This window comes from Canis lupus, chromosome 3, assembly GCF_011100685.1.
Source record: "Canis lupus familiaris isolate Mischka breed German Shepherd chromosome 3, alternate assembly UU_Cfam_GSD_1.0, whole genome shotgun sequence".
In the NCBI taxonomy this organism is placed as follows: domain Eukaryota; kingdom Metazoa; phylum Chordata; class Mammalia; order Carnivora; family Canidae; genus Canis; species Canis lupus.
Window position 1 is genome coordinate 87,029,692 of NC_049224.1, and position 72,089 is coordinate 87,101,780.

General features: G+C 36.6%; 1 long non-coding RNA gene across 1 annotated transcript; it reads left to right on the plus strand.

Moving 5' to 3' along the window:
• Positions 1 to 9,960: 9,960 nt before the first annotated feature.
• Positions 9,961 to 38,145, plus strand: LOC111095404. The gene is made up of 4 exons (XR_005356455.1): positions 9,961 to 10,028; positions 19,519 to 19,604; positions 33,523 to 33,656; positions 38,032 to 38,145. It is a non-coding gene; the product is annotated as an uncharacterized LOC111095404 (long non-coding RNA).
• Positions 38,146 to 72,089: the final 33,944 nt, after the last annotated feature.

Consider the following 72,089-nt stretch of genomic DNA (forward strand, 5'->3'; position numbering starts at 1 on the left):
TTACATGTTTTTTTTTTGTTTTTATGTTGGTAAGATTTTATTTATTTATTTACTTATTTACTTATTTACTTATTTATTTGAGAGAGAGAGAGAGAGAGAGAGAGAGAGAGAGAGAGAGAGAGAGAGGATGTGGTGGGGAGAAGCAGAGAGAGAAAGGAAGAAATAAAGTCTCAAGCACACCATGCTGAGTGCAGAGCCCAACATGGAGCTTGATCTCACAACCCTGAGATCATGACCTGAGCCAAAATCAAGAATCAGGTGCTTGACTGACTGAGCCACTCAGGTGCCCCTCTTGCATTTATTTTTAAAGCACAATACAGGGGATCCCTGGGTGGCTCAGCGGTTTAGTGCCACCTTCGGCCCAGGGCATGATCCTGGAGTCCCAGGATCGAGTCCCACGTTGGGTTCCCTGCATGGAGCCTGCTTCTCCCTCCTCGTTTGTCTCTGCCTCAATCTCTCTTTCTGTGTCTCTCATGACTGAATAAATAAAAAAAAAAATAAAAAAATAAAGCACAGTACATGATTCTTATACATGTTGTTACAGAAAACAGAGGATGAAATGGTGCTCATTAACGTCTAGTTCTCCTCTCTTCCCTAGACATAGAATTCTTTACTTTCTAGACCCCATTAGAGTTAGCTGGGATCATATGACCGGTTCTGGTCATTAGATTGTGAACAGAAGTGACCTGTCAGTTTCAAGCATGGCAATAAAAAGGCCTCACATTTCAAGTTCAGAGCAGCAACATCAAAGAAACATGGTCACTGAGGCACTACGTGAAAGATGACTCCAAAAGAGAAATGTTGAAAGCTATAATATTTCTCACTTTGTATTAATTTGCATGAGAAACAAATAAAATGCTGCACTTGGAAAACTAAGATTTGAAGGGTTTTTTTTCTTTTTCTTTTTTTTTTTTTTTTACAGGTTAGCCTCATCTATCCTGATTAATACTATAGCCAAAACTTCCAACTAATTTAATAAGGCTTGTTTAGTTTTTGTTACAAATTTGATTAAGGACAATATAAGAGAAAGAAGTAATAAGCTCACTTCGCTTATGAATGCAGATTTAAAAATCAAATATATATAAAATTATATTTTATATTATATATAAGTAAATCCAATATGTTTTATAAAATATATTATGATCCTTACATTAGCTTTGTCCTTTGAAGCAAGGTTGACTTAACATCAGAAAGTCTATCAATATGATGATATATCACATTAATATAGTAGAAAAATCAATCAAAATCTAAATGGATGAAAAAATGTTAAATAGCTTTAGCATGTACTCATGATTAAAAAAATTGTTACTAAACTTAAAACTTAAGAAATCTTCTTATCTTAGTGTTACTGGTGGAAAGTCGGCTCTGAGACATTTTTGTGTAGAATTATTAAGTGCTCCAATGGACAGTACTGGCACTTGGGGAGAGTAGAGGAAGCAGTATTGGGCAAGAGAAAGTCAACTGTTTTGAAATTATAACAGGCCTTACCTAATGATATAAGGAGCATGGGAGCCAGCATACCCATTTAGAGCTGAGCTCATCTGAAACAAGAAGGCCATAATTTTATACAACCAAAGCTACCTGTTATTAGACATAGTGTATCCCTGGGAAAGGGCCATGTGCAAGGAGGGTCACCTCACCCAAGTCAAGTGTTGGAGGGAGTTAGATGAGAGATATTGATATGCCTCCAGCTGAGAAAATGACAGCTTCAGGAGGTGATCTGGCCAGGGCATCATAATATTCACTACATTTTGTGAACATACAAAACAGAGAAATTTAAATGCATTATCTATAAGGAGTCAAAGCCCACTATACATTTTTTAAAAAATGTACCAGTACCAAAGGTCCTAGTGAAAGACCTTAAAAAAGAAAAGGAAATAACAGGCATAGAGATTGAAAGAGAAGATCTAAAGCTATCAATATTTATAGAAGATAGAAGATATGATCACCTATGTAAAAGAAATATGGGAGTACCAAACAACTATATCAAATGAAAGTTAGGTAAACATATATAACATCAACTTGAAGTATTCTAAACATCAACTTGCAGTAAAATAATAAATTAAATGCAATTCATGTATCAGTAGAAACTATTCTGAATCCAGGAAATAACAACAAATTTACAAGGCTACATTGCTACTATAGAGATTGTATTACATAGTGGATGATGGAATGTTATAGATTCCCCACAAATAGAGTCATAATCTTATATATTAAGTACTCACTAAGTACATTCTCAAACAAATGAGAAAATAAAAATAAAACATAAATTGAAACAGAAAAATATGTATGTAACTGTATCTATATTTTTAATCACAAAGAAAAATATTCTTTGGACATTCATGTAGAAAAGCCAAGTCTGTTTTCTAGGGTAAAAATGTCACAGGAACCCCAGACTTCTCAGAAAACTATAGGAAAGTCTACAAAATCCTAAGGAAAATAAAGCACTACCTAAATTGTCATATCAAGCCAAGATATGCTCAAGTACACAGGACAATAGACATGCAGGACAAAAAACATATAAACTTGAAAAAAGAGAAGCTAGAACCCATAAACTATTCATAAGGAAAAAAAATCAACTAAAAGCCAACTAAGGGACACCTGGGTGGCTCAGTTTGTTAAGCATCCAACTCTTGGTTTCAGCTTAGGTCATGATCTCATGGGTTATGAGATTGAGTCCTGTGATGGGCTCCAAGCTTAGCAAGGCATCTGCTTGAGATTCTCTTCCTCTGTCTCTCGCCCTACTTTCACACTCTGTCTCTCTCAAAAATAAACAATAAGATAAGTCTTAAAAAAAAAAAAAGCCAATTGAAAGGGGGACTAAAATAAAGGCACTGCCCCCAATGGAACAAGTATTCATAAAACCATTAAATCTATTTAAATGTAAAAATAAGACTGACTGAGAGAACTGCAGAGCTTAATGTAAATGCTAGCAATTTGAAACAAAATATGTGCATCGAAAAGGTAATTAAGGGGGTGATAAAGTGTGCGAAAATGTGTAAGTCTACTTCATGTTTGATAGTAAAGAATCATTCAAGGTTGTCTTGAACATGTATTTGAATACATCATGCAGCAGCTTCTCAATATTTTTAATGTTTATCTCCTTAAACCCAGAGAAATTTAAAGGATTCAATATCTCATAATTTAGAAACCAAATAAAAAATCTTTTAAGTAAAATATATTCATTCCTTTAGATTGACTAAATTTTCTTAATATTCTTTAAATTCAGGTAAATTAAATTAACTGCTTTTAAATTTAATACTAACATATTAGCATATTTCCATATTTTGTGTCTGTCTACCCCTACTATGTCTGACTAAATAGATTAAAATTATTAGTTGTTGTATGCATAAAGACACTTCACCAAATATTGATTATTTCTGGCAAGGAAAATTATTTGAGGTAATCCGTTATTTTATTTGTTATTATTTTTATTAATAATGTGCAGATATATTACTAAAATAACAAAAAGATTATGCTTAATGAGAAAAGTAAATATAATCACATGAAAACCTATAATTAAATAACTAGGAAATTTTATTTAAAAAGCTAAGTAAGGAGACTGGCTACAAAATTAAATATAAATTCAACAGATTATTTACATGACAAATAATAGTCAACTAGAAAACATAATGAAGAAAAATTGCATTTTTAAGAATTAAAAAAAATCATAAAGACCTTGGAACAAATGTAACAAAATATGCTAAATTTATATGAGGAAACCCCAAAACCCTACCAAGGGTCATAAAAGATGATTCCAATAAATAGAGTGACATATGTTATTCCTGAGTAGCATGGATTAATATGGTAAAGATGTCAATTTTTTCTAAATTAATTAATGAATCCAAAGCAATCCCAGCTGAAATTTTAATAGATCATTAAAACAAAATTGAGAATCCAGATGCCAACTTAAATATATGCTGAAATTTAGTGTATAATATAGACGGTATTTGGTACCAGTTGGGAAAATAAGAATCAATTAAAATTTTCAGAGGAAAAACTGGCTAAGCATCTAAAACATTGGATTTGTAAGTAATGTTTTATAATGCAATGCATTCTGGAGGAATCAAATATTTATATAAAAGATGTAAAACATTGAGAGAAAAACATGGGCGATTACGTTTATCATCTTGGAGCACTGAAGACCTTTCTAAGTGTGACCTGAGATGCAAAGATACAAAAAAATCCACAATATTTTTAAAAATTTTGGTGTGGCAAAATAAAACCAAAAACAACAATAAAAATGCCCATGGTTGGTAAAGCCATGAAGAAATGAGTATTCTTATGCATTTTGGAGAGGGGCTTAGATTGGTACAAATATTAGGAGATGAGTTTGCCAACTTTGCCAAGATTTTAAATTTTCATTCTCTTTGATCCATTAATTCCACTTAGTTCGTCCAAGCAATATTTATTGAAGACCTAATATGTGCCTGGCATTGTGGTAGATTCTGTCAAAAATAAGTGAATAGAGCAAATACAGTCCTTGCTTTCTTGGGCAAAACGTTTTCTTAAGGAATGAGGCTTATCTTTTTCAAGATGGCAACAAAGAACAAGCTTTAGAATCCCTCATTCGTGTGATTCCTTTCTAAGGCCTTAGGTATTTTTATGTGTAATTTTAAAATTTATTTCTTAAAAGTTGCATTTTAGACCCCCCCCCCAAAAAAAAAACCTGATTCTAGTCCTGCTTAGAATAAAATCGAATTAACATATAGAAATGTACAAGTAAAGATTTTTCTTCATTATAGCTATATTTGTGACTGAAAAAGAACATATAAATATAACTAAAAATATCAAACATATAATTCTTATCACATACTGTACTTTTTAAAGTCTTTTTTTTTATATTTTATTTATTTACTCATGAGAGACAGAGAGAGAAAGAGGGGCAGAGACACAGGCAGAGGGAGAAGCAGGCTCCATGCAGGAAGCCTGATGCGGGACTTGATCCCAGGTCTCCAGGATCAGGCCCTGGGCTGAAGGCAGGCGCTAAACCACTGAGCCACCCGGGCTGCCCTTTTTAAAGTTTTATACACGTATCAACTCACTTATCTCTAAAGTTATCTGAGACTAGTATTAATTATTCCCATTATACAGATGAGAAAACTAAGCCATAAGCAGGTTTAAACCTAATCTAAGTGCTCATCAATAGGCAGTGCATCAAATAAATCATGGCATGGCCATATAAGATAATTAGGATGAAATCAACAGGATAAAATAAATTTTTATCATTTGATATATTGGAAATATATCCAATACATTATTAAGTAAAAAAAAAAAAAAGTAAAATCAATATATCATTGGTTTGATGATTCATTTACATAAAATAGTTTCTATATTTATTTATATTTCTATTTATAAATGTTTACTTTTAGTCAGATCTGTAGATAATCTATATTTATTGGTTCCCATTTGTACAGACATATTGTAAAGAGTGTTGTATAAAATGATGACTGTTTCTTTCTGGGCCGATGAAATTTGGGGTGAATTAATCTAATTTAATTTTTTTAAAAGACTATTTATTTAGGAGAGAGAGCACGCAATCAGGGGGTAGCAGAGGGAGAGGGACAAGCCGACTCTGCACTGAGCACAGAGCCCGACTCATCAGACTGAGCCCCTCAGTTACCCCCAAGTTTTTTCTTATTTATAATTTTATGCAGTGCTTGTATTTTTAGCTGTAAATGTATTTTACTTATTGAGAAAATATATTGTTTTTGAAGAGAAAATATGTAGCACAGATATGGGATAAAGGTGTATTGCAAAACATTATGTATGTTTTGTATGTTGTATGATCTAATTAATGTTCACATATAGTCTACAATAAGCTACGGCATGGAGTTAGTAGCATTTATGTAATAGAGATGCAGGCGACTTTAAAAATATTTTCTTGCTTCTCTGCATTTTCTGATTTTTCCTGAATGTGCATATCATACTTACATAATAAGCAGTAACATTGACCTATAAATGCATTATAAACAAAATTGTCTCATGTATTATGTAATCATTTCTGATCTGCAAACTCATGGAACATAGGTTACATGTTTTTTCAAACATAGCGTTAGTAACTGTCTCTGTTGTCATTTGTGCTTCTAAAAAAAGACAAGTATCCCCACATTTGACCTTTTTTCGGGTCTTCATCCTCATCACCATTGTCTGCATCTTTGAGTTTTTCTTCTTCATTGTGCATTTCTTCTGCAGATTCTAGAGTTCAAACTCATCGTCACTAATTCTATAGTGTTAATTCTGCTCTTTATTGCTTTTAATGCAGATTTCTCCTCTATTATTGCATTTTTAATCTCCTTATAATCTTTCTTTATCATGTCAAATTCCTGTTTATATTTCTACCTGCCTCTCAGCCAACTCCCTTCTTATCTTGACTTATTTTCATATAATCTCATTTTTCATCTCTTTATTCAAAGACTGTAGTTTTCATTTCTATTAAGATTACAAAGCAGACAATTTCTGCAATTTCGGATTCCTTTAGTGACTTTTTAAACCGTTCTTTTTCTGCATCGTGATTGCTCTTTCCTCCTTTTAGTGTGCACGGTATTTTCACTGTAACCGTTTCTTTTTCTTTTTTCAGTGTCCTCACCTTTAAACAACAGGGTATCCACCGGAGGTTGATGGAGGACCTTGTCATGCCCTTTCACTCAGCCCTAGCTTACTGTTAAAGTCCCCTGCTCAGATCCTAAGCGAACAGATTGGTTGATATTCATGTCTCAATGCCACATTTTGGTGTCTAGCAGCCATCTGATGGTGATGTTTGGTCTTAGGAGGGTCTCCTTGTTCTTAGGGTGCTGTGAAAAAAGAGAATATTGCAGTAATGAGGACATCAGCCAGATACGGTAAAACAAATTCGGGGTCTACCAATTATTAGAAAAGTACGTTGCCTCTTTTAAGGCCCACTTTACCCTTTGTGTGAAATGGACACTATAATAGCACATACCTCACTGTGTCGTAGGAGGATTGAAACTGATATAAAAAACATAGTGCCCTGAATACGTCAAACATACTAACTCACGGAATTCTCCTATGTTTACTCTCCTTTCATAGTAGAAGAAATTGAGGTAACATGTTAGATAATTTGCCCAAGGTCACATAGCTTGTAAGATGTGGAACTGGGATTAGAATCTGAGCAACTAGGTTTCCAGTCAGTGGTCGTATTTAGCAACCGATAAATAGCTGCTATTATTACTTGCTGAGAAATTTACTGGTGGATGATCAAAAGGAGTGAGTACTTCTTCCCTCGCGTGAAACAATAAAGGCAAAACAGTGTTCCACTTACATGTCTTTTTTTTCCCCCCTCTCCCCATTGTATTCTAAGATGAAAATTTGCCATAGCTTAACTCTTGTGTCTTGGATGTATAGAATGCTTGAAATTGCAGTTCCTGAAAATATTTAGAAGTTTAAATTGGGGAATCTGGGGTGGAGTGTGTGTGTGTGTGGTACGTGTGATCTGCTGTGTACATACATGTATACACATATTCACACATATATATCCCACATGCACAGCTACTTTAGAATTCATGTTCTAGGGATGCCTGAGTGGCTCAGCAGTTGAGTGTCTGCCTTTAGCCCAGGGTGTGATCCTGGAGTCTCGGGATCGAGTCCCACGTCGGGCTCCCTGCATGGAGCCTGCTTCTCCCTCTGCCTGTGTCTCTGGCTCTCTCTCTCTGTCTCTCTGTCTCTCATGAATAAATGAGTAAAATCTTAAAAAAAAAAAAAAGAATCCATGTTCTATGTTCTGTTTGGTCAAGCTGTGGCTATACAACCTATCTGTGGTTGGTGGTTGTCACAGATTCTTGTTTTCTTGAGCCAAGACAGGCAACTATATTGAAGTGCCTCTGCATTGTCCTTCACATCGGCAGTTTTGATCTCCTGCAAGTGACGAGGTATGTGTTAATGTCACCTGACAATTGTGTTTCTCTTTTCCACTCCATGAATATTATAATTAGAGGAAATTCCTCTAAGATTTTGGCAGTAGATTAGTTGTCAATCTTAGTTTCTCGGTTTATTATGCACTCTCATCTCTTTCTGTGTTTCCTAGATATTTTGTGATGAAAATCACAAAGTCTGAGATGGGGGTTGCTCTTCAATCACTTTCTTAAGCTGCTCTCTCCTCAATTCCACCCCTACTTTCCAAGCGTGTGCGTGCACACACACACACACACACACACACACACTCACGCAGTTGAACAACTTGAGCGAATATTAATGCCAAAGGTAATATAACAATAAAGAGGGTAATGTTAACATCATATGAGAGAAAGAAAAGATTAACTTCCTTGAGAATCCATGCTCTGTGCCCCTTACTCTGTGATGGCAAGAGGGTCTTAAGTCAAAACAGACATGGATGCTGATGGATTTGTGGGTTGAAGGATTTAAAAATTTCAGCAAATTCCCCTTACTTGCCAGAAATGTCAGCAGAGAAGTAAGATATGAAGCTATTTATGGAGAATGAGGGAGGTAAGATTGGGCTGGAACTATTAGAGACCTGGCAAAAGCTTGCAAAATCTACTGTTTGAAATGAGGAAGAGTTCATTTTCATTAGGATAATGATCTGCCCAGTGTGGTGAACAAAGACAAAAATGACAGTGGCCTAAACAAGGAAGTAGTGTATATCCCCATCATGTGGCAGTGTTAGTATAAGCAGCATAGTCTTATTTAATGGCCCCATAGTCTTAGGGAACTACCCTCTTTCTGTTACTTGTTCTGTGTTTTGCCCTCACCGCATCATCCATGATCACTTCTCACTATGTCCGCATTTCAGGCAAGTGGCGGGAAGAAGAAAGGCAATAGAAGAGCTCATCTGTTGATTGTAAGACCATTCACTGGAGGTTGAACACATGACCTCCGTTCATATTCCATCATAGAAAGCTCAGCCTGGTCACATCCAGCTGCAAACTGTGGTTTTTAGCTGGTCAGCACTGTGCAGTGAAAATTTAATGGTGCCCTTATAAAGTAGGAGGGCAAGAATGAAAATTGGAGGACATAATTTTCTATGCCATAGTCAATAGGGGCCATATATTTATGGGTCCTAGCAAAGTTGTGGAGTGAGACAATTTTGCTTTTGGAAGTCTTCCTCCTTCCATTTTTCCCTCACTTCCAATATTTTCATGATTTTCTCCAAATACATAGTGGCTTTTCCTGACATGTGGGGCATGGAACTTAACATCTATCTTGGCTTCCAATTTATACGTAGAGGTGTTCAATTGATCTCTGTTTGGGTATTGCCAGAGCAAGAACTCTTTTTAATTAACTTTACAATGTTTTCATATAAAAATAAAATACAGTAAACAGAGTCCACTGCAGTTATTCTCCTTTCCTTCCCTGCTAACAAACTACAATTTGTTCAGGTGGTATGTGGGGACCCTTCGATTGTGTGAATTTGAGACTCTTACTCTAGAATGCATCATGATTGACATAATCCAGTCACCATAATATCATTCCAGTTGGACAGTCGTGTTACACAATTCTGTGTAACTAGGCAAAGGGATAAATCATGGAACTTGTGACTGGAGACTTTCCTTCCACAAACAAACAAACAAACAAACAAACAAACAAACAAACAAAGTGATTACACTGGCAATATTGGCTAAAGAAATGCAGACTTGGGATGCCTGGGTGGCTCAGCAGTTGGGCGTCTGCCTTCCGCTCAGGTCATGATCCCGGGATCCGGGATCGAGTACGCATTGGGCTCCTTAGAAGAAGCTGCTTCTCCCTCTGCTTGTGTCTCTCCCTCTCTCTCTCTCTGTGTCTCTCATGAATAAATAAATAAATCTTTTTAAAAATTCAGGCTTTATTGAAAATTATGAAGAAGCAGGCAAAATCAGCTAACGTCTTAGACTGAGTGAAATCCATACCCATTGATGTAATTAGCGTTTTCAGTATAGAATTGGAACTTGGAATTCAGCTAGAACCTGAGAAACTAAAGAGTCACTATCTAGGACTAGGACACGCTGACCTATCTGCATTGAAGGGAGGGATGCTGGAACTCCAGGAACACAATGGTCCTGGAGAAAGTGGAAAAGGTGAGGAGGTCCAGGCAGTTAATGCAGAGGTGACATGAAAAATACAGGTAGAGGGATAAGGGTACACTGAGCAGAGAGACTCAGGCAGTGGGTGTACAAGCTCTGATGCCCAAAAGGCTTACATCATCAGGTTTGTGAAATTCAGCAGTGGAATTCTAGCCTTCAGAAGTCCTGCTTAGGCCTGTAAATCAATATACATAGCAGGAGCAACCAGGGAAGCTGAGGCAGCAAGTATACAAGGTAGAAATTCCTTATCTAGATACAGAACTATCTAGGGACATGGTTTTCAGAATTTAAGTGCTGAGAAAGGGCATCAGGTACTTGATCTGGGGCATAAAGGCAGAACTGAGCTGAGCTTTCTATGATGGAATATGAATGGAAGTCATGTGTTCAACCTCCAGTGAATGGTCTTACAATCAACAGATGAGCTCTTCTATTGCCTTTCTTCTTCCCACCACTTGCCTGAAATGTGGACATAGTGAGAGGTCTACATATTTGAGGTCTACATTTCTATTCTAGGCAATACTGGTGTTGAAGCATTCTTCCCTTGCACTTCTTACTCGTCTCTTGTTTACCCCAGTGCCACCCACCTACCGATCTTTGACTTCATTTTTGTTTTGCCTTTGCTGCTGCCTTTCTTTCTCTCTTTTTCTTTCTTTCTTTCTTTCTTTCTTTCTTTCTTTCTTTCTTTCTTTCTTTCTTTCACAGACAGGGAGGGAGCAAGGGCAGGGATAGTGACAGGCAGAGGGAGAGGGAGAAGCAGGCTCCCTGCTGAGCACAGAGCCCAACATGGGGCTTGATCCTAGGACCCCGGGATCATAACTTGAGCCAAAGGCAGACATCTAACCAACTGAGCCACCCAAGCACCCCTGCTGCTGCCTTTCTAGGTTCAAAACTTATCCAACACTGCTTCTCATATCCTTTAGCTTGCTATGTTTTTTGTTTTTTGTTTTTGTTTGTTTGTTGGCACCCTGCAATTTAATCCCCAACCTAGACATTGGTCTGTGCAGCTGGAGTCTTGTCTTGGCTTGCCTCAGTCCGAGTGTGAGTGAAATTTGATAAAAGGTCAGGCCGATTGTTATCAAGTGCTGTGTCCTAGCTTTGTCACTTTTCCTAGACTGGGGACGGTACATCAAGAATCCGTTTCAGAAATAGGGAAGACATCATGTTGAAAGAGTGAGGCTTCTTGCTCAAGTGACAGGAAATAATCAGGGAAAGACCAGTTGCTAACCAGCATAGAATAAATGGCCTTCTGAGAATCCTGGTGATATGCTGAAGAGTAGGGATAGCTTTGTTGAGGTTCCTACCCTTGTTTGGACATTTTTAACAACAGAGGGAGTAGAATGTTTTCTTTCCCTGATTGTATTAGTTGAGACAATACCAGAGGCCTGATATTCCACTTGGCATCTAGTCGTATCATCCTGTCTTGTTCTACTTGTCAAACAAGTTTGAAACTGTCACCAGCATCCTGACCAATTCACCCTGCCTTGTATTTCTTGGCCCTAGACATCTGGAGAGTTGAGGCTCTGCCATCAGATCTCAAATTTTCATTCCCTCTAAGTCCCAGCAATGCATGTCCCTGGTTGAAAGGAAAAGATATTGGATATATGATCATCCCATCTCTGAACTCGAAATTCTCAGTCACATTTCATTTTCTCCTTCAAAAATGATTAGGTGCTCCGCTAGAGGTGGCCTTTGTGCTCTGACCTGAACTTTTTACTATGTTATCTGGTTAACTCCCTCATACTTTCTCTGTGTCCCCTTTGACATCAATAAGTTATTCCTCTTCTCTCCCCTAGTATTTTCAATTCCTTTTTTATTCTTTCCATCTCATCCTCTTTCCCTCCTTTGTATGCGCTTCCATGCTCTAACCTCCTTATATATCCTATATGGCAATTTTTCCCCAGTGGTGTCAGGAGAGAGACAGATAAGCTATTGCAAGCTTTCTTTCCAAGATTCATAATTACATTTCAACAACAAAAAAATTATTGATTGCTAAGCACTCTCCCAGGTCCTGATGATAAAGTGATCAAAGAGACAATTCCTGCCCCCAGAGGAGCTCACAGTCCTATGCAAAAACTAGAGAGATGCATGAACAAATAATTATAATGCAGTGAGGTAAATATTATAAGAGAGAGATGGATAAGAACCTGTAAGAATATTAATGATGGGGCAATATATTCTTTCTTTAGAGTAAGAGAAAGCTACAGACTAAATCCAACAATTAAGTGCCTTTTTCCCTCTATGTGCTCAAGAAACATTAAAAAATTATAGAATGCAAAAAATTAAAAAATAAAAATTATAGAAAGCTATAGATGAGTATTCCTTGTTCTACCTATGAGGAAACAGATCTTGAGAAGTTGAATGACTTGCCCCAAAATCACTGAGCATGCTTTGACAATGCTGGGATCTTATGCATTAGTCAGGAAAATTAGCACTAGCTGCAAGAATAGATGAAGCCTCACAATGTCAGTGACTTAATACAACAAAAGAGTCTCCATCCTCCTTCATTCAAAACCGATGTGGACTATGTGGTCTTCGTCCATCTTGTGAGTATGCCACTTGCAGCAAGGGGCCTTCGGAATTGTTCTAGCAGGGGAAGTGAAAAGTAAAGAGGCCACATTGGCTCTTAACTACCTTACCCTTGAAGCGACGGATGTCATTTTCTCTCATACTTTATTGGCGTATACAAGCCTTATTTCCCCAATAGGACAAATGTTTGAGAATGCATGAAACATATGGTGTCCAAACTATCTTTGCTACATCTGACCTCCCTTGGGAATCCTACCTCTACTATCAATGGGCTATCTTCATTGTATACTGGTGGTAGTGGCAGGGCACAAATATATGTTTAAGAGAGATAGAGGGATAGAAGAATGGATGGAAGGATGCGTGGATGGATGTATGGATGGATAAATGCACAATAACCTTCACACCATCGATGGTCATTATTCTGGCCTTCTTAGCTCAACTGGTGTTTATCTTCTACCCTGTTTTTCTTACGAGTTGACCCTCATGCTCTTCAGCTGAAGGGCATGACCACCCTTTTACCCAACAGCATTCAAGAGAATTTTGATAGTGTAGCATGGGATATCATTGTGTTAATCATTTTGTGATGAGTACTGCAGAATAAAATGCCTGGCATAGTAAATAATAGCATTAGAGCTGTCTTTGAAAGAAAAGGTCAATATTATACCTGGTTGCTGATAGGAAAGATTAATATGCTCTTGCTATTATTAATAATAGTAATTAGAGTCTATTGCTTTAGCTGATCCTTAGGTCCCATTTATAGGAACAGCCTAATGTTCTTCTTGAGCATGACTTGGCATATTTTAGCACGTCATTGCAAGCATCGAAAATCAGTGCCAGGATCTGCTTATCATTTTATTAGCTTTTTGGCACTTGGATTTTGTATTTGTATTGGGCTTGCTCTTCCACCACTGAAACAGTTAGCAGGGATTTTTATATGAAAAGCAGAAGACCTTTTCTTAATAGCATTTCTTATTGGGGGGCATAACTATAGATCTTTGTATATTTTGCACCATTTAGCACAGCCACTGTTGCAAATTAAGAGGACAGGCATCCTTGTCAGGACAATTAACACATGCAGCAGAATATTCTTCTTAGCCATGGGGGAAAAATAAAAGTTTAAATTGAGGTTGTCATACAGGGAAACCTTTTAGGTATTGGGAGCAGAGACGGGGGAGAGAAAAATGGAATGCTGAGTGTTTGTTGACCAGATCATCGACCTCTTTTCTGTTACAATTTCTCTATCAAGATCACCTTCGAGTGCTGTGCATGGGGTTTGCAGAAATGTAAAAATGTGCCAGGATAGATGATCCTTGTTTAAAGGCTAAATGCATGTAGGGTAATTTTAGGAGTTTCCTCATTGAAATACATCCCCCTCCATGTTCTTTCTCTGTCATGAATTTTCAATAATATTTCCAGTTTTGGATTAAGGCACTGAAGGCCTCTATTAAAATGAACCAGTCTTACCTAGCAGGGGTAAACCACTTACTCTTTATCATTAATGTCTTACTGTGAATAATTAAAATGAGGTTTCTTCTTCCTTCGGCAAAGCCTCAAGAAATAATAGTGGTAATGTTTAAAAACTTAAAATTTATAGCACACTAGTGTTTACAATGCTAACTCAGTTATTCACCCATTTGTTTCTTAGAATAATCATGTGGGATAAAATAGGCACGTGTGTGCAGTATTTTCTTTTAACGGATGGAGAACCCAAGAGGAATCAGTTGCCTATTCAAAGGCATGCTAACGGACTGAATTATAGAATGAGTAAGTAGGAAAGGGTAGGAAGGAGGAACGGGACAGCATGTGGGAGGGCCAATTCTTATTGGGCCGCTAGGGAGCCTACTGAATCGCTAAGCTATGTGTGAGGGTTCCAAAGTCTTGAGGGGGTTTAGATTTGAAAGGCAAACTACTAACCATAGTTGCAATTTCTCCCTTTTCTTGAGATCTATTACCAGCTAAGACCACACTAGACTATTCCCTAAACTCTTTCATTTTCTTTTCTCTATAATCTTGCAAAGTGGATTATATTCCTTATTTACAGATGAGGAAACAGGGGTTTGGAAAAATTAAGAATTTGTTCAAAGTTACTCAGGTAAAAGTGGCAAAATATTTTTGTCTCCCTAAGCCCCACATTCCTTCACAGCCACATGCTACTGTGCAAGAAAGCAAACAAAGAAAAGGTCATGGCAGGGACTTGAAAACAAATTTCCCTTTCTTCACATCTGTCTCAGGCTTGGCTTCTTTGCCCTTCACCTTTCCATTAACTCTCTAATCCTGCAAAGAACAGAAATTGGATCACACCCTGACCAAAGGGAGGGTTTAAAAATTTCTACCTGGATACTCTTTCAGCTTTCAAACTTTATCATTCTCCTTTCAGATTCATTATGTGGAATATTTCATATGTTTATTTCAGTAGTGTTGTCATTGAGGAAAAATAATATGTTTGTTTGTTTTTTTTAAACAAGATACTTTTTTTCTTGCTTATTGAGCAATACGATGGCCATATGTTTCCCTCCTATGTTAAAAATTACCCTCAATCATTTTTAGGTGCAGTGAAACCTATCAAAAGTTTCTGACCAGATTTCTTTCTCAAGCAAGAAGTCATTAAGGGCAAAGAGTGACTGATACAATGGAAGGGAGGCAACTAAACTTTTTCTTAGTATTTGCTACCACAGTTGCTCTGAGCTAAAATTACTCTTTGATTGAAAAGTGGCCACCTCTTGGGTGAAATGTGGCAGCTGCTTAATAGTGTATAGTAATAAAACATAATTATCTAAGAAGAAGCAAGTAATGATGAGCGGATGCTTTAATTGACAGGACAAAGAAAGGATTAGAGGACTCAGAGGTATTCTTTGAATTTTCATATCCCTGTTGAGCAAGCTTGAGCAGGCTGCTCCATTTCTCCATTAGTCAGTCTCCTCATCTGTAAAATGGGCATCATAATACTTAAGTAGCTCACAGAGGCATTGTCAGAATTAATTAACTGAGGAAAAGTTCTCCGAGATGTCTGGATGAATGGTGCCATGCAATCGCAAATGATTAGTATCCTTATTATTCTGACACTCACCCACAAGGCCCATCGATCAAATACGGCTCTGGCTGAACTGAGCAGAGCGATGGATTCTGCAACTGCATTCAATGGCAGTTTGCCCTGAAGATAAAGTCTGTCACACACAATGTCTCCCTGGAGCAAGCTTAAGCTGGTAGCAGTATTGATGTAGGTGATCTGCCTGCCAGGATGCACAGAGGCAGTTTAACTAGAGCTAATTATGGCCAGCAATAATGCCAGAGCCAAGAACTCACCTCTGATTATGATGGGATGTTCAAAGAAACTATTTCTGAACCAGATAATCAGACAGGATTTTCTGCACCATTGGTACAGGTAGTATTCTGAAGGATGTCAGGGCACCTCACATTTCAGAAGAAAGAGATTTGCAATACTTTCCTAAAAGGGAAGAGAACCAGAGAGAATTGTTCCCCTTGCAAATTGTGCGTTGTGACATTCATAACTTATTTATCTTGGCCATTTCTTTTTATTGTTGCATAAATGTTATATGCTTTTTCTTAGAGTAGGAATGAAGTATTGGGGAGAGTTGGCAAGTAGGACAGGTAAGATGGAGCTTCCAATATCCACAGGAGCTTTTGATCTAAGACAGCAGGATAGACATGTGCAAACAATGTACAAAGAGCAGAGGAAGTGGAACTCTGAGGATGCTTCAGCCAATGCTGAGTGTAGGTGCTTTGATGTGGTGTGGCTGATGTTATTAATCAGAACATCATAAGCTACCAAACTGTATAATGTGTCAGGAAAATAGTCTTATTTCCAGGACTACCACCTTAGTGCAAATTACTATCATTTCTCCAGGGGATTACTTTGATAACCTTTTGGCTGGTGTCCTCTGGTTCAACTCTTGCCCTCATCATCTATTCAACACACACACCTGATCACTGAGAGCAAAACTCTTGGCTTAAGTTTTCAAGGCCTCTTTCCCCATTGCACTTAGAATCGGTTTCAAACTTTTGCTGTTACTTCTTATTGCTTTGTATCGTTTTATTATTGCCCATCTCTAATCTTACTCTGAAATCCAACTGTTATCTAAGCTCTATCCATGCTAGTTTCCTTTCAGCACCCTGAAAGTCAAGTCTTTTCATGCCCCAGGGCCTTTGCATATACCATGCTGCCTGGAATGTTCTTCCCAGATGGTTTCCACTGTCTAGATATCAGTACTCAAAAAATGTCATTTATATGTGACATATTCAAAAGGCTCTATCTAAATCATCATTTTCCCATCCTTTGCCAATATCCTGGGTATTGTTATATGGTATTTATAAAAATCTGTAATTATTCATTCATTCATTCATTCATTTACTCAAACTTTACTCACTCTTCCATTTTCTTCTTTACTGGTTTTGTCTCCTACAGAAGATGGGATCTCAGGAGAGAGAATTTGCCCTCAGTTCTAATTAACCAGTAGCCAGCATAATATCTGGCACAAACATAAGGTTTCTTAATATTGGATAACAACTACCTCTATTAAGCACCTTCTATATGTCATGCATTTTACTATATACTTTATATACAAATATCATTTTTCCATGCAATAAATTTGAGAGCTTGGAAATTATAGTTCTCATACAATTAAATTGAAGTGTATGAATACTGAGACTTGCTAAAGACTGCAGCTTGGATTTAGGGAAAACTGGATGCAAACACGGGTCTTCCTAGCTCCAAAGTCAGTACTGGTCCCATTATTTTCTGATTCAGAGGCTGGAGAAGCAATTCAAATGAATTGATAAATCATATCTCAATAGCACTGAATATGATATGATTGGTTTGAAAGGAATTTTTGGGAAATTGTATTTAAGAGAGAACCCCTAATTAAGTACCTTTGTTAAATACTGCGAACTTGGTGATGACTTTACAGAAGAGAATTAGTAAAAACCTTGAAAAGAATATACCAAAACAATCTTTTCCTGTCCTTCATAGGAAATTTCACCACTTACTTTCCAACTGCTTCTCACCTGAAGGCATCTCAATCTTTGGCTTCTGATTACTGATTCCTGGAGGGAAGTTTAGGGAGTGTGAAAATTATTTTACTTTAGATTCACTCCAATTCACTTAAGAACTTTGTATATTTGAGAATTTAAATAAATGAATAAATAGCAAAAACCTATTGAACTCAAGAGTGAAATGATTATGGCTTTTCTTTTCCCAAACTTTGGCATTTAACATGTGATATTTTGTTTGTAGGTTGGAACACTTTGAAATTTAATACAAATGAACAAGTTAGCTTTTAATAATGAGACAAATGTTCAAATAGAAGTGTGGTTCTTTCTTTGCAAAATTAAAAACAAATCATTTATACACAGATGGGCAGGATTTTCTAGTATGAGATGAATATTTTTTCAGAAAGGTAGTTTTTTTGGTGTGTTTTTTGCTTGTTTGTTTTCAGGATTGTTTTGCTGCAAGGTTTCCAGTTGCCTATAATGATAGTAAAAAGATGTTAAAATAAAGATATGCATGTATTTAAGTCATCAAATCTCAACCAGAGCAATCAAAACAACCACAAAGACACATGAAGATGAAATTTCAAATATTATGGCACAGCTGTGGACTGCTAGGCAACAAACAACTGAACTAAAATCAGAAGTGTTCGTTAAGGCACACCTGGATGGCTCAGCCAGTTAGCGGCTGCCTTTGGTTGGGGTCATGACCCCAGAGTCCTGAGATCAAGCCCCATGTAGGGCTCCCTGCTCAGTGGGAAACCTGCTTCTTCCTCATCTGCCACTTCCCCCACCCTACTTGTGCTCACACACACTCTCTCTCTTTCTGTCTCTGTCAAATAAATAAATCACATCTTAAAAAAAAAGTGTTCATTAAAATTGAATAATATGTCTTTGTCCCAGAGAGTAGGCTATGTTTGGTACAAAGAGGAGCAGTATTAAAATATAAAACAAGTCCCTTTTGACTGTTAGGGACTAGTGGTGATGACAGGGAGAGTAACTGATAAACTATTATAAAGTGGTCAGTGTTAGGATAGAAGTAGTCACAGGGCTCTATGAGAAGACAGAAGGTAGAGCTTCAAATCCAGCCTGGTAGAATCATGACAGACTTCCTAGAGGAGGTGAAACTTGGACTGAGTAAAGTAATGCTTTAGCTGGCAAAAGCCTAACAGTGAACAGGGGTACCTGAAACTTCCTTTTGCTTGTCAGCTCATTACCTTCTATTGCAACCAACTTTATCCTCAGGCAGAGAACATTATGGCTGCACTTAGCTTCCAGACTTGTGTTTCTTTAGACAGGAATGGATTTTTCCCTTTCTAGGAACCTTTTGAAAAATCCTAGTGAAAGATTCTGATTTTCCTCTGTTGAATTTCTTTCCTAACCTTGAGTCTAATCCTTTTGGCCAAGGAGGTGGTATTCTCTGATTGATCTAGCTTTAACTCATCCAATGTATCTGGAATATTACTTGCTATTTAACATGACAGCTTCCATTTAAAACCTATGACTTAACATGCTAATGAGAAAGACCTTAGAAGAAAGAAACATCAGATGTTAAAAAACCAAAATTCAGCTGAGTAAATTTTAAAGATCTTATTGGCCCTATTCAACAATTCATGAATTGAGTAGCATTCCATTAGGGAAATATAAAGGGGCTCTGGAAAGCTGTACAAAATGAAAGACTTTCATTGGGAGAATGGGGTGGAATGAGGAAGGTATTAGAAAAGAGTGGATTGTTTATAGCAAAGTGACCTTCCTTTAGGGGATGTCCAGGGTCTCTCAGGTAGATTACCTCACTAATGCTGACCAGGTAATTCCAGATTAACTGGTTTAATATTCCATTCTTAGGAGAGGTTGAAACTGTAATTAATTTAGGTATTCAATCTCCATTTGGAGACCTGGCCTTCGCACAAGTGACTCCATTTTGAGCCTGTTATCTCTTTATTCATTAACACAGATGAAGCATAAAGAATTGTTGACCAGATGAAACAATTGATATTCCAGGGACTCTCTTCCAACCTACCAATGACTAAAGTAATTAAGGTACTGGATACATTTTAGGTTGTATTTGCCTACTGAGAGACTGACAGGCAAGAAGAAATAAACATTTGCTAAGTTATTTTTTGTGCTAACCCTTTTTCATGTGTTTTACTTTCACTATCTCATAAAATTCTTACTATAATCTTCAAAGATAAGTATTAATTTAAGTATAGGAACAGAGAGGTTAAATAACTCTTAGAAGATCACATGGATTAAGAAGTCACAGAGATTTAATTTGTTTTTAATTAGCAATTCCATGTTCCCTCCACTATACCATGTGGGATCTTTGGAAAACAATATTTGTAGCATAATGCATAATCTTCCAAATGGCCAGAGGTGCACAAATAGGAGCACTGTTTTGTTTTCTTTTTTGCTGACTTTATGATAAGATGGTCTTTTTTCTTCAGATTTTAATGTGCTGTGTCAGGAGAAAATATATAATGAGTGCTCTGGATTTTCTGTCTTTTGAGCTGATTCTGTAAGATGTGTCACATGTCTCTTCCTTAGAGAGAGTAATTAATGGAGTGTATTGTTATTTCCATATGATGTCTCTGGAAGAATTTCTCTTTGGGCACACAGTTTGGGGTTTGGCGGGGGGAGGAGGGACATGTGTGAATTTCTGCACTCATATTGAGCATTTTCCCAATAGAATGGCACAAGACAACATCAATAATTAAATGGAAAACCCTTTCATCTTTATAGAGAGATCTTCATATTAAACTTGTGTGATAATTCTTTTGGAAGGGTCACTATCTCTGGCTCTCCAATTGTGGATAGCAGAATATGGGGCAAAGGTTGTGACCCAGCAAAGACAGTGCTTGGGTCATTCAGTGGAAAGCCCATAACTGCTCCTAAGTTTGGTTCATGGCTCATTTCATTAACACTGCAAATGATACCCTAGGAATTTTTTTTTCTCTGTCAGGCAAATATTAGGCTTAGTTACAGAGGGGAAAGAAATGTATAAATGGGGGGGGGTGTATCTCATTTTATTACTCTTTTGTGTAATAGTAATAAAAGTTTTGTAGGGAGTATTGTATACAGTAAAACAATCATTTGTCAAAGGGTAAACTTACTGAACACCAATGCTCTGTTTTTAAAAGATCCCTTGTGTGTCATGAAGTACACAGTGTTCATAAAAAGTTGTACTCCAGGGTTAGATATTCTTGCTTCCTCAATTACTAGAGTTTTCTGAAGTCTCTCAAGGAAGAGGATTAAACCTTTATTGTCAGGAAGCACCAGGTTGCACTTTGTCCCATGCCTTGACACACTCATTAGCCCAGACTCTAAATTTTCAATTACGGAATCCATAAAATACAACTAAAAAAAAAAAAAAAAAAAAAAAAAGTTAAAGTAGTGAAAGAAAGATAAAAGAAAGCAACAGCCAGAAACTATTCACTGTAGCTTTGAAGACTCTATTCTTGCCTTTTCATTTTAGTTTGACCATTATAGGCAGTATAGGCCCTTAATGAATGCTACTTGAAGTTGCATACAAGTCATAATCAGCTCTGATTGATTATTTACTATTTGATATCATAAGAAAATAAGAAATTTGCTATCTTTTAATCTTTAGTCTTTTGTGGAAAACTGGTAGGACTCATGGAGTAGATGAGGAACATGACAGAAATTAGTAAAAATTCCTCATGGTGAATTGGCAGAGACAGAACATTTTAAGATAAATCATTATCTTAGAGAAACATAGAGAAACAATTGAAGAGAAGGGGAAAAGACAATCTCCATAGCATGGTCATTCAGAAACCCTAACTTGAAAGACTAGCATGAATTATATGTGCAAAATTAAATAGAGTTTTAAAAATATAGAATGCTGGTCTCCATTCTGACAGTAAAATGATTGAAAGTTGTTGCCCCTAACCTTCAACAGTAAAAAGCTGGAAATCTGGAAAGCAATGATTCTTTTCTTGGACCAATTAGAGAATTGAAGTCTCAGGGAAAATTGCCACCCTGAAATCTCTAGAGGTAAATGCCTGGATCTGCTCACCTGGAACAGAAGTCCTGGAGTCATAAACTGGCAGTAACACTTAAGTGGTAATTTTGACGAATTGCTTGAGGCTGAGTGTAGACTAGCATGAGATTGAGAAACACTGCTGGCCACAATCTTGGAGGAAGGAGTGCAATTCTCTGCGTTTACCTCTAAGAACTTGACCAAGTTCTTGGAGTAAAGATGCAGGAAAGACTCATATCCCTGGCAGAGAGAAGAGAAGAATAATCATTGTGAAATACCCCCAGAGTCTTCTCCATAGCAAAGAACTACTCCTTGGATAAAGAACTGTGCCTGAGCCTAATCCCAGCTGTCAGAATGGAATGCCTTCCACTCCAGGCCCCATCAGCCTTCTTGTCTCACATTCATAGAAAATATAGTCTGTAGGACTCAGTGCTTCAAGGAAATAAATGGGGAATATTACAGCCACAGAAGGGGATAAAGGACTGAAATTTATTCAGAAGATTATATAACACTCTGCCTTCCCCTGACTTTACCACTACACAAAACAAGGCTCTGGGATAATAGCAGTAGGCTAGAAGTGGAAAAGCCTTACATGCAGACCCCCTAAGGAACAACACTAATAGAAAACCTAATACAAGGACACTCGAAGAACTTAAAATCTCTAGCATCTATGACTATAGCAAAAATCAAACACAGTCCAACTCCTAGCCAGATTAAAATCTCTCAATTCTTATTTGTTGCCTGACTTTCAAGGAAAAAAACAAAAACAAAAAAAAAAATTACAAGGCATGCCAAAAGGCAAGAACAAATAATCAAACAAAAACTATCTGAAGAGACAAAGTAGGCATAGTAGGCATAAGTACCAGATTCACATATAACACAGATTTGGGTATTATCACCACAGGGTGTCTAAAATGATTATGATTTACATGTTAAGGGTTCTAATAAAACAAAGTATAAAACATGAAAGAACAGATGAGTAATGTAAGTAGAAAAAAATGGAAACCCTACAATAAAATAAATGCAGTGTAACATAAATGAAGAATGGTCTTTGATAAGTTTATTAGTAGACCTGATATGGCCAAGAAAGAGTCTTTGACCTGGAAGATAGGACAATGGCAACTTCCCATGTTGAAATATAGTGAGAGATAATAATTTTACACCAGAACAGACATTCAAGGGCTACCAAAAAAATGTAACATATACAACTTTGGAATAGAAAAAGAAAAGAGAATTGAGCAGAATAAGTACAGTAATAAAAGCTGAGAACTTTTTAAAATTAATGAAATACAGCAAAGCACAATTCCAAGAAGATTAAAGAACACAAAACAGGATGAATACCAAAATATACTATATTTAGGCATATTATATTAAAACTGCAGAAAAAATAGAAATGAGAAATCAGAGGAAAGGGAAAAACACATCTTACCTACAGAGGGAAGGAATAATCATTACTGCAGTCTTTTCATTAGAAACAATGCAAGCAACAAGAGTGTAGAGGGAAAACATTTAAAAGAACTTCACTTCCTGACCCCCCAATCTAGAATTCTATATTCAGCAAAATTATCCTTCAGAAGTAAACAAGAAATACTTTCTCAGACTAATAAAAATTGAGGAGATTAATCTCCAGCAGATGTACCCTGCAAGAAATGTTTTAAAAAGTTCTTCAGGCAGAAAGAAAATAAGATGTTAGAGACTAAATGTGTGTGTCCCTTCCAAAATTCATATGTTAAAAGCTTTAACCCCTTAGTGTGACTATATTTGTATATAAGATCTTTAAGGAAGTAATTAAGATTAAATGAGGTCACAAGGGTGATGCCATGGTAAGATTAGTGTTTTATAAGAAAAGACACCACCAGAGCATGCAGTGTGTTGGGGATGTACTTGTGTTCTCTCTCTTTCACACACACACACACACATAACGATTTAGGACTGTGGGAGAAAATATATAGTATGAGTCTGAATTTCTTATAGTGCCAGAAAGTAAGAAAGTTCTCAAAAAAAAGATAAAACACCCCACAATAATGTGTGTTTTGTCAAACAGTCATGGAAACGAGTGAAAGAGCTCCCAATGGCCACTACTAGAACAATTTGAGCGACAAAATAATTAAGGTAGTGTGATGGTCAATTTTGTGTGTCAACCTGGCTCAGCCATGGTGCCCAGGTGTTGGATCAAATCTTATGTTTCTGTTAAAGATATTTTTTAGATGAGACTAACATTTTCATCATTAGACTTGAGTTAAAAGATTTCTCTTCAAAATCCATGTGAGTGGTCCCTCATCCAATCAATTGAAGGCTTTAATAGAAAAGCTTGACCTCTACAGAGAAAAGAAGAATTTTTCCAACGGATTGCTGTTAGACTCCAGCTACAAATTTTCCCTTGTCTTCAGCCTCCCAATCTACCCTGCAGATTTTGGACTTGCCAGCCTCCACAATCACATGAGCCAGTTCCTTAAAATATATCTATATCTATAACCCTGTCTATGTCCACATCTATAATCTATCTTGTTTTCATCCACTTATTCTATTTCTCTGCAGTACCCTGACTAATAAAGGTAGTAAGTATTGGATTATAGTCCCACATATAAAGATATTTCATATAAAATAATTCTAAGTAATTGATGTAGATAATCCCCTGTCAAGCAGAGTTAACTCCCACCCCCAACCCTTTAGTGTAGGCTGTCCTTAGTGAATTGCTTCCGAAGATTAGTGCATGGGAAAAAAAAGAACAATATAATTTTATAGTAGAGAAACCTGACAAACACTGTCTTAACCAGGCAACGAAAATTAACCTCAACATAAGTCATGTTGATAGCATGCACTGTTAATATGACTTGATGAGAATGACATTTTGCTTCTTCGGTCTTCCTTTCAAAAACCCATAACTCCAGTCTACCCATGGGAAAACATAATTCAAACCCAAATTGAAGGACCTTTTACAAAACACCTGACCAGTACTCCTCAAAACTGTCAAGGTTACTAAAAGCAAGGGAAGCCTGAGAAACTGTTACAGCCAAGAGGAGCTTAAGGTGACGATTATTAAATGTAATGTGGGATCCTAGATGGGGATCCTGGAACAGAAATATTTTACTTAAATGAATTTAAGTAAAAACTAAGAGAGTCTGTATGGAAAATCTGCAGGGAATAAATCAAATGTAACAATATTGATTCATTAATTCTGACAAATGTGTCATACTAGTATAAGATTTCAATAATGGGAGAAAATGGTTGTGGGCTATTTGGGAACCCTCTGTACTATCTTTACAGCTTTTCTGTAAATCTAAATTTTTTCTAAAATAAAAAGTTTATTAGAAATATATATACACTAAGGGAGAATAATATTTTGAGTAAATAACATAACTGTACTGGTAAAACATCAATCTCTTCTTTCTTTTGAGGAAAGAACTCAACATAACAGGAATTTCAGTAGAAGTAGGATCCCTCAGGTAAAGGACCCAAGTCTTGAGGATAGAACAGCTCTCATTGTCGATCTTGGCAACTAGTATTGACTTGTGAAATTCAGATTTAAAATAATTACATGATTTTTGCCATTCTTTTCAGATACAAAGACTAATAAAAGCATTTGATTGCCATTTCTCCAAATGCATACTGAATATACCATTAGTACACTTTCTGTGCTTTGTGTTGATGGAAAATCCATCTTTGACCATAAAGCAATTGATTTTCATGAGCATCCTTTTCATATATTACTGATTTGTATTCTGTGAAGCCCACGATTACAGGACAGTTTGTTTGAGTATAACCTGTTCTCTTCCTTCCTTGGGCTCTCTGGTTTGTTCAAGTTACCAAAGGACAGAAATAGCTGCAGTTTTGGCAGTATCCATTCTCATTTTCCATAGGGAATACTCACTATTTAGCAATGAGCATTTTCAAATGCAAATGACCCTCCAAATTAGGGCAGTCCTCCTTCTTAGAGCCACTACTAAGCCACCACCTGCATGCGTTCCTATTCAAAGCTGGTCTACTCAGCCCATATGCATCTCCTCCAGTGTTTTATTTGACAATCTGTTTCAGCTTCGCAAGGGAGCTAGCAAATTATGTATTGCTCATTTTGTCAAAGTCATCATTGATGACAATTCCGGCATCAAGAGGCTCATTTTATTCTGCAGATGTTTTTATCAAATAGAAGATAAATCATGGTTCCCCATCTTGTTTCGTGTTGTACTTCTGGGAATAATGGAGGGCACAAATAAAAACCCTTTCATTAATAAAGGAAGAAAGGAATAGACTCAAGAGGATCACCATGTATGATTTTCAGATATGCAGAGCCCACACTGGTAAAAGATTATATTTAGCACCAATGTAACAGGCTTGGAATAGGGGGTAGTGGTGTTGCAGAAGGGAATCTCAAGTTTTAAAGATTCATTTCCTCTCATTCCTTTGGAAACTGTGGGTCCAATTTCACTTAGAATTCCAATGCACAGCAATGTTCACCACAGTATCTTCTAGAAAGGGACACTGTAAAATATTTCTGAAAAAATAAATGATTAATCTCACTAGTAATTGTGACATATTGTCTTGATAGTCTCATGAAAGGTGGGTAGGCTCTCTGGATTTTTGACATAAGCACCAGGGGGGGTCAATGGATCTTTTCATTTGGCCTGCTGAAGTCTAAGCTCAAATTTTGAATTGGTGGGGGTTAAGAGGTTATGAGTATGTGAATCTGTCTTTACCTTCAGGTATAAGGTATAGAGAGATGATGAAAGTAAAGCAAGACTCTGTCTGAAATGAAGAGAAGACACACTACATGCAAGGCACTAGTATTCTATCAGGATTTTGTATGTGTGATTAAAATGGCCAGACATGCTTCACTGTGGTCCCTATAGTTTGTAGTGCAATATGGAGTTTGATGGCATTGAACTCAGGGACCCAGGTGGTACTTATCAGAGGAGATTGAGCAAATGTTAGGTGGCATATAACCCTCCAAGATGCAGATGATAGCATTGTGAGAGGCAGCCAAGGGTAGATAGTGTCTTGGAAATTCTCTGGAGGTTATTGGGAAGAAGGGAAAATGTTAGAGAAGTAGCTGACAATAAAAAGGAGAACAGTTAATACAACTCTACCTTGGCTGCTATCATCATCATTTTCAATGATGTGAACTATGTGAAGGGCACAGGAGTGTGCATTCTCCCCATATTATTACTCATTGTCTCTAAAACTACATCTTGAGATATTATCTCATTCTATTTCAGTGTGAGAAATGGAGATTCACAAAGGTTATGCCCAAGACTACCTGGCTAGTACTTTCTGAATCATTTTGGACAGTGGCTAAGTGCATAGATTCTGCATTCAAATAGTCTTTGATTTGGATCTGGACAATCCAACATTTCTGACCATTAGAACCTCGGTCAATCAGTATTACTTTTAATTGGGTGAGTGTGTCCTTACTTGGCCTCATCACTGTATTCACATATCCTTTATTGCCTATTTATTGAAGATTTACTAACCGACAGCACCATGCTAGGCTCTGGACAGCAGGGATAAAATGTATTATCATGTCTTCCAAAATAAGGAGAAAAGAGTTAGTGTGGCAACCTCTTGTACTGACAAGTATCCATGGACAGTTATTTCTTTTCTACATCAGTGCCCTTTTCAGGCTCTAACAAGCCTCTCCAGGAAACCCTTAGATGTTCTGCGTCAGCATTGCAATTTACTATTTAAGGGAGAGATTCCTTCTTATTGCCCAAATGTTCCCCCATCAAGTCTGAATAAAACATAAACTGATCAATATATAAAGTAGCCATAAAATTAGGCCACTGCAGTGACTATTTGTGTTGGCTTTTTTCTCCCTTTTACTTTACTTCCACATGATTTAACATTAAAGTTAAGGCAAGAACAACAACAAAAGAACAGGAAAAGCAAGTAAGATTTTAACAAGCTTTCAATAGACTGACAAAAGAAGATAAGAAACTCGAAACATGAAAATAATAAGCAATAACTCTGCCAAAAATATGGCCTCCAAATAGATCCTGAATGAGAAATTTACTTATTTATTTGCATCTTTTGGTTCAGTTTTGTGTTAACTATTTTTTCCCTCTTGTTCTGAAAATGATTTGGATTTATTGCATCTCTTGGGGGGTGTATTTTTTGTTTGTTTCTCAACACCCAATATCCTTATTTTAACATCTCTTTATGTTTGCATTTTTCAGACTTCATTTACTCTTTTTCCCCCCTACAAATAGAAATCATGGAATGAACAGAGTTATTGTTAGTGCACAAATAGCTTAAGACAGATCGTAAAGTCCCTAGTGATCAAGGAACTATATAATGCTGACTAGCTCCAGCAGCGACAGCAAAAATTTTCATAAGCCAGATGCTTAGTTTTCAGCTCAACCCCATGGACTTATCCTCACCATGTGAGAATCCCCCATTACTTTTCCAAAAAAGCTTATTGTCTTTCTGACCCTTAGAGAAATTCTCAGTTTCTGAGGGTGTTTCCCAGCTTCATTCTTTCTACAACTGTATATAACTAAACATGGGAAAAGACAAGCAAGCGTTATTTATTTTTTTTACCAACTATAGCAAATTCAGATGCAGATTTTTAAAACAAGGTATAGTAACTCCTTTTGGTTAAGATTCTTCTACTTGTGGTATGAAAGCTTAGGAATTTCTTGTAAGCGTGGATGGTGAATAAGGCAGTTTTCCTTTCCTAAAGAGCAAAATTAGATTGGATATATCATAATTCAAATTATAATCACTTAGGTTATCTAGACATGACAAAATATTAACTTTTTTAATTTACTGATTTGAACCCACAAAAACTCTTTTTAGAGTTACTGTTTTTAACATTAGGCAGGCTGTTAAATTTTATCAAAGTTTTTTAACTTTATGCATAGAACTTCAAAATCCATTATATGGGTGCAATATATTTCTTAGGACTTTTTTCTCACAGATATGAGGAAATTAAATTTCAGAAAGTTTTGTGTTGAGAATATCATCTGCATAAATGTAAGATGGAGAATGAACTATCTAGCCAGAGATTAACAAATAATATCAGTGCCCTATCCAACCTAGGGTTTTAGATCTTTAGCCCAATGTGAGTCAGCTATATGAGGCAGATTTCTGCCCCCTGGATAATCATGTGTGAGAATTAGCAGATCTAAAATATAGGAGATGATGAACTACTGAAAGCCAGTCAGGTCACACTAATACACACAGGTGTATTAGTTTTCTAGGCTGTCATTACAAAGCACTACAAACTGTGTAGCTTATAAGAATAGAAACTTATTCTCTCGTAGGCCTAGAGGCTAGAGATATGGATTTGAGGTGTCAAAGGGGCCATACTTGTTCTGAAGGGTCTGGGAGGTGGATCATTCTTTGCCTCTCCTAGCTTCTATTGGCTTCTATTTGGTTTATAAATACAATTCTTCATCCTCTGTTTTTGCCTTCACATAACCTTCTCTTCTATGGTTGAGTGTCTCTGTGTGTCCAGATTTCCGTCTTCTTAAAAGGATGCTAGACATACTGTATTTAAGGCCCCTTAATACACTATGACTTTATTTTAACTTGGCTATACCTGCAAGGACCCTATTTCCCCATAAGGTCTCATTTAGAGGTTCCAGGGAGACATGAAATTTGAGAGGGATGACATTATCTAACTCTTCACACTGAGTCCAAGCTTCATTTCAGGTGACATATAACTAAGAGGCCTCTCAAACTTAACATGTTCAAATCTCCTATCCCCAAATACAAGTTCTACACAGTGCCCTTTCCATTTCAGCTCAACAACAACTGAATCCTTTGAGTTATTCAGGCCTAGAAACTAGGAATTATAGCTTTTAAGTGTTCTTCTTTCACAGCCCACATCCAGCACATCAAAAAATTCTCTTGGTGACAGCTGCAAATTATATGTAGAATCTGGCCATTTCTCACTTACCCTACTGTGAATGCTGCTGTATGAGTTGCCATCATCTCCCATCTGTATCATTTCAATAGTCTTCCAACTGGTCTCCCTACTTCCACCTTTCTTCATCTACAGTTTAATTTCAACATACAAGACGGAGAAATCCTTTTGAAACATAGGTCAGATTCTATCACTCCTCTGCTAAAAATCCCTCCAGTGGTTCCCCATATCATTCAGAATAAAAGCCAAAACCTTAACAAGGTCCAATGTAAGCCTATCTCCCAAATCCATCTGACCTCATCTTCCCATCTCCCTCTCTCTGCTCCATTTATACTGTCCCTGGCAGTGTGCCACATACACTGGTAATGCTCTTACCTTGGAATCTTTGCATGGCTATTCCCTCTATCCAAAGACAACTTTGAGTCACTGAAGTCTCCATATTGCTGGGGGACTCAAGGTAAGTTGGATAGAATTTTGTCCAAAATGACGCAAAATGAATTCCCATGTCATTCCTAGTTCTCTGAACTAGAGTGAAGAAAACTCTTATAGGTTACATTAAAAAGATACCTCCTTTCAATTGTTTGATTGCTTATAATAGTAACAACAATAACAATATAGTACTCTCAAAATACTTTCGTGTGTGTACTAGACCCTGTTAAGTGACTTTCATACTGTAATGTGGTCTATAAACTCTCAGCGATCCCTAGATCCATTAGGATATTGAAAAGATAACCTTCAAATTATGGCAAGGGAGAAAACAGTATATAATTATGTGATGGATAGAAAAACTCTCTTCCTTGTCCTTCTCCAATATAAGCACATCAGCTCTGAGTGCCTAATCCTGGTCTCCTTGTCCCTTGGGCCCATTGGTAGCTTCTGGCAAAGACTGGATATATAGAAAGTACCAAGCCTCTCCCCAACTTTTTTCAATCAACACCCCTGGATCTGTCATCTGGATTTATTTCCTAACAAAACATAATTTAATAAGAAAAGATTTTTCATAGGCTAACAGAACTGCCCGAGAAAACACTAAATGACTTCAGACAACCAGTTAGCTTTAAACCCAAAAGGATAACAGACATTGTTTATCTATTAAAACAAAGAATGAAACAGGGTAACAGTGAAACAAAAGACATAAGGATTTAAAGAAGAAAGTATTTTTTTTTTAAATTTATTTATTCATGATAGTCACACGGGGAGAGAGAGAGAGAGAGGCAGAGACACAGGCAGAGGGAGAAGCAGGCTCCAAGCACCGGGAGCCCGATGTGGGATTCGATCCCGAGTCTCCAGGATCACGCCCTGGGCCAAAGGCAGGCGCCAAACCGCTGCGCCACCCAGGGATCCCTAAAGAAGAAAGTATTAAACAAAAGCCAGAGATGAAAGCCAACAGGCGGGGCTCAGGAAGGATATGGAAGAGAACAATTAACATAGAACAGAGAGAAAAGACACATAAGAACAACAATAAGACATAACTTCAACCAAAAATACTGTCAGGAATATTGCAAATAGGTTTGAGGAAATTGCACAAAATGGAACAGAATAAAATAACATTTAAAATGGATTATAGAAAATATTCTTAGTGTGGAAGACAGAGAAAGGAAATTGAGTACATATAAGATATGTTCTGAAGATGGAAGTAGGGCATGTGGAACATAAAAATATATTTTAAAAATGCAGTGAAAATCAAACTATTTTGATATTTAGGAAAAATCTTGTATTTTCAGTAAAAAAAAAAATGTATACCTGTTCCTACAGCATTAGTATCAATACATACTGGCAAAATAAGTGAACTTCAAGAATAAAGAAAAAAAATGGGTTCCTGTTTCCAGTAATTGGGATCTAGGTTGTTTGGAGCAATACTTTGACTTAAAATAAAAATTATTAGATAATAAATAAAAGAATTCTTCAATGTATTGGATACCTGAAAAGTACAGCGAGGAGCTACTAAGTGACAAATGTGTGGAAATATAGAGCCCCAGAGATAGAAATGGTGCCTCGCACTGGAATAAAGGCACATTTGCTCTAAGGACATTTGTTCCTGCTAGCAAACTTGGACATTTGGTTTTGGGAAGCAGAGCCCATCCAACACTGAACGGTAGACATCTCCACCTTCAGCTCAAAGATAAAGGTAAATAGGAAGTAATTCTGAACTCAGAAGACACAGGGAAAGTTTCTCTGATGTTGAACAGAACAGATAAAGGGTAGAAAAGGAAGGAGAATTAAGAACAACTCTGAAGAGCTGTGGTTACTGAATTGCTGTTGCATTACTGCTGCTCATATTTGTAGTTCAGATTCATGCCACATGAGGATTTCAAGTAAAATGCAAAGTTTGATTTGGGATAGTCATAAATTTATAGAACTTGTTAGAAAGAAACTTTATCCTGGGTCATAGAGAATCCATGCATCAAAGTATTTTTTCAAAACAATCAGCAAAACACACTAAAAAACATCAAAACATGAAAGGAAACAATAAGAGGACCAATAAAACTGACAATTGAAAGTAACTTGTAAACACTTTAGGCATTGAAGCTATCTGACATAGTTTGCAAGCACACTACTTACTACATGGTTTCCAAGAAGAGGGTGTTCCAACCCAGGAAACAGTGACGGGAATTTCCATGATGACCACTAAGCAAAAAAGTCTAGTGGACTTTAAATTCAGAGTAGAGGAGGAAGACAAAACATTCCTAGAAAAAATCATCCAGGATTAAAAAATGATTTCTTGAGCTGGTTAGGAGTTCCTTTGGATTCCAACTGCTTAACAGCAAACAATGTAATATGAAATAAAAAGCATTTGGAGCCTCCAAAAAGGACAGGAGTTGTTTAGAAGGGGAAATTGTTACTTTGAGTCAGGAAATAATGATTCTGTTTTCAGTTTTTAGAATCAAACGTCACTCAAAACTAAATCAAGTTCCAAAAATTAATGAAAGTGGCATAAACATAAGTAATTGAGAAAAGATAATTTGATCTAGACTTTATAGAATACTTTTTTAAGTGGTATAGTTCTGTGTTTCTTATAGATCCATTTAGACTACCTAGTTAAAAGCTGAACACTATTAATTTTCAGCCTTTATAACCAAACTTCAGGCGAAGCTGGACAACATAATTATGGCTGCTGAATTCAGAGAAAATGTCACAGACGTGGATAATGTAAAAGTATAGTATTGTTGATAGAACTTCATTGAACAAAGAAAAAGGGTGGTGTAACTGAAAAATACTTCAGTGTTCAAATAGAAAGTCAATAGATAATTTTTTAATACTGATAATTACATATTTTGTATATTTAGTGGCCTCCATTGGATTTGAAATTAATGATTTATAGTAATTATGTGATGAAAGTGGACATGGAAATAAGTCACTGGACTGAGAGAAGTTTCTGTTTTATACCTTTTGTATTTTAAAATTATTTTTCTGTCATTTCCAGTTATTCATATAACAACTCTAAATATAATATTAGTTTGTGGGAGTGTGTAGTCATCACATACTCCCATTCACATTTTTCCTTAAATACTTTGGTAGGAAAGAACCCTCCATCCATTTCAATATTGGTGATATCGGGATTAAATGCATCAGTTCTGGAATCACACAGACATTTCAAATTTAACATTTATTCCTACACATTCCTATTTTGTAAAATTCAAATTAGTATTATTGTGGGAATTATATAAGAATATATTTGTATATAGCACTTATCCCTCTGACGGGCACTGAATATGAGCTCAAATATAAATAACGACAAGAAAGCACTGGGTCACTTCTGCTTTGAGAGCTCACTCTTGGTAAAGCACCCACTTCCCCTGAGAGACAAACATGTGTGTCCATGTGAGCTTCTGTAGTGGTGTTTTGAGGTTCTTTATTAGATTAGTTATGAAGAGTATCAAAGTTGACTTTCCCTCCACACACACTGTTTAACCTATAAAAATACCAGCATAATGAAAAACAGTACGGAAGCTTTCGAATTTTAGTATAAGGAGCTGTGGTCTGTAAAATAAACTTTTATAATTAAGCTTTTTTCTTTAAAGCCACAAATAACTCACCAAAATTTAAATTTTCCTTAAATTCCTATAATACTTCCCTCTACTCTTTCTTCATTCCAGCTTCCTGCCAGTGAGATTTTTGGGCCCAAAGGATGGAGCATGAGAATGATTAGTTTTGTGGAACACCCTTGTGTTAGAATTAGTGGACTATGTTTGGAGATCCAGCTACCCCATAAAGACCTGTGAAGCTTATGGTAAGTGTCCTGCTCTTCCTATGGGGCTTAGTGTCTTCTTGAATCAAGTGGACTTAAAGAATCCTAGTTTACATTGTACTGTCAAATGAGTGCCCCGAAACTTTATAATACAAGGAAAGAAATGTACAAATGCATGAGGTATCATTTCCATTCCTCCTGAGCAAAAATACCTAGGCCTTTTTTATGACTTTTTCTTCTGTACTGACAAAATTTAGTGTGTTCTGAATTATCTCTTTGTCTGTGGATATTTTCTGTTAATATTAATAAAAATTATAAAATGACAGGGTTGCCCTCCGTATTAAGCATAGTAAAAGCATAAAATGATATTGATCAATTAATTAATAAAGGCAGAACTCAAGTTGGCAAGAAGAGAAACTATAAAGCTATTTCTTCTTTTTGAAGATAGGAAAAACAAAAACCAACAAACCTTATACTATAGGAATCCAGTCCTGAAATGGGCAGAAGAAATGAACAGACATTTCTCCAAAGAAGACCTACATATGGCTGACAAGCACATGAAAAAATGCTCCGCATCACTTGCCATCAGGGAAATACATATCAAAACCACAATGAGACACCACTTCACTCCAGTGAGAATGGCTAAAATGAACAAGACAGAAACAATAAATGCTGGAGAGGATGTGGAGAAAGGGGAAACCCTCTTGCACTGTTGGTGGGAATGTGAGCTGGTGCAGCCACTCTGGAAAACAGTGTGGAGGTTCCTCAAGAAGTTAAAAAATAGAGCTGCCTACGACCCAGCAATTGCAATAGTGGGTATTTACCCCAAAGATACTGATGTTGTGAAATGCCAGGACACCTGCACCCCAATGTTCATACAGCAATGTCCACAATAGCCAAACTGGAAGGTGCCTCGATGTCCTTGGACAGATGGGTGGATTAAGAAGATGTGGTATGCATGTATATATAATGGAATACTACTCAGCCACCAGAAAGGATGAATATCCACCATTTGCTTCGACATGGATGGAACTGGAGGGCATTATGCTGAATGAAATAAGTCAATTGTAGAAGGGCAATCATCATATGATTTCACTCCGACATGGAATATAAGAAATAGTGAAAGGGATCACAAAGGGAACTGAGTGGGAAAAATTTGAGAGATGTACAAACCATGAGAAACTCCTGACTCTGGAAAACAAACAAAGGGTTGCAGAAGGAGGGTGGGGTGTTGGGGTGACTTGATGACAGGCACTGAGGAGAATCCTTGATGGGATGAGCACTGGGTGTTATGCAACGTGTTGGCAAATTGAATTTAAATTAAAAAAAAAAAAGAATCTTATATTCACTAGAAAGTTCCATTGTGTAAGTGTGTGGAAGAAAACCTGAAGGAAGCTGTCTTTTGAGAGAACCTGTGAACAGTTTAAAAAATTCGAACTCTGCTTTTATTATTTGACCACTGTCTCCTGCTGATCATCTCCTGGAACTTCACACCCTAGAAATATTTACATCCTTGATGCCTCCTTGTCTTTGTGCATGATGTAGATGTTTCCAATTCAAATGTACATATTTTTATCCAAAAATGTATGTTTATCTGTCAATACTCGGCTCAGTATTCACCTGACCCAGCTCAACATTCACTCACACTGCTGACCACTCTGATGCTCCTCCCTCCAAAAGCCCCCTAATCTCAGATCCTAGAACCTGTTCCTTTTGCTGTACTCATTCCTGTTTAGTGTATAGGCAGTGTTGTTTTTGCACACTGCCTTTCTTCCGACATTGAAGACAAGGGGTTAAGGATTGATTTTCATTCATCAGTGTAATTTCAACATAGAGCCGTGTTTGATAAACAATACAATTTGATGAATTTGTGATTGAATGAGTGGGCCCCAATTCTAATCATTTTCGTGGTTTTATTTAGTATACATTTACTCATTAATCCAGTATTTTTGCTTTTTAGCTTTACTGAGATCTCATTTATATATCATAACATTCACCCATTTGAACTGAACAATTCAATAATATTTAGCATCTCTTTTTAGGTTGGCACTTCCCACAATCTTGGCAGAAAACAGTTCTCCTGGAAATCTTGCATGGATCAACTAAGTAGTTTCAACTTAAAGCTAAATAATGAATGAAGATAGTCAAAAAGTAGGAAGAGAATGCAATATAATGATTTCAATGCCTTCAACAACAATACTGGTTAAAGCGAAATATATGACATTAATCACTAGGATAGATGCACTTTTAAGTCAAATTTATGATATATCTTATCCAGGAACAATTAAGTTAAATCTCTCTAAACTTCATTTTTTACTACATTCATTATAGCCCTTTTCACATACTTCCTGGTATTTTGTGTTTTATGTCTGCATGGAAAAGCAAAAGTCATGAATTGTATTTTTATATTTATCTTCAGGATTTGTTTTACTATTTTGCACATAGTGGGAACAAAATACACATACAGTGCATCAAACTGAGAAATAAAAAAGAAGGATGGAAGAAATGATGTATCATCACACAGAGAACATATGTTGGGAATCATAAGATCACAGGCCCCATTTTATTTTTTAAAATCTGAACTTTTCAGGTAATAGTTTGTAAGTCTAACAAATTTCATTTCTCCACTTCAAATTACTAGGTGAGATTTGTCTTTAGTTACTTATCACTCTGGAGGAATGAAGGGTTTCAGATTGAGCTTCCCCAAAATGTGTCACTTTGGCATATGGATTGCTTTGAGCTGAAATCAATCAAGGCCCGAAAGACTCAGGAAGAGCTTGTACCTCTCCCTCAACTGCCTACAAGAGTTTAGATGGAGGGCCTGGTCCAGAGATAACTACAGAGAATATGAACTAGGTGTCCTAAGCTCAACAGGGCCTGCCAATTGAAATCCTCTCTGTGTCCCACAATCTTTGTATGGCAAGACAAATGTTTGTTTACCAATCATCTGCTCCTCCTATCTGCTTGCATATTGTCTTTATTCTCTTTGAAGTCTCAGACTCCTACCCTATTCTCCTTAGCACCGGATGCCATACAAACTTTAATTCCCTGATTATCTGTGGTTCCCATATTTTCATGAGGCTCCTATATGTGTGCAATTACATTTGTTTTTCTTAATCTTTTATATCAATTTACCAGCCGAAGAACCTAGAAAAGTAGGGAAAATTTTCTTCTTCTCCAACAAGAACAAGGTCTGAGAATGTAGCCCTCTATTTATAAAGATCAATTCACCTACTCCTACCATTTCTTGATGAGAAGTTGACAAGCTTTAAATAGTTTCCGACAACCTCCCATTACATTTTATAGTAGGAACCTAAAGAGAATAAAGTATTCCATTGAAATCTTGAGGATATTTTAAGAAATAATTATCCAAGTGGTGTTACTAAAACTGCACCAGAAAAGCAAGCCCACCCTCAATCTGCTTCACAACTCTCCCACCTCCTCCAAGGGAAAAATACTGAATAAGAAAGTTAACTCATTAGCACAATTATTTGAATCTTGAACTTCGACACCCTTAGAGTTTGGAGGTCAGTCTAATTTCTGGATTAGCTGAAGGTATATTAAACCTTTGATCTCTTTGGATTTTGGGAGTTGTCCATCAACCACTAACAGTTTGTTAATTGTTTGTAAATGTCTATGCCCCTTATCCTGTCAATATTCTATTTCTCACTCCTTTCATTTAGTGTTTACTCATCCATATTCTATATTTCTTGACACATTTTTATTAAGTGCCCTTTTATGATTATTCAGGTATTCACTCCTATGTCAAAAGCATCTTAATATTCTTTTATTGCATCACTAACTGCATATCCATCTGCATTACACATTTCCTGCCACCACTGCCAGATATATTCTACCGATTGCAAGGCCACTTACCTTATAACTGCCCTGCAATGATCCTTTGTGAAAAGTCTTGTCTATAGCAATGTCATTCCACCTGCAAAACAGCAAATAAGCAGGATGCTGCATTATGTCCCCTTTAAGCAATAATTGGTTGCTTTGCAACTCTTTGGCCTGATGCTTCCTAATTTGTAATGCACAAGGCTCTGTTAAAAAAAATAACATATTCCATCTCTGTTTACAGAGCTAATGCTTGATGCAAAAAAGAGATAGAAAATAAGATTGGTCCTTTATTGGTGATAATTATACCAACAATACCGAGCAAGATATGGAAGGGTTACATAAAAGCAAATGAACTTACTTTTAAAAATTGAGTTTACTAGATACAATCATATAACGAAGTACAAATCTTTTAGCTGTTCAATTAAAACTACCTTTTTTCCCAATAATTTAGGGGTCCATTTTTATATTATTTTGCATAACTATTTCAACCAATTTCCATAAATTTGCATTTTTGTTCAAAAAGCCCTAATGCCAATTATGTAAAATAAATGTAATTAATTGGTGCATTCCACAGCAACTTCCTTCAAGCCTAGTTTGCAGTCAGACTCTTCAATAGCTGAGTATGGAGAACTGTGGGCTGGTAAACCTGCAAAAATCCATCCCACAGCCCCCACAGCAAACTGAAAGGTGAGGCTGGGGAATAGACGGGTTAAATGTATTAGATAAGGAATACCTAGGTGTCTTCATTTTAGTAATCTTAATTCAATGCCTAAAATAGTGAAAGACCTATTTTGGCCAACATCTTCATCTTCGATGTGTCCACCACTTTTGTATCTAACCCTCAGGCTGACTTGACCAAGTTAACCTGTAAATATAATTCTGCTCTTTCCAGCACATCCCTCTGCCAGGGGAGAGTTAGAAAGAAGAGCACTTTCTCATACTGTAATAATAGGAAGCTTTGTTATCCAATTCAGAGTTAATTCAGGAAGAAACAGGAAACATGTTTTTGTCTTTTTATTTTTTATCTTTTTTAAAGATTTTATTTATATATTCATGAGAGACATAGAGAGAGAGAGAGGCAGAGGCACAGGCAGAGGAAGAAGCAGGCTCCATGCAGGGAGCCTGACGTGGGACTCAATTCTGGGTCTCCAGGATCAGGCCCTGGGCTGAAGGCTGCGCTAAACCACTAAGCCACCCGGGGTGCCCTGTTTTTGTCTTTTTAAACACAGTTAAGGGTATGTGTTTGTAATTCTGCATGCTCTGCATCTGCTTTCCCAGGGAGTTCATGCCCCCCAGGTACGTGTTGCATGTTTGCTAATATGAAGCAAAGGAAACTTGTAGTGACCACATTAGCTCTAGTAAAACCATTTGCTGCTTGTAAACTTGGGAGTGATCATCCCCAAATTTCAATCATATTTTAATCTTTGGTTAAACTAGAAGGCTGTAATAATTGGCTGAACTGAATATGCCCATTGAGCTGCTAAATTCAAGGCTATATATTTAGTAGCTTTAAATTTATATATTTAGAAGCAGTGGAGATTGGGAAAGAGGTGAACAACTGGCCTTCTCATCTAACTTTGAGTTGAATGTGAGGCATATCTTAGTTATATCTTAAATTGATTCTTGCCTGAGTGCTCCTTTAGGATTTAAAATATATTTTCAAATTTTATAATTCAATAAATATTCAGGAGGGAAGGCTGTCCCTCCTTTGAAAAATTGGGAGGTTCTAAAATGTTTGAAATTCAACTCACAGGGCTAGAGCCATCTTTTTGTCTTAGGTTTTTATTCAGTTAGTATTGGTATCACCCATGGGGATCTGGTGACTAGGGTGGTAGGTCACACAGCAGGGAGGAAGCATCCAGCCTGTTGTCACAAATTCCCTGTGATCCTGCACTCACAACTTTGAATGGATAATAAATTTCTATTCAGCTACCAGATGTAAATTTACAAAAGGTAGAGTTGTGTTATGTTTACACAGACCTGCTCTGTGGGGAAAGGTTGAGCCCACAGGTTAGGGCAGAGTAATTGAAAAAGTAACCTAGACTACTTAGGAGTGCTTTCTGGTGAACTCTATGTAGGAGTAATTTTGACCAAAGCTTCTTCTTTTATTCCCTACACTGAAGCCAGAAGTTACTATAATCATTATTTCTTATAAAGCAACTGGTTCTCAGAATTTTTATCTTAGAGGTTTCTAAATGCCTCACTTTTTTTACTTTCTTATGTCAGTGCAGATATGAGAGATGTTGTGTATATTTCCAAAAAAATAATACATATTAGCACTCCATTAAGCCCACTTTGGATGAAATTGATTGCTCAAAGGTGATCACTAATATATACACCCTACAACAAGGAGATGTAATGAACTGTGACCAAAGCCCATGTGTCCATTAGCTGCGGAAGCTCTTATTGCTTGCCACCAAATCCAGTGGCAGGGGAACCACAAAGTTTTTGCCCCATACTTAATTTTTAATAGGGTCTGACGTCACTCACTCAGAAATTTAGAAACTTCTAAGAGTGAAAGAGAAGACCTGTTGTTTCAGAGATAGCCCAATATTGTAAAAGTAATAGGTCTCCAACTGAATTTTAAGTACTTCTTGTGTTGAAGTTTGATTGGTTCTTAAGAAAGTCAACACTTGTGGGCCAAGGATGAGTTACAGAAAGAGTATAAACATGCTCTTTTATTACAAATAATTCCTGGAAAAAGGCCCCCAGACTAGCAGGTGTTCTGAAAACAGAGGTGTGTGTGTGTGTGTGTGTGTGTGCGTGCATGTGTGTGTGTGTGTGTGTTTGTTGTAATGAAGCATTTTCAGTATTTAATGTGTTTGCTTCTCTCTGGCCTTGACTTCATCCATCTATATTCAGTTCTACTCAACACACAGGGAAAGCTGACTGTGAGTAGGAGTTTCAATTATAGAATGGCGTGAGCCAGGTCACCACTTTCAAATGAGAATATCAGGTTATTTAGCAGTACTATGAAAGTACTAAATTTCGTGAAGCTAAGATTGCTGTTTTGGAACTTTTGATAATGACAACATAGATGTCCTCCTGTCATTTACTTACCTTCACTTGGGTTTCTCCTATGTAATAATTCATGTAACAGATGGCATTTTGACATAACTGAAGGTGATCTTGTCAAACCACCACCTAGATGGCATTTTATTTTTTTAATATATCTACAATTTGGAACATTTTACAAAGCATATAGCTTATTGTCACAAAAGACCTTGAAGGAGGGATCCCTGGGTGGCGCAGCGGTTTGGCGCCTGCCTTTGGCCCAGGGCGCAATCCTGGAGACCTGGGATCAAATCTTACGTTGGGCTCCCGGTTCATGGAGCCTGCTTCTCCCTCTGCCTGTGTCTCTGCCTCTCTCTCTCTCTCTCTCTCTCTCTCTCTGTGACTATCATAAATAAATAAAAATTAAAAAAAAAAAAAGACCTTGAAGGAAATAGGTCTGAGTTGGAGTAGACAAAGAGAGGAAATGAGACTTTCATAGACCATGTTAATTGGTAGATTTTAGGTACAGATTGAGACTCAGATTAGATATTGTCATCTTTACCAAAAGCCTTCATTTGGACTTCATCATTGTCTGCTAAGGATCCTGTCTGCTAGTGGATCCTGTTACTACAAGCTCCTTGATTAGTTGAGAAGGATGCTGGGTGGGTGAAAGCAAATCTGGAGGAGAAATCATTTTTCAGGAAAAAAAAGTCACGAATGAGAGGAAGGGAAGTGTCAAGGAAGACATTTTCTGGTAAGACAGGGAAAAGAATGGAACATTGCCTAGGGGAAGGTCAAAAGAGAGGCTCATGAAAGGAGATAAGTTGAAAATGCGTAAGTGAGGCTGATTTTGGGGGTCTGCAATATACAATCCTCCATATTCCTCCCTAACATGTCTTTAAGAAAATCTATACTGGTTGACAGACACATTTGTCTGAGTAGAATCTGTCCAGACAATGAGATCTACTAGGTCAAAGCTGCCATAATATGAATAGTGGTTCATACTGGAGTACTAGACAGCTGGGTTACAGTATTATCTTTAAGTCATCTGTTTATGTTGTTTCTTAGGCTAGATTAAAAGCTGCTCATAGGATGCCTGGGTAGCTCAGCGGTTGAGTGTCTTGTCTTCCACCCAGGGTGTGATCCCAGAGTTCGGGGATCAAGTTCCACACTGGGTTCACTGCCAGGAGCCTGCTTCTCCCTCTGCCTGTGTCTCTGCCATCTCTCTGTGTCTCTCATGAAAAAAATAAATAAAATATTTTTTTAAAAAGCTGCTCATAAGTGATTTCTTCATTATCTCTCATATTGATTTTCTTATAAAATGTGACATATAGTAGGTATTACTACATTTTGTCTGAAACTCTTACTGTGTGAAGCTACAAGGTATTTGAAATTTTCTTTCTAGCTAGCCTACAAGGAATGTCCAGAATTTATAACAACCTAGCACTTGAAGAAATGTATTATGTCCAAAGCTTGTTTTTATACGTAATTATTATATTTATTTATATCTTACCTTGTCCCAGAAGGAGTTTATGATGGATATATCCTTTGGGATTTTTGTTGTTGTTTTGTTTCTTTGCTTGTTTTTTGTTGCAAATAATAAAAATCTATAAGGGTCATTTCAGCAGAAGTAAATTTTATAGAAAAATACTGGGTAGCTTGCAAAATCAGTATATACACCAGAAAACTAGACCACACACACACACACACACACACACACACACACACACACACAGTTTTAAACAGAACAAGAAAAATCAGGAAAGGAGAAACTGTTGAACCTGGATAACTGGGCACCAGTTAGAGTAAATGAACACCAATCATGTTTTCAGATCTTAAATCTTGCTTGTGGATAATTGAAGTTCCAGGAGAAAAAAATCTGATTGGTTGAGCATAAGCCTTATGCTAACCTATCCACTGGCTGTACTTAGTTGAAGAGAAAAGATGTGGTCAGAGGAGCCTACAGTGTCTCCAAGGATTTCTCCAGCTCCTGTAGTGGAGGAATGAATTATTCAGAGTCCCATCAAGACTGCAATCAATGGAGAGTTATTCCATGAAAGTAAACATGAGGGTTTTTGGAAAGCACCCATGGATGCTAGGCAGGCAGAACAGTAAATATCTACAACATTGGGCACTTTCTTCAGTGGTTCTTTCCATCTTCAGAGAACAAAAACTGTGAAAGCAGCTCAAAGTGTTGACCTTTATAGTTAGAGACCAGGAGGAAGAGGAAAAATGAGAAGTCAAGCATATATACTCACATGCACAAACACATACACACACACACATACACATAAACAAGCACCGAAACCCCAAAGACATCAGGATTTGTTGAGGCAGTTCTGCAGAGAGGTAAACATTACTACTTCAGCAAAAGAAGGAATTTCAGATATGAAACAAAGGAAGATGATTCTGGATTGGTTCTTGTTTTCCTTTGTGTTTGAATTGTTTTCCCCAGATGCCTTGAAGCTAAGCTTTCTTTTCATCAAAGAAATTGTAGTTTCCACCAAATGGCAATATCCTCTCCCAATTTCCAACAGCTGTCTATCTTAAAGAGGTTATCTAGAATTTAAGAGTATCTAAAAGACCATTGAATCTTGATTATGAATGGCTAAGAAGAAACCAATACTGAGGAATTGTGAAGACTGGGCTAGTTCAGGAGCCCATCATTTCTATCTGTCACTGACAAGTCACCAGGCTACTGTAATTCAAAATCATTAGTTATGTCTTCTTGAAGCACAGTGGCAAAGCAATAGAAAAGCAGCAGGCACTGAAGTGTTTCAGGAGGGTAGATTCTTTTTTTCTATGCACTGGTCATATCCTAAAGACCCTACTGATTTAAAAAAAAAAAAAAGACACATGCCAGCAACACCACACTAGATTCATACCAACCTATTTTAAATATTCAGCAAAGCTGAAAATTTTGCTGATTCAGGATTCTATAGGAGGAAAAAGAATTCTGATAATCTTGTTTTGAGAATACTCTTCAAAAGATTACCAAGAAAGAAGGCATTTGTTACTCTTTTGTAGAAAAGATTGGAAGGCAACTAAAGAAAGTTTTCTAAATCTTGAGATAAAAATATAATATGTCAAAGTATCAAACTGAAGCAAAACTGAATTTGTTAAATGCACATTTTACAAAGCCAAGCCATTGCCTGTTATGCCATCTTACATGAATTGCCTGCAAACAGCTTTAAAAATGGGCAGAGCATTTAACAGATCACTGAAAACCTAAATACCAAAGAGTCCACTGAGGTGAGATATATTTAGCTATCCACTGCGCCCATGCCTGCATTCACCATTTTTGCCTGCTGTTATGTCAAGGACTTTTTAATGCAGGATTTTAGGAAGTATTCTTTTTTCTGGTAAACATACACACACACACACAACAACAATAACAAATCTTGATGCAAATCTGCATTGGAGGATGCAAACCTTTTCCCTAAAAATGTGCATTATGCCTGGGGGGTAACCTTAGGCTCTGTCAAGAATACATCCTAAATGAGGAAGAAGTAGTTTGTAGGACTAGAGGAATTTGGAACAGCGCCTCGTGAAAAATTATCTCTCCTCCCCCAACCCATTAAATTATATAATTTTGCTTTAAAATGCGCTACTGCCTATTAAAAAACTTATTTCACAGATGAGCCTCATTTGAATATGAGCATAAACATGTGTCTTAGGAGGACAGCAAAACCAACTCCCAGAAGGGTGACCTTGGAACATTCCAGAAACATGATAGTTCTTACACTGGTTCTGGTCCAGATGTCATTGAGAAACAGGATGGGGGAAAAAGGTCTTTGGCAAGATTCCACTTACTCTGCTATCAAATATCTCTGCTCTCTCCAACTAGATGCAGTTTCACCACACCAGTCATATTTCAATATTGGGTAGACAGATGAACTTGTCCCATTCAATCACTAATATTGATTCCCTCTCACAAAAATGAAACTTTGAGGTTCCTTGGCACTGAATGTGCTATCCATATGCAAAATTAAAGACAGAGAATTAACAGGTGCTCCGATCAAATGTTTTTAGAATGGATTAAATAATGGACTATGTTCCATTATGTTTTTCCTCTAAATGCTATGGAATAACTTCTGTTTGAGTACAAATATTCTTTCCATATTAATGATTGCTGCTCCCAGTAGATGAAATGGGGCATATTATCTAAATATTATATGGCTATATTTCTACTATGTTAAGCCAAAACTTTTTACAGATCCAGAGTGTACAAAAAAATTTCTTTAATACCCTGTCAATTTTCCAAACCGGGCTGTGAATGTAATGTCAATTAGATAAGAGTTAACATAACATATGTGGCCACATTTCTTGTTAAAATCCATCAATAATTATAACACAAGAATGTGAAACTTTAGGCTTGCTTATTCATTTATGCTCAATGGGTATTTTTTATATGGAGCTGTTGTAATAAGTGTTTTTATATCAGAAATGTATACTAGTGGTTGTGGTAATTTTTCTAGGAACTAAACTTCTCTTCATGGGAATGCTTAAGGTGATCCTAGATGAAATAGAAAGGAAAAAGAATGGGGTCATGGAGGAAAAATTAATTGAACCCCAAACCTTTTCCATTCCTGCATGATGATTATGTTCATTATAGGAAGCTATGACTATTTCTCAATAATCAAAAATGTCTCTCCTCATTGTGTTTTGGTCCATGTGCATCAGCATTACAAACATGGCCTTAAACCACTTTAAACATCTATAACATGTAGATTCTTACTAGTGTAAAATAGGCCAACCAAGAAGTTTGAGACGGGTCTGGGATGGCTAATTCTCTATAAGCATGCTATGTGATTATAATAAAAGTAAGTTTCAGATCAATGTCTCTTACATACACTATCGGGTTTGTTTGTTAAGCATTCACTTGGAAACAGGCTTCAAAAGTCCCCATGATTGGTTCTAAAAATCTAATGAAGTTCCAGCTCTCTTTTACTAGATACTCTGACCATCACCTTGTATGAAACATTCTCTTAAAGTAAATGTAAAACAGGCCTGAAGTAGGGCATGGTGGTCTTTATGGTCTATATCAGGCAACCAGAAATCTTCCTAACCAATGGCCTGTCACATGAACTTTAGGAGCTGTTCACTAAAGTGCAGCATGGATTTGTATACCGTTAATGCAAGGATCAGAAATTTTCTAAATATTTTTTGCTCATCCATATATTTTTAATGTTTTTCCCAATGACAACTCATTTATAATTAGAAATACAGTTCTTACCACTTTGACACCAGATTGCAGATTGGAAGGTAATATTTTGCACTCTTGAATCCAAAGATTGCCTCGGGTCCAGGTATCACAGTAATTCATGATCTTTCCCAACTTCTTAAACTCTATAAACAATGCAAGTACGAGGTCTGCACAAGACAATGCTCAAGAGCAAAGCTGGGCCCAAATATGAAGTAACATATTGTTTTCAAACTTTTGAAGTTAAAGAGAGATACAACTTTCATTCCATTGTTTGCATGTACTACCAGTAATTCCTAATATCCATGAGTTCTTTGAGCCTGTGTATCATTTCATTAATCTTTGATTGAACAAAGGACAATGTCTTGTATCCATTGTATAAAATCCACACATTTTATAGAGTACTATGCTTAAAGTATATAATCAACAGATATTTATTTAAGGAGGCTAAACCATGATGGCAACTCAAGACCTTGCTTCTTAGGGTAGAGTTATGTAGACATCCTAGTTTTCTTAAATAATCAAGCACTAAGTTTAAGTATTACTACTAAATAGTTGTGTGATGTGGGAAGCACTCTTATTCTCTATGAACCTCCAATTTCTCATCTGTAAAAGAGGAATAAGAGCTCTCTGCTTCATAGTTATTGAAAAGTTCAAGAAAGAAGACATATAATATTCCTATGACATGCACCAGTCATAGAATTCATTCAAAACTATGAGAAAAATGAATTAATTATATAACAAGTGAAAATTTGTCTTACAGTCTTTTTCTCCCTGGCAATACAGTATAATAAACATCACTTGCAATGCTGGATTAGAGTAGAGAATTGGCTCATGAATGTAAACGGATTATCATATTAGTCTCGCATACATATAGTTTTTTAAAGTGCATTATTTTGCCCCACAGAATGTTAAAGTAACTGTAATTATTATCCATTTTTTATAGGATTTTAACTTATTTTATTTAGGTTGATTTTATAAATTCTATGTGCTCAAGAGCATTATCTTATGTACTTATCATTAATACATAATTATGAAAATAAGTCACTATCTTTACTACATTAATTAATGGAGTATTTGCTTTTGCTTTTAACCTATATAAGTTGGTCTAATTATCTGAATTAATATAGAATCCCTGGTTTTGTATTGATAATGTTGAAAAAAAATTCATGATATTTTTGGATATGTACTCTATTTTAGATATTAGAAGTCTATTATCTCATTTAACCCTCATATCAGCCCTTTGAGAAAGTTTCTGATCCTTGCATTAACAGGTATTCAAATCCAGGCTGCACTTTAGGGAACAGTTCCTAAAGTTTCTGTGTCAGGAAGTACACATGGTATAGATGAGAAAGTGAACATCATAGGTATTTGTAACTTTATTTCACAGATATCGCAGATCATTGTAATCAGACTTCTATTGTCATCTAACTATTGAAAGTTCACCAGCAAATGTCACTACTGATTTTCTTATTTACATATGCAATGAGTATTTTGAGTTCTAATCTTATTTGACCTTAGCAACATTTTATATTGTGATCATTTTTCTTTTGGAAATTCTTTCTGATTTGTTTCCATAAGATCATTCATCCCTGGATTCCCTTTACTTCATTGTCATTGTTTCACAATTTCCTTTATGGATTCTTCTCTATTTTTATGTATTAGAATTCCAGGGGGATTGGAGTCTCTCCTCATCTCTCTTTTTCTATCTTTCTACCTACTGATACTAAATATTTCACAGACACTTCAAATTTAATATCCCCAACTGAACTCTTCCTTCTCCTTCATAAACCAGTCGCTCACCTAGCTTTAAAAATCACAAACACACACACACACAAACACACACACACGCATGCAAACCCCTGTACTCTGAAGTCTATCCTCTTCCTCTAGGTTCCATTTTAGTAAAAGGCACCACTATCCATCTGATTTTTCCCAAAGAGAAATTTAAGCCCATAAATATAAGTGTTGGCCAAAGTCCAACTCCATTTTCTCACCTAATATCATACAAATCATTGCCTCCTCTCCATCTTGACTGCTACACTCAGCCACCAGCAAATCCTTCCAAAAGATTGCTTCTCTGCTAAAACTCCTTCACTGCTTTCCCCACATCTTCAGAATAAAATTGTTAGTATCAAATACACTCATGTTTTCTAATCTTGCTTTATCACAAGAAGCAAATGTGTTCTTGTTAAATGCCCAAGTTGCTAAGAGTTGCACCTGGGGAGTCTACCAGTGGGTCTGGGAGAGAAGTGGGTTGCTATGAATCCATAATTTTTAATAAGCCCTTTGAATTCTGCTGAGCAGACAAATTTGAGAAATAATAGTATATAAGTCCTTTTATAATCTGATAGTTGCCCAATTTTTACTTAAACACTACCAATATTTAATAATCACTAATATCTAGCATCATGTCTTGCACTTTGCTGGGTTAGTTAATGAACAAACTTGTTGAGATGAGATTTAAACCCAGGATCTGGGTTCTGACTCCAAAGGGCATGATTTTATCACACATTAATAGAAAAGTAAAGGGAGAGTACATCACAGAGGGAGCACTTATGCCATGTCCTTGGAAACTTATGGTAGGGTCATATAGACTAACCACTCACTTTATTTCCATAATGTAAGTACATGATTCACTCATACATGCAGAAAGTATGTGGACCATCTGCTATGTATCAGCCACTTCATAAATATGAGGAGAATGTTGATCAAGACAGACATTCCCTGTCATTATGGAGTTCTTATTCTATTGAGGAAAATAAAAAATCAAATTATCATCACACATTGTGGTAGGTACTCTGAAAGAAGATACTATATGAGATGTATACTTCAAATAGAGAAAGTCTGACTATGGAGGTGATATTTAAACTGAATGATGAAAAGATACCACCATCAGAAAAGCTGTTTAGAATATATTAAAGGAAGAGGAAATGCCTAGGTCTGGATCTCTGAGCTAAGAGAGCTATGTGTGTTCAAGTAATCAAAGAGACACAGTGTGTCTAGAGCTTCCTAAGCAAGGCAAGGGGTAAACTGACATAAGGATAAAAGAAAAAGAAAGGTCCAGATTATGCACATCACACCAGGTACAGATAAAAATTATTAAACAAATGACTTTAAGCATTTTTGGCTATTTCATTTACTTACTGAGCCATCCATTTGGAGCAAAGTTGTTCTTTTTTGGGGGGACGGAGACAAAGATTTTTGTGTCAAAATTTCAATAGTGAGATAGCCCACACTCTAGCATTTATTAATAATTTATACATAAAGATTTGCTTTTATATTTGTACTACGAAAAGGAATCTTTGCTTAATATTTATTATTTCATATTCATTTTTTTTGTTGTGGTGGTGGTGGTTGTGGTTGTGCATAGCATTTGTTATATAAATACTCAATTTGTGACTCTGAGAAAAAGGCTATACCAATAGTGGAATTTGCATAGTAGAGTGAGAGAATATTAGTAAATGTGTTGCTTGAAAATACCTTATATGAGATGATATGATTAAAATAAGGTGATTATTTAATGAAAATATCCAATGTAGAAAATTGTTGAATGACAAGATCAATAAATTACTAAAAGGTCACTAATGAAATAAAATGATAGCTATTCCTTGAAAATAAAAATTTCCAAATCACGGTGAAATAATTTTACAACACATGGTTCAAAGACTACCAAAAGAGAAATTCTCTTCACATTAAGGAAACTTGACAAAGATATTGTTGCTTATATTTCATCAGAATTGGAGATGAAGCCTCATCATGAATAGTTATAGTTTGTGCAGTGATAAGAAGAGTCTCAGCTTTTGTGAGCATGCCTTTATAGTCTGTGTAAAGAGGAGAACAGTTTCATGGTCATAGGCAGAGACAGACAGGAGAGCAAGATATTATGTTACAGTAAAAGTTTATCCAGAAATCACATTTTGAAATTAAAAAAGAAACTATTTGTAACAAATACATTTTAAAATACAATATACAATATCTATATCAGGGGATTAAATTTTCAAATGTAAGTTTTATATCAAGAGTACCGAGCAATTCTTCTATAATTCACAAAAGTTCTACTATAATACAATTTATTTAAGACTATGACACATAAATGTAATTTGTAGATGTTGACTGTCTTTCAAACAACTTGATGAGAAAAAAAATCATCCATTACAGAAACACTTATTTTTATATCTGTAACATTCTAGTAAATATGGGAACCTACCTGCAAAGAATAAAAAAAAATTAAATCTTTTTAAAATCCTCTTTTTGTTTAGTAAAAAAAAAAAAAAAAACTCATGGGACTCTATATGTTAAATACTTTTTTTAGAGTCAATTTTTCACTGGACCTTCAATATTGGAGGAGAATTACTTAATTCACCAGAAGGAAAAATAAGCAATCAATAAGGATTTTTATAGTATTTGATGGAGTGCTCAGCATTGGGCTGGATGTAATGAAAAAAAGAGGATATGATATGTAAGATTGAATCACTACCTTCAAGGAAATTAGTTTAACTGGGGAATTGCATTAGCTCAATGGAAAGAATTTTGGAACAATGCATTGAGGAGTGCAGATGATTGCAGTAGTTTCATAAAGCAAGTAAGTCTTAAAGAGGTTGAGTCTTGACAAGTAGGATTTAGAATGGCTTGAGAATATAAGAAAAAGAAGGTTAATATTTTGAACCCTCCTAGGTGCTAGATACAGTACTAAATGCATATTACTTATTTTTTTTTACTTTTATTTCTTAGAGTAACCCTGTGAAATAGGTAGTTATTCCCATATAAAGTAAATGAAACTAAAACTTAAAGAAATGAGCTAATTTGCCCAGAGTCCACAGCCGGTATATGGCAGCCATTGGGTTTAGATACCATGTATTTAGGGCTTCTCTTGCTCCAAAGTCTATGATGCTTTCCCATTTACAATATTCCAGATGTGAGAAATACTAGTATGAGAAATAGAGGCAAGGAAGGGCATTTATGATAAAGGGAAGGGAAAAAAGTAGTGGATATCTACACAGATGTGACATTTTTCCCCTCTGGTGCTCCTGATTCCACCAGTTTTCTTGGGTCTTTTTACCTCTTCAGTGGAATGATTTCCATAGACCAGTCTATTCTAACTCAATAAACAGCATTACTCTGCAACCAGTGCTCAGGTAATCATAGATTTCTTTTGTACCATCACTCTACTCCCTTATCTATTCGCGAATTCTGTTATATTCATCTCAAATGTATCCATATCCATGTTTGGATCTCATCTGTCTAAATTCATATCTACTTCAATATTGATATCTATCTTTATCTAAATATATCTATATATCTTTATCTCTATATCTTATCTTTAAATCTATGTCAATTTGTATATGCAAAACTATCTCTATCTAAATCTATATTTCTATATTGATTTCTAAATGCACATGGATACCTAAATTTTATCCTGTGTTTAAATCTATACCTGTATTGGTCTACCCCTAAATTTGTCTCTACAGGTATATCTATATCTACAGCTATACCTACACCTATACCTATCCCTAAACCTATACCTGTATCTATATTCACCTTAAATCCATCTTCACAAAAATCAACCTAGCCTAAGTCATTCATCATCTCATACTTGGATTGCTGTGATAGTCTCCTAAGTGTTCTTCCAACTGCTATTTTTGAACGTCTATAATCCTTTAAATATGTAAATCACTTCATGCTAATTTCAAAAGCTTCCAAGCCTTCCCTCACACTAAGAATAGTATCCAAATTCTTGCCCATGGCCTATTGACTCTACTTTTGCTATCTCTTCTCCTTGAAATCTCTCACGATCTTCAAGCTCCAGCCACACAGGCCTTTCTTTTCTCAAATATGTCAATCCTTTATGCTACAGGGCTTTGCACTTGCTATTCCCTCTGCCTAGTGTTCTCTGCTTTCAGAAGTTAGCATTTTAGTTTCTTCTTGTCTTTCAGGGTTCAGTTCAAATGTCACCTCCTGAAGAGAGCAATCTTCCATCACTCAACATTATGTCAGACCTTGTAGTACATTAAAAATGGCCATGTGTTGGCAATTCTCCCACTCTGAGGTAGGCTCCATGTAGCATCTCCTTAAGTCCAGATGGGCTCTTTGACTACTCACAAGGAAGAAGATATGGCAAAAGTGATGCTCTGGGCTCTAGTCTGAAGAAAATTGCAGTGTTCACTCACACTCACATGACAAGTGAGTTGTCATGTAATTAGCATGACTCCCCTTTTACCATAATAATCTAAGGAGCCCAAGCCACATGGAAAGACCTTGGAGGATCAAGTGAGATATGGAGACATAAAGAGGAAAGGAAGGTAGAGGGAGAGAGGAAGGGGAAGGAGGTATTTCTGAGGTGCTGGATATGTGCTTTGAAAACCTGTGTTTGGAAGTGGTTCTTCCTGTCCTTGCTGCCACTCTATAGGTCACAGACAAACATCCAGCTGAATCCTTCCAAAATTCTCAGCTCACAAAAATTGTAAATAAATGATGATATTGTTTTAAGCCCCTAAATCTTTGAGCAGCATGTAACATAACAGTAGTTAACCAGGCACATCCAAGTATGGCAGTTATCACTGCCTGAAAGGTCCTTCTTTCTTCTTTCTCCTCTTTTCTACCTTTTTTTCCTTTTTTCTTTTTTGTTTTTCTCCCTCCCTTTCTTTCTTTACTTCTTTTTTCTTTGTTACCTGGCTACTGTCTCAAAACTCTTTAGATTATGAACACTACATAAATAAGAATTTGTGTATCTCCTTTCCCACTAATCTCTGGTATGTAGACATGGGCCCCACAGATAGTTAGGATCAGTAAATATATATGTATTAAATGAATGGAATAAACCTATGCATTTAATTATTCTACCTACAAAGGGTTGGTAGTTACTTTATCAAAATTATAACACCCATACTTTACATAAACAAATAAAACTCTGTGATAACGCTTCTGAATATAAATGGTGAAGGAATATGTAATATGTGGTATTTTATAGTTGTACAATGGGTTGGGTTTCAGCAGAGCAGGATGCTTGAATTGGCTGGAAAATTACATCTCTCTACTGCTCTTTGGTATTACACTTCAGTGGGATTACTAATGGTTAGCTCAGTGCCATAATGAGCTTCAAAGGAGGAAAAAACATCCACAGATTTCAGAGTAACTTAAAACACATTCTTTGGCTCCTCAGTACTAGATCTTGTAGCTGGGAGAGTTCCAACCCTCTTTTCATCAGCTACATGACGACCTGGACGACCAGGCCATGTGCATCCTGGCTGCTCAGCTGCCTCTGATCCAAGGAGCTGACACAGAAATAACTTCCATTGCTCCTAGATAACTCTTCACAAGGGCAGAGTGAGTATTGCTCTCCAAATACCAACTCAGGGCCATTTGAAAACTCCTGCTGTGGAGAAGATGAGGTTTTCAAAATATAAGAAGAGCACCTTTCACATCCTCACCCTTTGTGCTTAATACAAAGACAGAAAAAGGGGGGCAGAGCCTTAGAGAGAGGTTCCTGTCACCCATAAAGTAACTAAACTGAGCTAGCCAATTCATAGACACTTCCTAGGGTGCCCATCCAGTCTGTACCTTATGTTCCCCTCTAAGAAATTCTCTCCTGCCTTTACAGTCTCAGGAGTGAGTCTGTTCTATCTAGATTCCAGTTACTTTGGCCTTCTGTCTTCTTCAGTGTCTGGAATAACTTGCAGGCTCAGGGCTTTTGGATAGGCTATTTGCTCCAACTGGAACTTTTGTAACTCTTAACCTTCGTCACCTCACTCAGAATCAAGGCTGGGAAGGCTTTTCTTTTCCCCGTGTGAGGTTATACATCTCTTCTACACTTCTATTATAACCTTTATAGCAAGGAACAGCTCTGTATTTAAACAGCCAGTCCACTGTTGCATGTGTTCTTTGTGATTAATCAATCGATCCATTGTGTTAAGTGTTCTTTGCTGTTAGACACTAAGCCCAATAAAAGCAGAAATCAGTCCTGTTTTGTTTTGTTTTGTTTTTTTCTTTTCAATATATGGAGGACTTAGCATGGCTCCAGGCACAGATCAGACATTCAATACTAAGTTGTTGAATGAATGAATAGATGAATGAATGGTTGAGGGATGGATAAATGGATTGCAGGGATGTTATCTTCTCATAATTTTTTCTCCCTTGGATTTGGAACAATGTGTGTATCCCTAGTGAAGATGAAAGTCTTCATGTCGAAATTCTTTATTTCTGATCCTCATAGATCACTGGTCTATTTCATTTGCACCCTGTGTTCTAGACCAATTTTGACTTGAAGAAGAAAGTACATAAGAATTCCAATTATCTTACCCATGGATTTGTTACAAATTTGTCCACCCTAACAATGACTCTAAAGCCTCTGGTAAATGTGGGATCCCAAGTATGTCCTTTATGGCTCCATTGTGATAAGTGTCCCCCACACACTTAGTTCAAGCCTGACCTTCTGTTGCATGTGACAATTATTGAAACTTATTTCAGTATCTATGTCAGGCATTCAATAACTGGTAGCCATTATTATCGGTGTGATTATTAAGAGTCAATGTTCCAACCACCTAGGCAGTCCTCCCTATAAATTCTGTGTTCATGCCTTACATTGTTGTCAAGTCTTTTAAATGGGTCCCGAGATCCTTACCCTGACCCTAATCTACAAACTCAGGCTTTCCTCTCCCTGACTTTATTTCTGGTGCCACCAGTTTGCTTCTCTTCCTGCAACTACAGAACATTTGTATGAATTCAGCTTATCAGCTCATCTACTGAAAATCCCCACCTACTTTTTGAATCACTATCTTAGCACATCATTTCAACTGAGATCAGGTATTATTGTGACTCTTAGATATCATTGCTACTTGCCCTGGTCTGGAACACAGATTTTACTTCTCATCTCTAATATTTAAGAGTCTACATTCTATAGTCAGACATATAGGTTTTGAAGAATGGATCCTCCAATAATTAGCTGTAAAAACCAGAAAACTAAAAACAAACAAACAAACAAACAAACAAACAAACAAAAAACAGAAAACTAGTTCCTATGCTTCTCTTTCCTTTTTTGGAAATAAAAAGGGAAGTTAGTAATAGTATCTACCCTCCAAGGCTATTGTCAGGATGACGTGAGGTGTCATGCTAGTAAAAGATATGGGCAAATCTTCTTTCCTCCCTGGTCTGTCTGCCCACTTGTGATCATGATTTCTTGCTTGTTATTAACATCTGCCCCATGGTTTTGCTGGATACGTCTGATCAAATACTGCCCCTGTATATTACCTGGAAGCGCAATATATTATTGGTCTTTTGGCCTTTTGAGTGCTATAAATCATATGGATGCTAATATTTTAAGTACTATTTGAACCCATTCTCTAGGATAGCTTGACCGTAGGAGCAAATATTCTCTTGTGATTCTGTCACTTGTGAGGTAGTCTTTTAAAGGAACAGGACTATGGATTTTTCATCAAAAAAAACTATAAAATAAACTATTATTTTTGAAAACATTGTTACTAAGACTTCTGCTTCTTAAAGATACAGTAAACATACTTCTGACATCATCACAATAAGTACAACTAAGAATACTAGATATTATATATAAAACATAAGAAGACTCTGAAATATAGACAGTAGAAGGCAGACTGGCAAGGAAACTTAGGACCTAAGAAATGGTTAGTTACCTGGATTTTCTCTTTTGCCTCATATATTCCAACTCAGAGCAATTTGATGAGGTCAGCAATTTGAAAACACCAGCTAACACAGACAAAAATAGCCCCAACAAAAATTTATCTCTCTAGCCAAAGGACCAGGAAAGGGACAGCTTAACAATACAGAAAACTTTGGATAATACCTGTTCTATTCCAGCAAAACAACACAGAAGACAAAAATCTGGGCTCACCCATGCCACCAAAAGCTAGTTGGGGATCCACGTCAGGAGGTCACAAGGAATTCTCACATCCCTACTGGGCTGAAGTTGGAGAGGGTTAGGTAAGGAGCTAGAATCCCTGCTGGACAGTTACTAAACCTCCTATACACTGCGTCAGTGCGGATCACACGGGAGTCTCAATTTCTACTCATAGTTGGCTATAACGATCCCATTCCCATTCCACTCAGATGGCAAACAGAGGAGGCCTGGTGGAGAACGGTATCTTTCATCATCACCTAGTGGTAACAAGGCTACTCCCACTGCTATCAGCAAAGACCACATGGAGAGTCAGAACCCCCACTTCTGCTTAAAAGTAATGAGGATCATGCCCAAATTGAGTGTGAATTGAGTCTGAATGGCAAATCTGGAATTTTGTCTCCATGTGGCGATAAAGAAATGGTACTCCTCTTTCCAGTCAACAGAGTCATGTTCCAAAAAGCCAGTTAAAAGAGAAGTTTAATAATATGAAGAATTACCTGATGTAATACAAAAATGTCTAAGTTTTAATAATCACTTGTCACATCAAGAATCCAGAGGATCTCAAACTGAACGGAAAAAAAAAAAAAAAACAATCAAGAGATGCCAATGCTGACATGACAGAGTTGTTAAAATTATCTGACAAAGTTCTAAAACACACAGTAAATTTATTTAATGAGCAATTACAAAAATGTTTGCAATAAATTAAAATAATAGAAAATCTTAGCAAAGAAATAGAAAGTTCCAGCAAGGGAATAGAAGATATGAAAAAGAACCAAATAGCACTTTAGAACCAAAAAATACAGTTACTGAAATAATGAGCTCAATGAATAGGCTCAATCATAGAATGGAGGGGACAGAGGAAATTACCAATGAATGGAAAAGAGCACAATGGAGACTATGAATAACAAAAAGAAAATAAACTGAAAAAATTAATAGAGTGTTAGAGATATGTGGAACTATAATGAAAGACCTAATATTTTTGTCATTGGAGTTCAAGAACAAGAGGAGGAGGATGGCAGGGCTGAAAAAGCTACACATAGAAATAATGAACAAAAATTTCCCAAATTTGTCAAAATACATAAACCTCCAGATTCAAGAAGCTTAGTTAACCCCAGGCAGTATAATCCCAAAGAAACTCATGCAAAGAGACATTATAATTAAATTTTCAAAAAATAAAGACAAAGAAAAAAATCTCAACAGTGGCCAGAGAAAAAGGACACCCTACATGTGGGTGTCCCAGAATACAGAATACAGTGTATTCTGTATAGTCCCACCCAGAGTACAGTGGCAGAATCTTTTTCAAATATTGAAAGAAAAGCACTGTCAACCTAGAAAACTATACACTGCAGAAATATCCTTCAAGAATGAAAGGGAAATCAAAATATTCTTAGACAAAGGAAAATTAAGGTAATCTATCACTCTCAGACCTTTTATAAAAGAACGACTTAAGGAGGTTCTCTGAAAAGAAGAAAACTGTAAAATAAGGAAGCTTGAAACATTGGGGAAGGGGAAAGAACAAGATAAGAAAAATAAGGAAAAAATATTTTAAAAAAAGAAAAATAAGGAAAAAACAATAAGATTTACTTTCTCTTTTGAGTTTTCTAATTTTTGTATGATTAAAACAAAAAAAAATAACATTGTATGATATGATTCTAAATGTATGCTGAGGCATTTAAGGCAATTATATTATAAATAAGTGAATATATTAAACATTTTATATTTATAATATTTATTAATAGAAAATAGATGCAAAAGAATCTAAAGGGAGGAAAGAATTTAATACTTCATTTGCACTTGTAAAATAATGACACCACATGTATATATTCACACACATACACATCTCACACTTACATTTACATGTATAATGTAGTACCTAGAATAACCACTTAAAAAGCTGCACAAGATATACTCAAAAACATTACAGATTAATAAAAATGAATTCTTAAAAAAATCAAGTAACCCACAGAGAAACATGAAAATGAAAACAGAGATATAAAAAACTAAGGGAACAAACAGAAAATAAAAATTAAATGGCACTTTAAACTCTAACATATCAACAATTACATTAACTGTAAAAGGTGTAAATACATGTTAACATACAGAAATTGGCAAAGTGGTTTTAAAATATGACCTAACTATAAAGAAAACATATATCATGCAAACATTTTTTTTCATGCAAACATTAATCAAAGAAAAACAGGAGTGGATATATTAATATCAGATAAAGTGGACTTCAGAGAAAAACAATTACTTGAAAGAGTGACATTATATAATGATAAATGGACAAAGCCACAAATAGACACAGAAATCCTAGATGTGTAGGCACTAAATAACATAGCTTCAAAATGTGTGAGGAAGAAACGATAGAACTGAGACAGAAAACATACATCCACTGTTACACTTGGAGACTTCAACACTCCTCTTTCAATAGTTTATAGAAAAATAGAACAGAAAATTGGCAAGGATATAGAGGAAGTCAACAGCCCTATTAGCCAACAGTATTTTTAGGACACCCAACAACAGCAGAAACACATTATTTTTAAGTGTACATGAATCATATCCTAAGATAGAAAGCTATAAAATAGACCTTAGAAATTTAAGTTCACTGAAATTATATGAGTGTGTACTCTGACCACAATGGAATCAAACTAGAAGTCAATAAGGAAGCAATCACAGAAAATTTTTCAATCATTTGAAAACTAAACAGAATATTTATAAATAATCCATAGATCTAAAAGGCAATTTCAGGAAAATTTTTAAAAAGGTACATACAAATTATCAAAATTTCTGGGACATAGCTAAAGCAGTGCTAAGAAAGAAATTTTTAGAACTAAATTTATACATTAAAAAATGTCTCAAATCAATAATCAAAAGAAAAAAAAGAAAGAAAAAGAAACTCAAAGCAAACAGAAGGAAGAGAATAATACACATAAGGCCGGAAATCAATGAACTTGGAAACAGGAACACAATCAAGGAAATCAATGAAACCAAGAGCTGATTCCTCAAATAGATCAATAATGTTGACAAACAACTAGCAAGCCTGAGAAAGGAAAAATCTAAAAATTGCTAATGTTAGGAAAGAAGCAGGGGTTACCACTACAGCCCTGCCAGCACCCCAAAGATGACACAGAAATATTATGAACAACTTTGTCCATAGGACTTTGACGATGTGTATGAAATGGACCACTTTCTGGAAAAACACAAACTACTCTTACTCACCCAATATGAAATACAAAGATGGTAAATGACTGCAACAATTCTGTAACTATTAAGAAATTTGAATTCAACTGTTAAAAAATTGAGTTCAAAGTCCTTTAAAAAGTTAAAAATGTTCATTTCATACAGATGTCAGCTAATAATATAAGGAAAATCCTACCAATTATCATTTACATTATTTAGTACTCTGATATTACATTCCATTTTTTCCTTCTAAAAGTTCCATGGTTTTAAATTTACATTGAGATTTACATTTAAATCTATGGTGCATTTTGAGTTAGATTTTGTATAAGTGTGAGGTTTATGTCCTGTTTTTGACCAGCGATTCAAGTATGTATTACTATCAGGTGACAGATTAAAAACAAAAACAAAAACAAAAACTTAAATATCTAACACCAGGTAACAGTTGGTTTTCAGTTCACTACAACTTGAGATTCAATTTTATTGTTTTTAGCTACACCATGGCCATAACCTCGTGTGAAATAAGAGCCAATAAAATCAATCATGCTGGTTGCTGGGATTCGGTGAAAAGAACTCAGGGTAGAGATTTCTCCTCTAATTTTGGTATATTTATATCTAGTTGTCTGTCTTACCTTAAATTCCTTGAGTTGGTAATTAGAAAAAGTTAGCTATGATATTCTTTTATTCAAATCCAGAGCGTCTTATCAGAACTAGATTAAGGTGCAGAGTGACCAGAGTATCTCTGGCAAATTGGATTTTCTGAAGATGGTCACACTAATATTAATCTCCTCCTACAAGCTCTTCTTACAAAGTAAGACTGGCAATCCTCTAATGAAAGATAGAGTCTCTGGTGCATCCCCTCAAATCTGGGTATACCTTTGTAACTGCTTCATCTCCTAGCATATGGCAAAATTAACACTTACCTGGCTTCTAAGGCTAGTTTATAAAAGGCAATATGGCTTCACCTGGCACATACTCTTTCTTTGTCTCCATCTCTGTCTCTGTCTCTCTCTCAGAACTTGTGCCTTTGGAGATCTGATCCACCATGTACTGCTTCTGAAGCTGCCATACTGGAAATCACATAAGACACTATACAAAGTTACAGAAAGATGCACAAGGAGCCCCTGCTGCTCCCAGATGTCCAAATCTCCCCAGCTGGAATTCTATATACATGAATAAGGAAGATTTCATGACACTAGTCTTAGGTACCATTAGACTGAAGCTTCATGAAAGACCCTAAACCAGAACCATACAGAGCTGAGCTGCTCTTAAATTTCTGACTCATTGAGATGATGAAAAATAATCAATAAATATTGTCTTAAGTCACTGAGTTTTGAGTTGGTTTGTTACATAGTCAGGGTTACTGGAACAATGTCCTTCAAAAGGATTGTTAAATATAACTGGAAATGTACCAAGATCAAGAAAGTTGTATTTACTTGAATGCTGGTACAAGCCTACTAGTAAAACTAGTAAACCTAGTAAGTCTAGGTTGCACTGAAAACTGCATCTTAACAGCACCAACATTTGAGGGGTGCATATTCATATCTGTAAAACCTAGAGCCAGAGGACTAGGGTAACAGAGTTAAAATATTTTCTAAGCACATCGAAAACCAACAGAGGAGGATTAATTCATTTCATATAGCCCAATGAGCAGAGTTGTAAAAAGCAGTGGCCTTGGGAGAGCTCATGATGTCAAGGGAACTCTTCCCCCTACAGAATGCAAGAACTCTGAGTTCTCATAGTTCAAGGGCATGTGTTCCTACTATCTCATTAGAGACCCTAGAACTCCAGTGAAATCCTGGGTACCTGATTCAAGGCATAGTTGTAGCTTAGCAGCCAGGTAAATAAAGTAATATGATCTGGTAATATAACCTGACACAATAGATTTGTCAGATTGTATTATTGTTCAAAATAATTCACCCCCAGGGGCACCTGAGTGGCTCAGTGGCTTGACTGACAGACTTGATTTTGGCTGGGGTAATGATCTCAGGGTCATGGGATTGGCCTGTGTCAGGCTCTGTGCCCAGCTCAGAGTCTGCTTGTCCCTCTCCCTCTGCTCCTCCCCCTGCTTGCTCCGTTCCTCTCTATCAATTTCTAAAATGAATAAAATCTTTTAAAAAAATAATTCACTCCCATCATTGTAAGAAGTTTATGTATCCTTGTCTTTGTTGTGTAATTTTCAGTGCCACTGTATACCTGGCATATTTTTTTCCTGTCCCATTGGTAAATTTGTCCGTTGTAATCTGAGTGAATGTGATGTATGCCATGTTGGAACAGAAGTTTTAAATATGATCGCATGGTTCAGGTTAGTCTCTTGCTTCTGCTTTCCTCTTTGAGAATGGCACATTCCAGACAAAGGTTGCTCCTTTAGCCTGCAAGTCTAGTTGAGAAGACAGATGGAGTGGAGCCATTACTGGAGCAGAATGCTACCAGCCTAAAGTTTACATGAAATGTGAGCAAGAAATAAGCCTTTGTGTTATACAACACTGAAATATTGGAGTTTCTTATTCCACCAAAGATAACAAAAACACATGCCTATGGAGACACTAATAGATGTGCACCTACCTGTGGCTTTTTAAAAGAATTAAAATAATATGTAAGTATATGAATATGTGTGTATAAATATATATATGCATGTTAATATATGTTGATAGGGGAGGTTTTTTTGATAAATAATTTTATGTTGGATAATTTGTTAGTCATGTTGAATAATCCAATAATAGACCTAAGTAATTTGGAAAAGGCTATCTTTGGTTGGTTTGCACTTATTATTATATGAAAACCAGTGGAGAGAATTTAATGTACTAGTTTTGATTTGACAATGCCTTTCAAAGACAGGACTATAAACATCAGGAGGAAATATTTTTCTTTGAGTTGATAAGGGATTGTGTTATTAAACCCTGATTTCAAGTGATAGAAACTCAAATCATGCTAGATTAAGCAAAATATAATCATCATTATGATTGTTTATAAATAAATAAAATATTTCTGTGTGCGTGTAGGTGTTCATGGTGGTGTGTGTGTGTGTGTGTGTGTGTGTGAGCTAGAGGAGAAAGATCAATTGGCTTATATACCTAAATATATAGTTTAGGGCATGGTTGGATTCAAGATGTCAACCAATGTCGTCAGTGTTTTCCGTTTGTCTCTTGTTTTCTTCTTTCTTTCCTCTGTCTTTCCCCCTCTTCTTTGTGTTTATATTGTGGTGACCCATGTCTGCCTGTCTCTAAACTACACCTCACTTGGTGTTGGCTCTGTTCTTAGAGCTGGGGGCAGAAAGCCCATCAGAAGCTACAAAGACTAAAAATACACAATTAAGTTGTATAAAGAAAAATTATGGTGCTATTGTCAGAAGCGGGAATAGATGCCAGGCAGGTAAAAGATTTTTCAAAGATCTATTTCAGAGATCAAAGACATGCTCAAGACAATGCAGATGTTTGCTAAATTGCTCTTTAGGAAAAATGGAAAGAGTTAAAATGCAGGTCACTTGTTTTGCTGAGTAGCATATGCCAGTTTGGGGCCAGAGCTGAATTGTTCAGGATCACAAAAGAGAAAAAGGAAAGCCACCTTGTCCCAAGCTCAGTAAATGGCTCTCTGCTCTTTAACAATTATTTAAAAGTATGAGTTTGAAGAGGGGCCAGTGCAAACTTAGGAGCTTGGCAGGAGGATTCAGAACTTGCTTCAGCATTATCTCTAGAACCTTGGGTTCTAAACTCAACATTACAGGGCTTTGATATTCAAGATCGAAGCAGGAAAAATTAGAGAAGTCCCTATCAGAAAATGGTATCAGTAGGTCACAAACGTTTTCCTACTTTAATTCCTTTGGTAGTATTCTGTGTGCATGATTCAATGCCTTTGTCTTTATCAAAAAAAATTCAAATATGTAAAAAAGCTTTTTAAATACAGTCTCCCAGGTGTCTGCTGCAGCCTCAAGCCCCTTTCTTTCTTCTATTGTTCTCTTAATTGTTACTTCACAACAATTAGTTGAGTATTCATATGCAAATATATGCAAATGAAAAGGGGCTCAATCTATGAGATTTTCACTACTAGTTAATTTCTACTTTTGGGTCTACTGATAAGATCTGCAAAACTGATTTTTTATACCCTTGCTCCTTGGGGCATAAATAAGAAAGGGTGGCATGAAAGCCATCTGAATATCTCAAAAGCTCTGCCATTGTTAAGATCCTTCTTCAGCTTGGAAGGTGTTTATTAATTTATTTTCCCCATCTGACGTGCTTTCTCTTACAGAGAATGTTGTGTTGAAGCTTCTGCTATTTGCTACTGACTAGTTACACATAATCCAGAATGGCATTTGGAGTGTTATAATCAATATGGGGACGGGCTGGGAAAAAAAAGGAATAATCATCAGAAAAATTAATGGAATTTGAGTAATGATTGATTGATTGAAGCCACTTTTTTTTCAAAATGTCATAAAATACCTATTAAATATCAAGAATGGAGGAAAATCTTATTAATAAATCAACAATATATTTTTAAAGATTTTATTTATTTATTTATTCATGAGAGATACAGAGAGAGGCAGAGACACAGGCAGAGGGAGAAGCAGGCTCCCTGTGGGAAGCCTGATGAAGGACTGGATTCCAGTCCCCTGGGATCATGACCTGAGCCAAAGGCAGACACTCAATCACTGAGCCACCCAGGCATCCCAACAATATTTTTCAAGATTCTGAAAAAGATCAGATAACTGTAGGATGGAGAGATTAGTTAAAATCTTATGATTATGATTTTCCTTGATGTAACAGATTAAAGATGCCTGCAAAGTCTTTGCTGTTCTACTCTTAAGAAAGGGAGTCTATTTTCTGTCCCCTGGAATCTGTGCATGCTGGAAATGATTTGCCGGACCAAGGAATACAGTGAAAGTGGTGTTCTGGGACTTCTGAAGCTATATCAAAGGCATCTTGTGTCTTTCGATGGACTGAAAGAACATTCACTCTGGGAACTCAGCTGCTCTGCTAGACAGAGGTCCACACAGCCTATGGATAAGGATAGGGCCTTGTGGATCACAGTGAAGTTATCTTACCTAAAGACTAAGCTAAACTCTCAGCCAAAGTCAGCACCAGCTTGCTAAACGTGTGTGTGCCACCTTGAAAATGGAACATCTAGCATGTGTCAACCCACTCCAATCAACATATGGAGCAGAGATGGGAAACCCAGCTAAGCACTTCCCAAATTCCTCATCCACAAAATTATGATCCAAATAGATCGTTTTAAGCTACCCAGTTTTGGGATAGTTTGTCACACATCAACAGGTAGCAAGAATAATAGATATGGATTGAAGAGTGAACAAACAAACAAAAAACCCAGCTGGATTTGTGAAACCAGTCATACTACATGTACAATTTCCTTTTCAAAGCTAAATAGGTGATCTATTCACAGATGGTTTAAAAACAGGAAGCAATTAAATCCAGTTTACAAATGCTAAAAAGGGCCTTTAATTGGTAAGGTTTAATTCCCTACATTTAACCTTGGCACTTTCAGTCTCTGTTCACCAGTGGAAGCCCTGGAGGAGAGGGAGGAGCACACTGGTGAGGATAAATGTGCTGGCCAAGACTCCCAGTGTCCTCTGCACAACCTACAGATGCCTCAGTGACTAATCTTCATCTGCAGATAATTCAGAAACAGGGCAGATCCCTTGGATTTGAAAATGGGAACTAAAACTCATCCATCTTCTGCTGATGGCTAAACAGGCTATTATTAGCAGGCCAGATGATTTAATAGGCCGGGGATGGAAAGGCACATGTTGATAATTAAACACTCCAGCATTCCATTCCAAAGCAAGTGTCCTTTAATAACATGACTAAGGTTTGTTTCTTTTTCAGACCCTTCTCTTCCATTTCCAAGACTTGGAATTGTGTTCAGGCATCAATGTTGGGTAGAAATGATGTGTGTCAATCCAATTCTCAACTGTTTGGGTGACATGTTACATGTTACGTGAAATTGCCTGTCCTTACTCAGCTTCGTATATTCATCCTTATAGGAATTGTAATAAGAAACCACAGCTTTGGCAAATATGAATTGAGGTCTGATAGGTTGTAGTAGGGTGGTACAAGAAGTGTGTTTTAATTCTGGTTCTGGAGAGTGGCTATTTGACCTCTAGCGGGTTAGAGTATCTCTGGTGCATTTGTCTGCTCATTTCAGAGGGAAGAGGACTTGATACTGAGGTTTTGTCAAGCGCAAAAGTTTGCTCACTCTATGGATTTCACTATCAAATCAAATCCTCCTCTCAGTTAAAAATTGACTTACATGATGGTTGAATAATAGGAAATAAATTGAGTTAATAGGTTGCAGAAATAGATTTCTCTTTGCTTTAAGCAGATGTCTGTATTTTCTCATCCCTCTTTCTTTACCACATAACCTGACAGTCTTTTTATTTATTTATTTTTTTTTACTTTTTAAAATGTTTTACCTGACATTCTTTTTAGGGACATTATTTTTATCATAGTAAATATTTATTTTGCTCATAAACATGTGCTAAGCACTGTGCTAAAAGCTTTAACAATGCAGTCTGATGCATTTCTCATCACAACTCATTGAGGTAAGATATAATTAGCCTTACTTTACAGATAAGATGTTTGGGTTTTAGCGAAACAGTATTGCACACAAGAGTGGTGGAGCCAAGACTCATATCCAGCCCATACTCTAATGAATTTGTCCTACGACTATTACTTAATACTTAACAGTCAGCCTGATGACTGACAGAAGCTTTTCAAACAACAACAACAAAACCTAAGTAAGTAGGCACACACACACATACACACCCTGTACACCAAGTCAGCAAGCTCAGTGAAAAGGGATCTTGTGCATGGGGGTGATATCTTGGATGATTTTTTTCCATTCTCAGCTTAGAATAGGCTTCCAGGAAGAATTGAACTATTATGCAGGGAAAGAAAGTAAAATATTTTCCAGAAAAATATCCTTCCCCCTTTTTTGAAGTAAGGCTGCTTAATGTTATTTTCAGTGCATTGCAGTACTTTCAGGGAAGGGACTTTATTTCTTAAGCTGGAGAACTGCCATCTGCACATTGCTGTCTGTTTTCTGTCTCTGAAGTTACGAACTCGGATTGTTTCTTGATAATAGACTTCCATTGTTCTGAAAAAGTCACCACTGTGAGCTTTTAGTTAAATAAATGTAGAACAAATCCATGCCTATCCTTCAGAAGGATGGGAATCTGAAACGTCTTTTTCACTGAATTAGGTCTTAAGCTCAGGCTGAGTGAACCTTTGGTGTTCCTCCATGTACACAACTATTAAAAAAAAAGAGAGAATGGGAATATTTGCATAAATAAACAGGTCTCTTAGAACACCTTAGGTATTTGCAAACATTTAGATCTTGATTGGGGCCAGCTTTAAGGAAAGACCAGGAGCACATAAGGGAAGATAGATTATAGGAGACATTATTGTCCATATTTCAACCAGATCCATTTGGCTCCTGTTATGAACTAAATGCTTGTGTTCCCCCAATCCATATGTTGAAGTTCTAATGCCCAATCTAATGGTGCTTAGAGACAGAGTCTTTGGGAAGTAATGGGATTAGTTCATGAGAATGGATGATATTAGTGTCCTTATAAGAGGAGAAAGAAATTCTCTCTCTCTCTGTCTCTCTCTCTCTCTCTCTCTTTTTCTCTTTCAATCTCTCCCCATGTGCCCATGCACTGAAGAAAGGTCATGTGCAGACATAGTAAGAAGTCAGTTGTACACAGCTGAAGAGAGACTTCAACAGGAACTGAATTAGGGAGCAACTTTATCTTGGACTTTCAACATCCAAAACCAAGAGAGTATGAGTTTCTGTTGTCTAAGTCGCCCATTTATTTTGTAGTGGCAGCCTGTGAAGACAAAGCTAGCTCCCCTTTACCATTTCTTTGCACTCCTCCCTAATTCCCTTAGTTTTGGCCTCCAGTGGCTATTGGCAGTTTTATTCTTGGAGGATGACTCTTGGGAGCTTTCCTGACCTTAAACAGATCAAGGCACCCCTAAAATGCAATTTATTCTCTACAGTGTCCTTCCAGTAACAGGATCAGCATAGTGCTCTGTTTTGGCTTCTACTTCCTGATGGTTTATCCTAGGAGAACTTCCTTAATAAATTCCTTGCACAGAAATCCCTGTCCCAAGGCCTGCTTCTATAGAAACTTATCTAAGATGCTTGCTATGAAAACAGGGATGCCTGCACTGTTGACTTGGAGGCCAATAGGACTCAGGAAACAGCATGAAGTTCATGAGGAAAATCCTCTAATAGTTTTACTTTTGTGCTTCATACAAATGTGAAGGAGCTTGTAGGGTTAGAGATTTCTTCCTATGAAACATCCAAACTGCATTAACTGCTTTAACAGATACCTCCTAGCATGTCTACTATTGAAATCTGTAGTCTCATCTCTGGGATGTGCTTTCCTGCCTCTGAGCTTACAGAGGTGAGCTGCCACCCTTCCCAAATTCCAGCCACTCTGCTCTTCTTTCAACTTGAATGTGTGCTATATTTTTCAGTTGCAGGTCTTTGCCCATGTGATTCACTCTTCACTTTGCATAAAATTTTCTTATTGCTTATCCTTCTAACCTAGCCTCTAGTAATTCAGTTATTCCAGAATTGTATGTTTGGGAAAACATGGCCAAGTTTATAAAATACCTGAACTACTAAATCTGTGACACTCCTAAAAATTTATTTCTTCCCTCTTTTAGAAAACCCTTAATCAAGCTGCCTTGTTTTACACGGTTTCAATACCAACCCTATAACTGTTGCCATAGCTTCTGTGTTTATTCCTTAATTCTTTCCTCTGCCAACTGGTCCAACTCTCATCTCCTTTTGGTTGTTAAAAGAGCTCTTTTGTTAGCCAACTTTCTTCTCTGTCCCCAAACTCACATCATTAGCATCACCTAATAGCTTATTAGAAATGCAAATTCTCAGGCCTCATCCCAGTTCTATTGATTCAGAAACTGTGAGAGTGAGTCCAGAAATCTGTATTACCAAACCCTTCACGCCATTTGGATGCACATTAAATTTTGAAAACAACTGGCCTAAGTATTACAGGACTTGAATCTTGATATACAATGACAAATTTTAGAAATTAAACAAAACAAAACAAGGCAAGCTTTCCTCAAGATCTGGCTCTTAGAAATCATAAATACTTTGCTATCAAATGATTTCTATTAACCTGTTCAGGCTACCATTAAAAAAGTACCATAAACTGGTACTTCTGTACTAAAGAACAGAAACATTTATCGTCCACAATTCTGGAGGCTAGAAGTCCAAATCAGGGTGTCATGTCTGTGCCATGCCTCTCTCAGCTCCTGAAGGTTTGTTGGTGGTCTTTGGCATCCCTCGGCTTGGGCAATGTAACTCCAGTTTTCACATAGTGTTCTCCCCTTGCCTATGTCCAAATCTCCCCATTTTATAAAAAGGATATAAGTCAAGTTGGTTTAAGGACTACACTAATGACTGCATTATATCTTCATTAGCTCTGTAAAGACTATATTTTCAAATAAGGTCACAGTCTGAGGTTCTGAAGGTTAGGACCCCAACATCTTTTTTTTTTTTGGTAGGACACAATTTAACCCATAATATGATTGTCTATTTTTTGTCCTGGGTTATATCTATGCCCTGACAGATGCAGTGGTGACTATAGTTGAATGGTTGAAGAATAATACAATATTGAGGAAAAAAATAAAGAATTTTAATTACTATCTTGCAAAAAAAAAAAAAAAAACAGTTTAAATAGAGGTAGAAAGACCAGGAGCTCTGTTTATTGCAAATTCCAAGGTTTGTTTTACTGGCCTGCTCAGGCTGCCATAACAAAAGGGCATAGACTCAGTGGCTTAAACAACAGAACGTACTTCCTCACAGTTTTGGAGGTGGAAGTCTAAGATCACAGTGCTAGCATGGTCAGGTTCTTTTTTTTTTAATAATAAATTTATTTTTTATTGGTGTTCCATTTGCCAACATACAGAATAACACCCAGTGCTCATCCCATCAAGTGCCCCCCTCAGTGCCCGTCACCCATTCACCCCCACCTGCATGGTCAGGTTCTAATGAGAGCTTTCTCCTTGGGTTGCAGAAGTCTACCTTCTTGCGGTGCCCACTTGACCTCTTCCTGTGGGAGCATGGAGAATAAAAGCAAGCTCTCTGGTGTCTCCCCATAAGGACACTAATCCCATCCTGAGGACCATACTTTTATGACCTCATCTAACCCTAATTATCTCCAAAGCTCCACCTCCAAATATCATCACATTGGGAGTTAGGGCTTCCATATATGAATTTTAAACAAACATTCAGTCCATAACACATACCCAGAGAGATTCTGATTTATTTTGCCTAGAGTAGAGAAGTCCATCTAAATTTTTAGAACTTCACAGGTAATTGTGATGCACAGCTAGTGTTTAAACCTTTGTCCTAGCTCTTTATTTCTATGGGAAAGCACAGTAATTCTGTGCTTTAATTAACACAAATTAAGACATGACACTAGTCAAGCTACAACATCTTACTGTACCATTCTGATTGTTTTGTGTATATCTTGTCAGCCCACCTCTTCAGTAAGCACCCGAAGAAAGTCACTCCATTTCTACTTGTCAAGTTCTTAACAAATATAAGCTGATTGGCCAAATAAAATCTTGGATTCTTTACCTCAACTCCTTTGCTTCAACAACTATACAAATAAAAAATCAATATGTGTACATAATTAATTCTATTCTGTGATAAAGAAATGCAAGGAACATATGTTGGAAATTTTATGTGTCTAACCTCAGAGTCTAGGGCCTGAGCCTGGCCTGGCTAGGTAATAGAGACACTGAAAGGCAAACACAGTCTGTAAGCTTCCAGTTAGTAATTAGTTTCTCTATTCCCTATGTCTCTTTTATACTCTGGCTGACTAGTAAAACAACGCTAATGCAAAAGGCCAAAGCTTATTCAAGTGTTTCTGTGAAGTGTATTAGGATTGCAAAAAAGGATCTGAAGAGATTTCTTTTCTGTATAAGTATGTTATAGATGGAAAGTTAGGGAAGGCATTCTCAACTCCCATTCCCTCCCCTTCATTTTCATCCTTTGTTTAAAAAGGGGGAAAAAAGGATTTGGAATGTCAGGATCTCAGAAAATTTATTATAAAAATAATGATCTGAAAGTCATAGCCTCCTCTCCCCAACCCCCTGCCACCAAATCAGAATAAAACCACTCACATGCTACTAAGTTCTGGAAAATAACAGTTTCCTATCTGTCCACCTATTATAGGATTTTTCTATTAAGCCCAAAACACCCTGATTTGTTTGGAGAGATAAATTCTACCCCCAGCATTTCTTTAATAATCCTTTTATACTTTCTTCTTATCTCTCTTCTTGCTGCTATTGTTTGATAGTGCCACTTAAACAGGTCTTTCCACAAGGTTACTCAAATTAAACATTAGCCAGCTCAATAAGCAGCTACAGGAAACTACTGACAGTATCTAGCAAGATAAACATCCACACACCAAACTTTTGAGATTTCTTTATTTCTACCTTGATTGTCTCAAGAGAATGTTCTTGCAAGACCACCGGACTTGCTTACTGTTATGTTTCAGATATTAATCCTTCTAGTGCCAAATGGACCATATGGCAATGATAACTGGCTTGACTTCACTTTATTTTGATGGTAGTAAATTCGATATTTACATAGTCTGTGCTGGGATTCAGGAGACTGAAGCTCACATTTAGAGATTCATTCCTTGGAGTTAAATAATAGCAAATACTAAAGAAATCCTTATCTATGATTCTGTAGGTAAGGCAAACAAACAAATCTGAAAAACAAACAACAACAACAAAGAATTTTATGACTAATATCTAAGTGAGAATTAGTCTGTCAGAGATGGTCCTCTTGCAGAAAACTCAGATTAGCTGAGTGCTGGATTCCTATGTGGTGGGGGACATGTCATAGCATGTCGTAACATATAGGGAATAGAAGGCCTAGAAAAGGATCCTTATAGGTGGGAGGTATCACAGGAAACCTTGAGCTGCTTCATATGTAATTTGGGGCAGGAACCTGGTCTTCACTGCCCTTGTGGAATAGTGGGTTGAAGACAAACTTTAGGTTCAGACATGTTTTGGGGGAAGTCTACTCTCCCCATTACTACTTTTGTAAACAGGATGGTATTGAATTTTTCATTTAGCTCTGTCTCATCACATCTAAAGGATTCATAATAACATATATCTATTTGTGTTGTTAGGAAGATAAAATGAAATAATGTTTATAAAATATCTAGCTTGTACAGAAATCAAAGAAATACTAGGCTGCATCTAGCACATCCATCCCCTCAGCCTCACCTCCAATTTAGATTCTTTGCCTTTTCTCTTGTTCCAGCAACACAGACATGAAACGATGTATCTGATAACTGGTAGCGGAGTGGTTGACTCTGCTTGTTTTCTCTCTCTCAGGTCTTTCCACTCTCCTCAAAGAACATAAGTACTTGGACTGGGCTTTGAATATATAGGACTGGAAAGTTTCAACAGAAACATTTTTAACACAAAGAACTACTAAGAATTCCACACCTTAGGTTTCTGTAATATTCATATGTTGATATCCAAAAGACTCTTAGAAAACTCATGAGAAGAAAAGCAGGTGCCCCTAGAGTTTACTGTATTATATAGTAAAGAATAATAATATATCATTAAAAATAAAATCAAGCCCAAAAAGGCATCTTTTAGACCCAAATCACCAAACCTGGGATTAATGCCTACCTAACTACAGTTTAAATCCCCGCCCCCCAAATGCAGTATTAACTGGTCAGTCAGGAATTTTCTGATAAGTACCAGTGAGGTTATCTGTCACTTGGGCCTCTGCTTCATCCAAAGGAAGATGAGGTAATCTGCATGAGAAGACCTGTTCTTTTCCCCATAAGGGATAGTGTACCTGAAACTATCCTTTCTTTTATTTTGCAAATAACTTCCTTGCCCCATATAATAAACCTTCCATTTTGTATAGCTCTTTGGAGCTTTCCTCTATGTGCTAGACAGCTTCCTTTCATTATGAATCTCCTAATGAAGCCTGTTAGATCTTCAAATTAACTCATTTGAGCTTTGTTCTTTGACGATATTGTTATTATGGTAGAAGATAATATGATAATTTATTATTGTATAGTGTTATATGTTAATACTATTATTTAAAGCCTTATTATTATATAGTAAGTATATATATTAATCTATGCTCACTATAGATTCCATTGGAATACATGGTAAAGTACTCTTCATGGTGGTAGAAAATGTGAGAACAAATGCTAAATCCGTAGTAACATCCTGTTCATGGGTAATCAGTTTTCAAGTAATGTGGAGTTCAGGGAGAAGTAAAGAAATGTGGATTGGTGTGTGTGTGTGTGTGTGTGTGTGTGTGAATGTGTGTGTGTGTGTGTGTGTGTGTATAAAATAAG